General features: G+C 42.8%; 1 protein-coding gene across 1 annotated transcript; it reads right to left on the bottom strand.

The window, feature by feature from the left end:
* Positions 1-59,526: 59,526 nt before the first annotated feature.
* Positions 59,527-63,691, bottom strand: LOC100566246 (transcription factor Sox-3-B). The gene has a single exon (XM_062963778.1). It carries the CDS (start codon positions 63,458-63,460, stop codon positions 62,483-62,485), a length of 978 nt encoding a protein of 325 aa, XP_062819848.1. The 5' UTR covers positions 63,461-63,691; the 3' UTR covers positions 59,527-62,482.
* Between the last annotated feature and the right edge of the window lie 8,398 nt (positions 63,692-72,089).

The following is a 72,089-nucleotide window of genomic DNA, read 5'->3' as shown; positions in this document are numbered from 1 at the left end:
TGTTTGGCCAGCTTGAATTGCACTGAATAGTCTTGCAGTTTAAAAGCCTGGCCACTTTCTACCTTGTGGAATCCTTGGCTGGCCAGGTTGAATAGCAATGAATAGTTGAAAGAGACCTCGTGGGCCATCCAGCCCAACGCCATTCTGCCAAGAAGCAGGAAAATTGCATTCAAAGCACCCCCGAGAGAGTTCCTTAGCCTTCTTTCCCAAAAACTGCTGTGCCCCCCCCAACTACAGCTCTCATGATTCTATGGTATCGAGACATGGCAGATAAAGTGGTGCCAAACTTCATGAATTCTACAATACCGATGATTCTCTGTTTTCTATCAAGCCACCTTAGAGATCTTCTTTAGTGGGGATGATGGAATCTTTATTGTCGCTTTTGGAGGGAACCGAACTGGAATTTTGCCATAAAATTACCAAGGTAGCATTAGCTGACACCATGAATCCTATTGCTTAATCCCAACTAGAGCCACAGTGGTGCAATGGGTGAAACCATTGTGCTGGCTTAACTGCTGACCTGAAGGTTGCTGGTTCGAATCTGCAAGACGGGGTGAGCTTCCGTCTGTCAGCTCTAGCTTGTGGGGACATAAGAGAACCTCCCAGCAGGATGGTAACACATCTGGGCGTCCCCTGGGCAACGTCTCTGCAGACAGCCAATTCTCTCACACCAGAAGCAACTTGCAGTATGTTCTCAAATCACTTCTGACACGATAAAAATAATCCCAACTAGTTAAAATGGTATCAAACTGCATTAATTCTACTGTGACATAAAAGTGATTCTGCCGCCCCCCCCCCCCCCAGCACAGTTGTTCACCTAATTTGTGAACAAGGAGCAAACACATTCCCAAATATATTGGTTTTTAACTACAGTTTTTAGAAATACAATTTGTAGTTTGGTGAGACACCAGCACTTCTTTGCCAGAGGAGACTAAAGACCTTGCAAAACAACAAGCATGGAGACGTGGCAGTTAAAGTGGGGTCAAACTGCTTGGGCTGTGGCGCAGGCTGGAGAGCAGCTGCAATGAATCATTGCAATGAATCACTCTGACCAGGAGGCCCGCTCGGAGCCTATGTTTGTCTTGTCTTTGTTCTATGTTAAAAGGCATTGAATGTTTGCCTATATGTGCAATGTGATCCGCCCTGAGTCCCCTTCGGGGTGAGAAAGAAGGGCGGAATATAAATGCTGTAAATAAATATATAATAAATAAACTGCGTTAATTCCACAGTGTAGATCAGTGATTCCCAAAGTGGGCGCTATCGCCCCCTGGTGGGCGCTGCAGTGATCCAGGGGGGTGGTGATGGCCACAGGTGCATATGCCATATGCATTAATACGTATATCTTTCTGTTTAACTGCTATTAAAAGAAATTCTAGGAGGTGCTGAGTAATATTTTTTCTGGAAAGGTGGCGGAAGGCCAAATAAGTTTGGGACCCACTGTTGTAGATGCATCTGTAGGCTTAGGAAATGGCCACATTAGAAATTAAAATGAAAACAAGACACTGTTGGCGATCTCTTTCCATCTGGAGACGGTTATAGAAGCTCCCCATGTCCGTCTTGGCCCTTTTTAATTGGGTGCTTGCCTTTGTGGGCCGAGAAGGCTCTCCTCTCCTCACCTGGAGTCCCCACGCGGACACCTGGCGCTCCTAATGGAGCCTCCCATTGTCCCCCTTCCCACATCTCCCTGTCTATTCTTCCTGGAGAAGAGTTTTCCTTTTTTTAATGGAAGAAGTGCACCATCACCGGGCGACCAGGACCCGGCCTCTCCCAGCTGCTTCCCCTTCGCAAACTCCTCTCCGGATACAGGGATGGAGCCCTCCTGTTTTCTCCCTCCTTTTCAGTGTACATTTTGATCGAAGCACAACCAAACACACACACACACAGGCTCACATAGGTTGACTTCCCTCCTTTTCAGGAGATAATAGCCTTTTCATTGGGTAACAAGTGTCTAGCAGATTGGAAGCTTCCCTGCCTGCCGCTGGCTTCATTAGTGGCTCCAGATTTTGTTTATCAAGTGTTGTCAAGGAGGGCAAAAAAAGGCAGAAAGCTCCAATGGAGAAGATGTGTGTGTGTTGTTTTGTTTTACCTTGAAACGGCTGGTGGGGAAGCAGGTGGGCAAGGAACAACGCAATGAATTGGAGATCAAGAACGAGACATCTCAACGTCATTCTCTTAGCATCTCTGCTTTCAAATATCGAAGATTTAAATTGGGATTAGAACATCAGACCAGTGGGCTATCTGGCCCATTATTCTATTTTAAGGTGGCCAATTTGTTGCCTGTCTGGATCCACCATTGTGTTTGCATTACCCCGTCCCATGTTCCTGAGGGTCCAAGTTATAGTACGAGGGTTGAATGAAAACGAATGCCTCCACCTTCGTTACTTGCGTTTGGATGGGAATATTTTAATAAATCAAAGGCAGAAATACTCCTCAGAATGTGCTCTTTAGCTATTTATTTATTTATTTATTTATTTATTTATTTATTTATTTATTTACAGCATTTATATTCCTCCCTTCTTTCTCACCCCGAAGGGGACTCAGGGCGGATCACATTGCACATATCGGCAAACATTTCAATGCCTTTTAACATAGAACAAAGACAGACAAACATAGGCTCCGAGCCGGGCCTCGAACTCATGACCTCCTGGTCAGAGTGATTCATTGCAGTGATTGATTGCAGCTGCTCTCCAGCCTGCGCCACAGCTCAAGCCCTACCATTATTCATTTTCCACATCATCACCAAACAATTGGATACATTTCTGCCAAAGATGAACAAGTTTTCTGAAGCCGTCACAGAAGAAGTCGACACTCTGTTTCCGCAACCAGCGTCTCACAGGACCCATTGTGCACAGATCTTCCGATAGCCAAGCAAAGCAATAATGTGACCCACATGTTCCTGTGAAATGTCGATTATGCTTGAAATTTCTCTCTGAGCAATACGACAATCGTCTTGAATCAATCTGTCAACCTTTTGCTTGTGAAACTCGGTGGTTGCTGTCACAGGACATCCAACTCTTAGTTTGTCATGCAAGTCAGATGTACCCACCTCAACATCTTTAAACCTACTCGCCCAACGACACACAGGACTCACATCAACACAATCTCCATACTCAGCTTGCATTCTCTGATGAATCTCCTTTGGGGCGACACCTTCTGCGGTCAAGAATTCAATTCAATGACGTTGCTTAAGTCGCATTGACTGACCGTCTGCGCAGGGTTTCATACTTCACACTTTAACAACATAACCATTCAATGCTAAGGCTTCCGTGTCTGCACAGGGTTCCATACTTTGCACTTTAACAACACAACCGTTCAATGCTAAGGCTTCCCGCCAAATGGAAGTAACTATAGAGGAGAGTCTACTGAACAAGCCCGGACCTGCCGCAGACCAGAACTGCCATCTGTTGAGGAGTTATGAAGGTGGAGGCATTACTTTTCATTCACCCTGGTAGGAACCATCTTTGGACCTATTTGAGGTTAGCATTTTGCATCTTGAAAGCTGTTAATGTGGGATTTGTGTATTAGTAGTGTTTGAATGAAATTTGTGTCTGGCATGTATTGCATACAGGTTGCATCATCCAGAGTATGCTATAGTCTGTAAAGAGTTAATGACTGAGAAGCTGTGTTGACCTTGATGTGTGGCTGGAACCTTGGGAGTATCCAGACTCAAGTGTGTTTGTACATTACTGATTGCGTCAGTTGAGATCTTGCTTTGTTCTGAGTTTGTGTCTGCCTAGAGTGAAAGCCAAGCCTGTGTTCATCTGCAATTCTGTTTGTCTTGTAAAGTAAAGCTTTGTATATATTTTTTAACATCGTTTCTGACGTCTCTTCGTCCTGTGCTCCATTTGACAACATACAACTGCTGCTACACTGCGAATTACTCTGACAAAAGCCACCACAATGTATTGAATTGAGCATTGGACTATAACTCTGGAGAACACGGTCCATCCTCAGACCCAAAATAGGTCCATGAATGGCTCTTTCATGGATCATATTAGACTTGTGCATGGATTCCGTTTCCTTCGGCACCTTCAGTACTTCTAGGAGCTCATAACAGTAAGGGCCCTCCTGGTACGAAAACCCACCCGACACAAAAGCAAGCAGAAGACGATCTCGGCTCCTTCACTATTTGGCATCACAGTCGAATCTTTTTGATTTTCCTTTATTTTACTGAATCTGAGATATATATCATCATAGGTATGATGATATATATCTCACCTATCTATCTATCTATCTATCTATCTATCTATCTAGAGAGGGGGAGAGAATAATATATATGATGATACGAGCGTTGAATGGCTCTACTGTATAAATATTTGTGCTCTCTTTTGGCCACTTTGTTGAAATTGTAAATCTATCTTCGAAGTCTAGAAAAGGGTGGGAAAAAACCACAGTATGTCTGTCTCAGACTTGGTGCTATCCTGCCCAAGGCTTTGCTGCGTTTTACGGAAACAATAATACAAAACTTCCAGGACGGGTTTTTTAGAGATAATGTGCTTCCCAAACTGAAAGGCCACCTCGGGCTCCTCACCTTTGACAGGTTGGATATCAAGTGCCGGATGCCGTCCGCACCTGGGCCAAACACTCTTATCTTTTTCCCTCCGCCTTGCACTCACCTGGAACCGAGGGCTTCCTCTCGGGTTTATCTTATCAAGGAAGCAAGGAAATGCCACTCGGTCCATGTCAATATGACCTTTTGCTGTCCATTAGGTGAACCGAAGGTGCATTGGGATCCTGGACAGCGGCAGAACGGAAATACTAAGCTGAGACTGGGCTCTTCCTTCCAAACAAAAGCCATTCATCCCACTGACATTTCTTTCTAAATGCATCTACACTGTAGAATTAATGCAGTTTGGCTCTACTTTGGAGCCTCTGGTGGTGCGGCGTGTTAAAGCACTAAGCTGCCAAACTCGCGGACTGAGAGGTCGTGGGTTCGAATCCGGGGAGCGGAGTGAGCTCCCGCTGTTAGCCCCAGCTTCTGCCAACCTAGCAGTTCGAAAACATGAGTAGATCAATAGGTTCCGACTCACAAGCCAACACAGTGTTGCCCTCTTCAGTTTTCTTCTAGTATTTTCGTCTTCTTTTGTCTGTGATTCTTCTTTGATTATGTATTTTTTGCATTACAGGAGATTTATGGGACTAAAGCTCAGCGGGTTAAACCACTTGCTGGCCACAAGGTTGGCGGTTTGAATCTGGAGAGTGGGATGAGCTCCTGCTGTTAGCCCCAGCTTCTGACAATCTAGCAGTTCGAAAACATGCAAATGTGAGTAGATCAATAGGTACCGCTCTGGCCGGCCACATGATCTTGGAGGTGTCTACAGACAACGCCGGTTCTTCAGCTTAGAAATGGAGATCAGCACCAACTCCCAGAGTGTGAGTAGATCAATAGGTACTGCTCTGGCGGAAAGGTAACAGCACTCCATGCAGTCATGCCCATGGCCACGTGACCTTGGAGGTGTCTATGGACAACGCTGGCTCTTCAGCTTAGAAATGGAGATAAGCACCAACCCCCAGAGTCAGACACGACTGGACTTTAATGTCAGGGGAAACCTTTACTTTACCTTTACCTTGGCACTACTTTAACTCAGTGCAGTGTGCTATGGCTCAATGCTATGAAAACCTGGGAGTTGTAGTTCTACAAAGACACTAGCCTTCTCTACCACAGAGTTCTAGTGCTCACCAAACTACAGATCCCAATATTGCATTGCCTTGAGTCATGGCAAGTGAAAGTGGTGTCAAACTGCTTTCGTTCTACAGAATAGATGCACTCTTGGTTTCACGCTAACACTAAAGAGTTAATGCACTCCTGTTTGGGTTGCCGGGGGATGATTGGGAGTATAATTAAGTTATCAAAAAAGTAACTTTTCCAAAATTTAATGCAACAACAATGACCGATATGTGTTGTCGAAGGCTCTCATGGCCGGGATCACAGGGTTGTTGTGAGTTTTCTGGGCTGTATGGCCATGTTCCAGAAGCTGGTTAGGAGAGCTTGGGAATGTCATCCAAAAACATAACTTCTCAAAGTTTGCCCCTGCCCTCAAAACAAGATTGGCCTTCTTTGCCGCAGCAATTTTGTGCATTTTCCTTTCAGGCCACCACATCTCTCAACAATTTTCGGCAGCCAGCGAAATATTTCCGTGCTTTCCCAAACATGCCACTGAAAGCCGCATTTATGGCAAATGGCAGCGGGAGCATTACAGGGCCCTTCTCCAAGCCACGCAAGGCACAAAAGGGCGCAAGGAGGGAAATTGCCCTAATACTGCGTAATACAAAAATGGCCTTACTTAACCAGGCAAGACGCGGCCGCTCAGAGTCACATTATTCCTGCCAGAGGGTTAAGAGAGATTGCCGCTCAACTTTGGGCTTCTGTTGGGTAAACAAGAAGAATGAGATGTTGAGCAGAAACCTGGCCAGATATCCAATGCAAAGATCAAGACATTGTGAGAATGGGAGAAAGCTTTATCAGGCTGGGTGGGAAATCTCTGCAGAAAATGACCCTGGCTGCAAACATTATGACATGATCCAGATAAAAACCAAGAGCTTTTTGGGCAATGTGGTCAAGCTGAGATAAGTTGTTAATGAAGATGAATGCACGTGCTTGTAGATCCTTTGCATTCACCTGACTCTTGGCTTATCTAAAATTGACCAATGGCTGAGGGTCTTCCTCGCCTTCCACACCCACTTGGCATAATGTGCACTTTAGCTTATCTATGACTGCTACCTCGCTGGTTTTAATTCCATGTTTTATTAAGCGTGTTTTTATATCATATGTTAATGTTCAGATTTTATAATTGGTGTATGTTTTTGTTTATTGGTGTATTGTATACTGTTATTGCCTTTATTTGATATTTCTGTGAGCCCCCCCCCCCCGAGATGGAGGCGGGATATAAATAAACTAAATAAAATCTATATAAAGATAAAAGGGTTATGAAATTTCGGCCTAGGACAAAACAACAAAACTACACATCGCAGAAACACTAAACTTGGCAGCACAACCCCTCATCCATGCCTCTGTGTTCATACAACAAAGAGAAAAGAAAAATAAAGTCCTAATTAGAGGGAGAGGAATAATTAATAATAATAAAATAATAAACTTTATTTTTATATCCCGCCCCATCTTCCCGAAGGGACTCGGGGCGGCTCACAACAGGGACAAGCCCGAACAACAACAACATATTTAACATAAACTTAAAACATTCCAACAATACACAAAATAAAATAATGGACAATTACATTAACATCCAAGCAGATAATTAAAAGCAGTAATTAAAAGCAACCCAGTTTTTGTTTTTTGTTTTTATCCAATTGCTGCCAAGGCTAAGCTCCACCCACTTGGTCTGCTATCAATTAGAAGGCTAAGCTCCACCCACTTGGTCTCCTAGCAACCCACTCAGCCCAGGGCCACTTCAATCACGCCTCTTCCACACTGCCTATAAAATACAGATTATCTGATTTCAACTGGATTATATGGCAGTGTAGACTCCAGATGAGCACCAACCCCCAGAGTCAGACACGACTGGACTTAATGTCAGGGGGAAACCTTGACCCTTTACCTTAACTACCACCAATTCCTCAATACTTTATTTCCCAGACCACCAGACTTTACCACAGCAACGCGTAGCCGGGCACAGCTAGTAGTAATATATAATGCTAATATTGTGCTGTGCCAATAATACAATATATTGCATGTAGATACAACTTGTAAGCCGCTCTGAGTCCCCTTCGGGCTGAGAGAGAGTGGGGTATAAATGTAGTAAACAAATAAGAAAATAAATGGGGTTGTTGTATGTTTTCCAGGCAGTCTGTCCATGTTCCAGAAGCATTCTCTCCTGACGTTTCGTCCACGTCTATGGCAGGCATCCTCAGAGGTTGTCAGGGATGGAGAAAACTAAGCAAAGAGGTAAATATATATCTGTAGAAAGTCTAGGGTGAGAGAGGTCAGTGTGAATGTTGTAGTTAATCACCTAAATTAGCATTGAAAAGCTTATCTGCTGTCCTCTTCCTGCCTCTGGGGCATCCTTTGTTTAGAGTTGTTAATAATAATAATAATAATAATCTATATATATAAAAGAGTGATGGCATCACGGCAGCAGACAAAACAACAAAAGTAAACACCCCACAACCTCGAAAATTGACAGCACAACCCCTCATCCATGCCTCTAGGTTGATACAACAAAAATAAAAGAAAAATAAAGTCCTAATTAGAGGGAGAGGAATAATTGTTTTTATCCAATTGCAGCCAGTTAGAAGGCTAAGCTCCGCTCACTTGGTCTCCTAAGCAACCCACTCAGCCCAGGGGACCCTTTACCTTAACTACCACCAATTCCTCAACACTTTATTTCCCATACCACCATACTTCGCCACAGCAACGCGTGGCCGGGCACAGCTAGTAATAATAATAATAATAATAATAATAATAATAATAATAATAATAATAATAATACAGTAGAGTCTCACTTATCCAAGCTAAACGGGCCAGCAGAAGCTTGGATAAGCGAATATCTTGGATAATAAGGAGGGATTAAGAAAAAGCCTATTAAACATCAAATTAAGTTGTGATTTTACAAATTAAGCTAGTAAATAATAAAATAAGTGATACTTGTGACCTCACTTGTTGATGTCAAGCTAACTTTTGGTCTTGGAACTTTCTGGAGAAAGGCACCATCTCACAGAAGGGAGGAAAGGGCATATGCAGAGGCAAAGCTACATAGGCAAAAGTTTACTATTTTTCTGGTTTTATGGTCCCTTCAATTATATGAGAAGCTTCGCGAAATACGAGCTCACCCACAAGAAAAGTCTGCTGTTTGAGCCGCTTTCCCTGAAAACCCTGGGAGCAAGCCACCACGTTCCTGCTCCTGCCGGGCCCCCGAGTAGCTTTCCCACAGAAGAAGGTTGGCGAGCCTTTAAAGAAATCCGCCTCCTTCTTTTATCCTCCCTTGACAGCGCTGGACCAGTTTGATGTCCAGTGGTCACTAAGGACGTCCCGGATGAATGACAAATCCCGCATTTCGGGTGAGCGGCTCGCAAAAATTATGACTAAGCAATGAGGAGGAGGTGATGTGCCGTGGCATCAGCTGGAGGAGACCTCTCTGATTTACAGGAACTTCACGTATTATTTCCTTGAGAGGTTTTTTCTCTTCTGGGCTGACAAAGAGCTTTACAAAATGCTCCTGGCATTCAAGGCAGCCTGTGGCTCAAACAGTCTCCTTATTGTCCCAAAGGCCACGGCGAGCTGCTCTTATGGAAGACTCTAAGGGGGGAAAATAAATAAATAGCTCAGATTTGGATCCAGGGAAAGTTCCCGTGTGGACTACAGCTCCCATGACCGGTGGCCAGGCTTATTTATTTATCACAGTGGTTCCCAAACTTATTTGGCCTTCCACCCCTTTCCGGAAAAAAATATTACTCAGTGCCCCCTGGAAATTAATTTTTTTTAATTTTAATAGCAATTAAACAGAAAGATATACAGTAGAGTCTCACTTATCCAACATAAACAGGCCAGCAGAACGTTGGATAAGGGAATATCTTGGATAATAAGGAGGGATTAAGGAGACGCCTATTAAACACCAAATTAGGTTATGATTTTACAAATTAAGCACCAAAACATCATGTTATCCAACAAATTTGACAGAAAAAGTAGTTTAATATGCAGTAATGCTATGTAGTAATGATAGATGATAACACTGATAGTATTATAGACCTTGTTTTTAATGCAATTATTGGACTCAGATGTTCTACAGCTCCATAATTGACAATTGTCAATTGGCTGTGGCTATGTAGTAATTACTGTATTTACGAATTTAGCACAAAAATATCACAATGTATTGAGAACATTGACTACAAAAATGCATTGGATAATCCAGAATGTTGGATAAGCGAATGTTGGATAAGTGAGACTCTACTGTATGTATTAATGCATATGGCAAATGCACCTGTTGCCATCACCGCCCCGCTGGATCACTGCAGCGCCCACCAGGGGGCGGTAGCACCCACGTTGGAAATCACTGATCTACACTGTGGAATTAACACAGTTTAACCCCACTTTAACTGCCAAGTCTCCATGCTTGTTGTTTTGCAAGGTCTTTAGTCTCCTCTGGCAAAGAAGTGCTGGTGTCTCACCAAACTACAAATTGTATTTTTAAAAGCTGCATTTAAAAGCCAATATACAGTAGATTCTCACTTATCCAACACTCGCTTATCCAATGTTCTGGATTATCCAACGCATTTTTGTAGTCAATGTTTTCAATACATTGTGATATTGGTGCGGGAAAGTAACGGCCTCCATGCAGTCATGCCTATGGCCACATGACCTTGGAGGTGTCTACGGACAACGCTGGCTCTTGGACTTAGACATGGAGATGAGCACCAACCCCCAGAGTGTGAGTAGAGCAATAGGTACGGCTCCGGTGGGAAGGTAAAGGCGCTCCATGCAGTCATGCCAGTGACCACATGACCTTGGAGGTGTCTACGGACAACGCTGGCTCTTGGACTTAGACATGGAGATGAGCACCAACCCCCAGAGTGTGAGTAGAGCAATAGGTATGGCTCCGGTGGAAAGGTAAAGGCGCTCCATGCAGTCATGCCAGTGACCACATGACCTTGGAGGTGTCTACGGACAACGCTGGCTCTTGGACTTAGACATGGAGATGAGCACCAACCCCCAGAGTGTGAGTAGAGCAATAGGTACGGCTCCGGCGGGAAGGTAATGGCGCTCCATGCAGTCATGCCAGTGACCACATGACTTTGGAGGTGTCTACGGACAACGCTGGCTCTTGGACTTAGACATGGAGATGAGCACCAACCCCCAGAGTGTGAGTAGAGCAATAGGTATGGCTCCGGTGGGAAGGTAAAGGCGCTCCATGCAGTCATGCCAGTGACCACATGACCTTGGAGGTGTCTACGGACGACGCCGGCTCTTCAGCTTAGAAATGGAGATGAGCTGGACTTAACGTCAGGGGAAACCTTGACCTTTTAAAGTAATACTATACTCCATAATGTCCCATACCATAATTTTTTTTATTAAAAAGACTCATATTTTCATATTTTCATATTTTTCATATTTTAATGCCTTTACTCCTGCTGTAGTCTTGCCTGGCCTTCTTTTTATGGCATGTATAGACCCTACTAGGAAATCATTCGTTTTGCACAAGATGCATTTCTTTGGATGTTTCCCCTGCTTTGCATGATTTCTTTTTTAAACCGTGCGCATCTCAACCCAAATGTTCGGAGGAGGGAAAGAGGGGGAAATCAATATCTTGTTTGGCGATGGGCAAACGCCGTGGTCCCTGGGTCAGAGCCGGGCCCGTCCGGCAGCTGCTTCCTCCTCCGATTCCCAGGCTGCGGGATTGACAAGGCGGGATAAACCGGGTGCCCCTTTGCCTTTGTGAGCGGGCATTGTTCCCGCAGCTGAGACCCTCTGCTTCTGTTTGCTTTCTCCCACATGCATTATTCAACAGCACGGGGGGAAAGGCCAAGAACCCCTTTCATTCAGGAATTCCGTATTAAAATAATCAATTTCCAACTTGGCTACCGGTTTAAGGGGGCCGTTTTAATAAGACGCCAGCCTTGGCTCCATTTACATGGGGAACGTGCAACATGTGTGTGTTTATAATTGGACAACTTCTTCTTCTTATGCCTGTATTTTGATTTTAAGTACAGTCGAGTCTCACTTATCCAAGCTAAACTTTGGACAAGCAAAGCCCCATGGAAGCCGCCCCGAGTCCCTTCGGGGAGATGGGGCGGGGTATAAGAATAAAGTTATTATTATTATTATTATTGTATGACACAGCAAACAAGATAGATATGCTGGATTTCGTATCACAAAATCACAAGCCAAACACTTCCCAAGTATCTAGGACTGTGTGATGTATTATTATTATTATTATTATTATTATTATTATTTTATTATGTCACAGCAAACAAGATAGATATGCTGGATTTCATATCACAAAATCACAAGCCAAACACTTCCCAATTGTCTAGGACTGTGTGATGTATTATTATTATTATTATTATTATTATTATTATTATTATTATTATTTTATTATGTCACAGCAAACAAGATAGACATGCTGGATTTCGTATCACAAAACCACAAGTCGAACACTTCCCAAGTGTCTAGGACTGTGTGATGTATTATTATTATTATTATTATTATTATTATTATTATTATTATTATTATTATGTCACAGCAAACAAGATAGATATGCTGGATTTCATATCACAAAATCACTAGTCAAACACTTCCCAAGTGTCTAGGACTGTGTAATGTATTATTATTATTATTATTATTATTATTATTATTATTATTATTATTATTATTATTTTATTATGACACAGCAAACAAGATAGATATGCTGGATTTCATATCACAAAATCACAAGTCGAACACTTCCCAAGTGTCTAGGACTGTGTAATGTATTATTATTATTATTATTATTATTATTATTATTATTATTATTATTTTATTATGACACAGCAAACAAGATAGATATGCTGGATTTCATTTCACAAAATCACTAGTCAAACACTTCCCAAGTGTCTAGGACTGTGTAATGTATTATTATTATTATTATTATTATTATTATTATTATTATTATTTTATTATGACACAGCAAACAAGATAGACATGCTGGATTTCGTATCACAAAATCACAAGCCAAACACTTCCCAAGTGTCTAGGACTGTGTGATGTATTATTATTATTATTATTATTATTATTATTATTATTATTATTTTATTATGTCACAGCAAACAAGATAGATATGCTGGATTTCATATCACAAAATCACAAGTCGAACACTTCCCAAGTGTCTAGGACTGTGTGATGTATTATTATTATTATTATTATTATTATTATTATTATTATTATTATTATTATTTTATTATGTCACAGCAAACAAGATAGATATGCTGGATTTCATATCACAAAATCACAAGTCGAACACTTCCCAAGTGTCTAGGACTGTGTGATGTATTATTATTATTATTATTATTATTATTATTATTATTATTATTATTATTATTATTTTATTATGTCACAGCAAACAAGATAGATATGCTGGATTTCATATCACAAAATCACAAGTCGAACACTTCCCAAGTGTCTAGGACTGTGTGATGTATTATTATTATTATTATTATTATTATTATTATTATTATTTTATTATGTCACAGCAAACAAGATAGACATGCTGGATTTCATATCACAAAATCACAAGTTGAACTCTTCCCAAGTGTCTAGGACTGTGTGATGTATTATTATTATTATTATTATTATTATTATTATTATTATTATTATTTTATTATGTCACAGCAAACAAGATAGATATGCTGGATTTCATATCAGAAAATCACAAGTCGAACACTTCCCAAGTGTCTAGGACTGTGTGATGTATTATTATTATTATTATTATTATTATTATTATTATTATTATTATTTTATTATGTCACAGCAAACAAGATAGACATGCTGGATTTCATATCACAAAATCACAAGTTGAACTCTTCCCAAGTGTCTAGGACTGTGTGATGTATTATTATTATTATTATGATGATGATGATTATTATTATTATTATTATTATTATTATTATTTTATTATGTCACAGCAAACAAGATAGACATGCTGGATTTCATATCACAAAATCACAAGTTGAACTCTTCCCAAGTGTCTAGGACTGTGTGATGTATTATTATTATTATTATTATTATTATTATTATTATTATTATTATTATTTTATGACACAGCAAACAAGATAGACATGCTGGATTTCGTATCACAAAATCACAAGCCAAACACTTCCCAAGTGTCTAGGACTGTGTGATGTATTATTATTATTATTATTATTATTATTATTATTATTTTATTATGTCACAGCAAACAAGATAGACATGCTGGATTTCATATCACAAAATCACAAGTTGAACTCTTCCCAAGTGTCTAGGACTGTGTGATGTATTATTATTATTATTATTATTATTATTATTATTATTATTATTATTTTATTATGTCACAGCAAACAAGATAGACATGCTGGATTTCATATCACAAAATCACAAGTTGAACTCTTCCCAAGTGTCTAGGACTGTGTGATGTATTATTATTATTATTATTATTATTATTATTATTATTATTATTATTATTATTTTATTATTATTATTATTTTATTATGACACAGCAAACAAGATAGACATGCTGGATTTCATATCACAAAATCACAAGTTGAACTCTTCCCAAGTGTCTAGGACTGTGTGATGTATTATTATTATTATTATTATTATTATTATTATTATTATTATTATTATTATTATTATTATTATTTTATTATGACACAGCAAACAAGATAGATATGCTGGATTTCGTATCACAAAATCACAAGTCGAACACTTCCCAAGTGTCTAGGACTGTGTGATGTATTTTTGGATGATGCGTGCAGATCCCAGTAGGGTGGCCTTTTTCAGTTGGCAGATCGTAATTTTGTCAATGTCTATTGTTTCCAAATGCCGGCTGAGATCCTTTGGCACGGCACCCAGTGTGCCCATCACCACCGGGACCACCTGCACTGGTTTCTGCCAGAGTTTTTGAAGTTCAGTCTTGAGGTCCTGATAGCGGCTGAGTTTTTTCTGTTGTTTTTCTTCAATGCGACTGTCACCTGGGATGGCGACATCAATGAACCAAACCTTGTTCTTTTCCACAACTGTGATGTCTGGTGTGTTGTGTTCCAGAACTTTGTCAGTCTGGATTCGGAAGTCCCACAGTATCTTTGCGTGTTCATTTTCCACAACCTTTGCAGGTTTGTGATCCCACCAGTTCTTAACTGCAGGGAGGTGATACTTGAGGCATAGGTTCCAATGAATCATTTGGGCCACATAGTTGTGCCTCTGTTTGTAGTCTGTCTGTGCGATTTTCTTACAGCAGCTGAGGAGATGATCCATGGTTTCATCAGCTTCCTTGCACAGTCTGCATTTTGGGTCATCAGCTGATTTTTCGATTATTATTATTATTACTATTATTATAGGTAAAAGTTTCCCCTGAAGTTAAGTCCAGTCATATCCGACTCTGGGGGTTGGTGCTCATCTCCATTTCTCAGCTGAAGAGCCAGCGCTGTCTGTAGGCACCTCCATGGTCATGTGGCCATAGGCACGACTGCATGGAGTGCATGACCCACCGGAGCTGTACCTATTGATTTACTCACATTTGCATGTTTTCGAACTGCTAAGTTGGCCAAAGCTGGGGCTAACAGCGGGAGCTCACTCCGCTCCCCAGATTCGAACCTGCGACCTTTCGGTCCGCAGTTTCAGCAGCTCAACACTTTAACACATTGGAGGCCCCAAGTAGTATATATCTCTCCCTATATATCCCATATGCCGCTGCCTGAAGTTTCTGTCCTTGAGGAAATGAGACGGCTTGAACCTTTTCCAGAGGAGCAAGTCACTGGACAGCCATTGGCTTCAATGGGAACAAAGAAACGAGGGAAGGCGAAGAAAGAGTGAAAAATAGAGAGAGAAAGTCCACATCTCAACGTGTTTCTGGTGCTAATCTAATAGTTGGACTGACTCCCAGTCCTTGGGTCAACGGCAGACAAAGTTCCCATTGTGAACCCCGTGGTGTGAGTGTGTGTGTGCGTGTGCGTGTGGCTACGATGGCAGCCTCTTAGGGCCGCTTTGAAAGTATGCAAAAAAGAGAAAACTTGTGTACGCACAAGCCCCTCGTTCCATGAATGATTCCCTTTGTGTGGACATGTTCCACAATCCACGGAACAAAATAGGACTTAGTCCCCGGAGACTGAAAACTTGGAGTCCTCCAAGGGAAAGAGACACAAGAAGAAGAAGAAGAAGAAGAAGAAGAAGAAGAAGAAGAAGAAGAAATAGAAGAAGAAGAAATAGAAGAAGAAGAAGAAGAAGAAGAAATAGAAGAAGAAGAAGAAGAAGAAGAAGAAGAAGAAGAAATAGAAGAAGAAGAAGAAGAAGAAGAAGAAGAAGAAGAAGAAGAAGAAGAAGAAGAAGAAGAAGAAGAAGAGGGGGAGGATTGGGTTGCCCAAACTGAAAAGAGATCTTTAAAAAGAGGTGTCGAAAATGAGTTGAGCCACGCCAATTGTCGACTTTGCTCGTGAGACAATTTGCCACACTTTCCAGCTATTCAGAGGTGCATCTATACAGTCGAATGAATGCAGGTTGACACCACTTTAAATGACGTGGCTCAATGCTATACAATCTAGGGGTTGTAGATTGTTGAGGCAACAGCCCTTGGAAAACTATGTCTCCCATACAGACCTTGGAAACTTATGTCTCCCATACAGACCTTGGAAAACTATGTCTCCCATACTGTGTGGACAGGAAGGTGAACATGAGCCAACAATGTGATGCGGTGGTGAAAAAAGCCAATGGGATTTTGGCCTGTATCAATAAGAGTCTAATGTCTAGATCCAGGGAAGTCATTAAAAAGGTAAAGGTTTCCCCTGACGTTAAGTCCAATCATATCTATCTATCTATCTATCTATCTATCTATCTATCTATCTATCTATCTATCTATCTATCTATCTATCTATCTATCTATTCTCTATCTATTCTCTATCTATTTATATCTTGTCTATATCACTATCTAGTTTCCTTTCTGCTGCCCTGGAGACTGGGATGCAGTGGAATAATGGCTTCAAACTTCAGGAAAGGAGATTCCACCTGAACATCAGGAAGAACTTCCTCACTGTGAGAAGGGCTGTTCGACAGTGGAGTGTGTTGGAAGTTCCTTCTTTGGAGGGTTTGAAGCAAAAGCTGGATGGCCATCTGTTGGGGTGCTTTGAATGCGATTTCCTACTTCTCGGCAGAGGGTTGGATTGGATGGTCCAACTCTACGATTCTATGATTGATTTGTCTTCACAGATGTAACTGTGATGACCTTCTTTTGGCACAAAAAGACATAGAGCAGCAATCTAATAGCCTTAGAGACCAACTGACAAAAAAGAAACGTACAGTGTAAGCTTTGGATTGCCATCTATCCAAAATAGTGAATCATAGCTTTTACCCAAATTTTCCTTGTCTTATCAGGTCTCAAAATTTCTATGGAACTTCTCTCAGTTTGTCAGTCTATGTAATGATTTCAACGAGCGCAACTGGACTCTAATAGGGTCATGGAGAAAGGCATAAATTCCGTACGAAACTGGCTCTAAACCACGTCTCACTTTCTCCGACTTCTCTACGACCTCTCTTCTAATACGAGACTGTATTAATTAACAGCTGGGGCTTTTTTTTTAAGAGGCGAAATTATGAAATGCTCCCGCTCTTCTTCTTGGAACCTGAAAGCTCCGAATTATCATTTTTCTTTTAATCCTCCCATCTTGAAGTGTGAATGATTTCTGTATTTCCATATTTCTCAAGCAGCACTTAATTTAATCTCGGTCCCCTTGGCCTTCAATGCGCTATTGTTGCCTCTTTTTAAAGCTGCCCCGGCCCCCTCCGCCCGGCTCATATACCCATGAAATTGGTTTAATGAAGCATAAAAGTATGAAGCATTAACAACAGTGGAATTCGTGTGGTCGCCCTTCGTTTTTCAGGGCTGCTCACATTTCCTGCCTCATTTATAAAAATCGCCCCTCGAATGATTTTTATCACAGCCGTAACGTCGGTATAAAGGACGGCCGCCCGTTTCGGGACGCTTCGTCAAACGGTTGAAACGCTATCTATTCGTCAAGATGGAAGAAGGAAGAAAGACCTCCCCAAAAAAAAAATGCTTTAGTTTGGGACCGTTAGTTGGAACTTACTTTGTCGTTGGGAGTTCCCTTGGCAAGTAAAAATATGTGAGATCCCCCCCAAAAGTTTCATGCATGATCCATTTATGAAACTGAATAACTTTGATGAAACTTTTTGGGGGTTCCCATATTTTTGCTTTAATAGTGATGCAAACTTGTAGCTTGTGGGTCACCATCCCTGATTCTTCTTCTCTGAAAGGTTAGCGGAAGAAGTACAGTCCGCCCTGCACGTTTTTATTTATTTACTAGCTTTGCCCAGCCACGCATTGCTGTGGCTTATGGGAATCATTTGTTGGCCAGGTGGAATAGCAGTGAATAGCCTTGCAGCCTCAAAGCCTGGCTGTTTTCTGGAGTAGTTGTCCATAGACACCTCCAAGGTCACATGGCCAGCATGACTGCATGGAGCACCGTTACCTTCCTGCCAGAGCGGTACCTATTGATCTACTCACATTTGCTCACCCTGCTCCCTAGATTCGAACTGTCAATTTTCAGTCAGCAAGTTCAGCAGCTCAGTGGTTTAACCCACTGTGCCACTGGTGGCTCCTTCCATAGTATTGGGTCATGACAATAAAGTGTAAAACTGCATTCATTCTACTGTGCAGATGGACTCCTCGCTTTCAGTTCAGTGAGGCACTGCCTCTGACGCCTGATGGTGAGAACTTGGGGTGTAGTTGATCACTCACAGATTTGCTGTCCTTGTTATATGACTTCAAGTTTCTTCCAGCTTATGGCAACTTTATCCTTAGGAGTTTTTTTGGGGGGGAGGGAAAAATGTAATCAGAGGATCATAGAATCATAGCGTTGGAAGCAGGGGCGGCTCAAGTGGTAAGCAAACTACGCATTTGCGGAAGGCGCAATCCTCTAGGGGGCGCAGTTGAGGCGCATCCAGGCGCCCAGACTCCAGCTGCAAAGAGAGGAAGCGGAAGAGGGCTCCCGGCCATGAGGAGAAGGAAAAGGGCGATGCCGGGGATCGAACCCGCAGCCGCCTCTCCCCGCACCACTTCCAGGGCTTCCCGGAGCTTCAAGCAGGGCCTGTGTGGGGGCTTGGCGACGGAAGAGGCCGGGGGCTTGGCGAGGGAAACATCCCTTCCCTCGCCAAAGCCCCGAACTCCTTCTTTGCTGCAAGGGAGGAGGCTGGGGGCTTGGCAAGGAGAGAAGGGCGAGTGATTGGTTGGGGGGGGGGGCACCAGATATACTGCTTGCTTACACTTGGAAATTACCTAGGGCCGGCTCTGGTTGGAAGAGACTTTCTGGGCCATCCAGTCCAACCTCCTGCCAAGAAGACAGAAAATTGCATTCAAAGGTCTTCCTCTTGTAGAACTGATATGCAACGTGAAGCCAGATATAGCCTACAATCATATATACAAGTGTAAATATTTATTCAGGGCTAGAATAGTATATTTGCAATACAAGGCAGCCTGGCAGAGTTTGGGTGGTTATTGATGGCCTCTGGTGGCTGAAAATGGAAATTCAGATGGAGTCTCCCATCTCCAAAATGCCTGGGAACCGAACTTCTGCTAGCTCCAAGTTGTGTTAGCTCCCAGAGTCGGACACGACTGGACTTAAAACCTTTACCTAACGTAAAACTTCCAGGACAGATGTCCAAGTTTCTCACTCAATATGAAGCAGATTCCTGTGTTAATCATAAGGTAAAGGTTTCCCCTGACGTTAAGTCCAGTCGTGTCCTACTCTGGGGGTTGGTGCTCATCTCCATTTCTAAGCTGAGGAGCCAGCGTTGTCCATGGACACCTCCAAGGTCATGTGGCCAGAGGCATGACTGCATGGAGCGCCATTACCTTCCTGCCAGAGCAGTACCTATTGATCTACTCACATTTGCATGTTTTCAAACTGCTAGGTTGGCAGAAGCTGGGGCTAACCGTGGGAGCTCACCCCGCACTCTGGATTCGAATTGCCGACCTTTCAGTCAGCAAGTTCAGCAGCTCAGCAGTTTAAGCCGCCGCGCCACCAGGAGCTCCAATTCCTTTTGTTATATGTATAAAATATAATATATTGTATGTATATATACTTGTAAACCGCCCTGAGTCCCCTTCATGGTGAGAAGGGCGAGATATAAATGTCGCTAATAAATAAATAATAAAATCAAGATTTACTTTTTTGTAATTGTCTATTTGGAAATATGTTCAAGCCATGAATGGAGTAAACCATGGACACAGAATCCATGGATATGGAGAGCTGTGTAGCTTGAAATGGTTGGGATTGAAACACTGAACTTCTTGATGGGTTGGTTGGTGAATAGCCCATCTTTCTCCCAAGATGGGACCCAAGCCTGGCCTTTGATCAGGTCCCCATATAAGACTATTTTCTAGTATGCTAATGACCAACATGTCCTCCAATAGCAATCTAATAACACAGAGAGAAACCTGTTCAAACTGGTTCTCCAGCAGCAGGATAGCGACAGTTAGAAACCAATTCCCAGGTCCTTGCAAACTCACCCAATCGGCTTCATGCATTTGATTTTCCAGTTAACACACTTATAGTATCTTTGCAAGCTCTGATGAGAAGAATCCTGGACTGATGGAATAACTTTGAGATTTATCAATTTGGACGTATCTTATTCCTATGCAATAATGGGAGATTTTGCCAACTGGCCTGTCCTGCTTGGAAATACCTTCTGCCTACCCAACTTGAAGAAAAGTGCTCTGAAAGTTTTCTGTCATGAGTGCAATTGGTGACCTTCTGGGGCAAGGGAAATACTTGCAAAGTTTTCTCTTGGAAATTAGAAAGATGGAAACCCAACATCGGCAGCATTCTCTTTCTCTCTCTCAAACATTTGGGCCAACTTTCTCTCCTCTTCTGGGAATGCAAGGGCTTCCGGATGTTTCCTGATTGCTTCGGGCCACAGCAAATTGTCCCCCGGGGAGGAGGAGTCAATCAGTTATGATCTTTTGTCTCTTGGAGGGAGATTAGAGAAGCCACACTGCGGAGAAGCAGCGGTGGGCTTTCCTCCGGGTCCCTCGGTGGGACTGATTTCACCTTTAATCCCACCAATGATTGAATATCGCTAAGCAGACTGCCCGCCATTTGAAGCTCAAGCTGATGAAGGATGCACCGGGGAAGAAAGGACGTTATTTGCACAAAAAGGTGGAGAGATGAGCCGGCAGCCTTCCCAGTCCTCCTCCTTTGCAAATCCAAGCAACTCGCATTCTCAGGCTAAGCCTTGGTGCATTCATGCCTCAGAGTGGTGTGATCTAGAAAAATAGATAGATAGATAGATAGATAGATAGATAGATAGATAGATAGATAGATAGATAGATAGATGGAAAGGTAAAGGTTTTCTCCTGACACGAAGTCCAGTCGTGTCCAACTCTGGCAGTTGGTGCTCATCTCCATTTCTCAGCCGAAGAGCCGGCGTTGTCCGTAGACACCTCCAAGCTCATGTGTCCACTGGCAGGACTGCATGGAGTGCCCTTACCTTCCCACCGGAGCAGTACCTATTGATCTACTCACATTTGCATGTCCCTAGATACCTCCAAGCTCATGTGGCCACTGGCAGGACTGCATGGAGTGCCGTTACCTTGCCGCCGGAGCAGTACCTATTGATCTACTCACATTTGCATGTCCCTAGACACCTCCAAGCTCATGTGGCCACTGGCAGGACTGCATGGAGTGCCGTTACCTTGCCGCCGGAGCAGTACCTATTGATCTACTCACATTTGCATGTCCCTAGACACCTCCAAGCTCATGTGACCACTGGCAGGACTGCATGGAGTGCCGTTACCTTGCCGCCGGAGCAGTACCTATTGATCTACTCACATTTGCATGTCCCTAGACACCTCCAAGCTCATGTGACCACTGGCAGGACTGCATGGAGTGCCGTTACCTTGCCGCCGGAGCAGTACCTATTGATCTACTCACATTTGCATGTCCCTAGACACCTCCAAGCTCATGTGGCCACTGGCAGGACTGCATGGAGTGCCGTTACCTTGCCGCCGGAGCAGTACCTATTGATCTACTCACATTTGCATGTCCCTAGACACCTCCAAGCTCATGTGACCACTGGCAGGACTGCATGGAGTGCCGTTACCTTGCCGCCGGAGCAGTACCTATTGATCTACTCACATTTGCATGTCCCTAGACACCTCCAAGCTCATGTGGCCACTGGCAGGACTGCATGGAGTGCCGTTACCTTGCCGCCGGAGCAGTACCTATTGATCTACTCACATTTGCATGTCCCTAGACACCTCCAAGCTCATGTGGCCACTGGCAGGACTGCATGGAGTGCCGTTACCTTGCCGCCGGAGCAGTACCTATTGATCTACTCACATTTGCATGTCCCTAGACACCTCCAAGCTCATGTGACCACTGGCAGGACTGCATGGAGTGCCGTTACCTTGCCGCCGGAGCAGTACCTATTGATCTACTCACATTTGCATGTCCCTAGACACCTCCAAGCTCATGTGGCCACTGGCAGGACTGCATGGAGTGCCGTTACCTTGCCGCCGGAGCAGTACCTATTGATCTACTCACATTTGCATGTCCCTAGACACCTCCAAGCTCATGTGGCCACTGGCAGGACTGCATGGAGTGCCGTTACCTTGCCGCCGGAGCAGTACCTATTGATCTACTCACATTTGCATGTCCCTAGACACCTCCAAGCTCATGTGACCACTGGCAGGACTGCATGGAGTGCCGTTACCTTGCCGCCGGAGCAGTACCTATTGATCTACTCACATTTGCATGTCCCTAGACACCTCCAAGCTCATGTGGCCACTGGCAGGACTGCATGGAGTGCCGTTACCTTGCCGCCGGAGCAGTACCTATTGATCTACTCACATTTGCATGTCCCTAGACACCTCCAAGCTCATGTGACCACTGGCAGGACTGCATGGAGTGCCGTTACCTTGCCGCCGGAGCAGTACCTATTGATCTACTCACATTTGCATGTCCCTAGACACCTCCAAGCTCATGTGGCCACTGGCAGGACTGCATGGAGTGCCGTTACCTTGCCGCCGGAGCAGTACCTATTGATCTACTCACATTTGCATGTCCCTAGATACCTCCAAGCTCATGTGGCCACTGGCAGGACTGCATGGAGTGCCGTTACCTTGCCGCCGGAGCAGTACCTATTGATCTACTCACATTTGCATGTCCCTAGACACCTCCAAGCTCATGTGGCCACTGGCAGGACTGCATGGAGTGCCGTTACCTTGCCGCCGGAGCAGTACCTATTGATCTACTCACATTTGCATGTCCCTAGACACCTCCAAGCTCATGTGGCCACTGGCAGGACTGCATGGAGTGCCGTTACCTTGCCGCCGGAGCAGTACCTATTGATCTACTCACATTTGCATGTCCCTAGACACCTCCAAGCTCATGTGGCCACTGGCAGGACTGCATGGAGTGCCGTTACCTTGCCGCCGGAGCAGTACCTATTGATCTACTCACATTTGCATGTCCCTAGACACCTCCAAGCTCATGTGACCACTGGCAGGACTGCATGGAGTGCCGTTACCTTGCCGCCGGAGCAGTACCTATTGATCTACTCACATTTGCATGTCCCTAGACACCTCCAAGCTCATGTGGCCACTGGCAGGACTGCATGGAGTGCCGTTACCTTCTCGCCGGAGCAGTACCTATTGATCTACTCACATTTGCATGTCCCTAGACACCTCCAAGCTCATGTGGCCACTGGCAGGACTGCATGAAGCATTGCTACCTTCTTGCTGGAGCAGATGGGTCTAGGTCAGGGGTCCTCAAACTTTTGAAGCAGAGGTCCCGTCCACAATCCTTCAGACTGTTGTGGGGCCGAATTATCATTTGAAAAAAAATACAAATTCGTATGGATACTGCACATGTCTTATTTGTAGTGAAACAGCAACAACGAAAAAACAATACAATATTTAAAAATGAAAACAATTTTAACCAACATAAACCTATTAGGATTTCAATGGAAAGTGTGGGCCTGCTACTGGCCAATGAAATAGTAAAGGTAATTAGGATTGTTGTTGTTGTGTGCCTTCAAGTCATTTCAGACTTTGGACGAGCCTAAGTCTAAAATTAATTATTTAATTACTGCATTTATTTACTACATTTATATCCCACCCTTCTCACCCCGAAGGGGACTCAGAGCAGGTATATGTACATACAATATATTATATTATTAGCATAGCACAATATTAGCATTATATAATTCTATATTGAACTATACCACTATACTATTATATGTTATGTAATATATAACATATAATTAATATTATTATATGGTATTATTATTAGTATTATATGGTATAACTTAATATTATTATCAATATTATATGTACATACAATATATTATATTATTAGCATAGCACAATATTAGCAATTTGTAATTCTATATTGAATTATACCACTATACTATTATATGTTATGTAATATATAACATATAATTAATATTATTATATGGTATTATTATTAGTATTATATTGTATAACATAATATTATTGTCAATATTATATGTATATACAATATATTATATTATTAAAACGAATATAAAAATATTATATTATAAAACTGAGGGCGGGGGCCATGTAAATGACCTTGGAAGGGGCCTTAGTTTGGGGACCCCTGGTCTAGATAATGACAGCTCATGATCCCTATGCCAACGGAATAATTCATCTGCTCTGTTCTTTAGTCTGAACCTTAAAGGATCTATCCAGGATGCCAAGCGTATTTTGGAGACAACGTTCAGCACTCTGGACAGCTATTATATAGAAAATTCACTGCCTTATTTGCTGGGAAGTCTCAGGTCTCTGCCAAGCATGGGGACCACAGCAAAAAAAGTCCTCCTCTCTTATACTTTCTGAATTAAATACACATTTTGCAAAGGAATGCCTCTCTTTTTCTGGCCCAAAGGCTGCCTCTATCAAACATACCATTTCTCTTTCTTTCCATTTCTTTCTCTCACATTGAACTGAACCGAACCTTGAAACAAGAATCAGAAGTATCCGTTGCCACTCTGGGAGATTTCGGTGATTCTAATCCCGTATGTACAAACGAAAAGCGAGCTCTTAATTGTCTCGCTGCCTTTACTATAAACTGGTAATTGTGGGTATCTGTGTTGGCCATCCGATCTTCAGCCGTAATGCTAGAACTGTGCTCAAGGGACTTTCACGTCTTCCCAGACAACTCTGTCCTTAGGGTTGCCATAAGTCAGAAAGTGCTGGAAATAGCAACCTCCCAAGCCTTTCACTATGTATTTGTTAATGTATATATTTGCTGACCTGTATTCTAGGTGTATGTTGATTTGTTTGACTGGACCTCTTTGGTGTGGGAGGGGTTATAGACGTGTGATTGTACTGAGCATGTTCAGACGCAGGACTCCATTCTACACAATCTTGGGTTTTCTTGTTTGGAAAAGCCCTGGAGCTCACTAACAGAGGATTCTAAGTCCCTCACTAACTATAAATCCCTCAATTCCAGAAAAAAATAAGTGGGGGAGAGATACAGTTTGGTATCAAAGTATGGTATTTGAAACTGAGTGAGCATCTACACTGTAAAATGGATGCAATTTGGCACCATTTGAACTGGCTTGACTCCATGATAAGGAATCCTGGGAGTTGTAGTTTGGCAAGGCACTATGGCAGAGAAGGTTAAAGACCTAAAACCACAGTGGTTCTCAACCTGCGGGTTCCCAGGTGTTTTGGCCTACAACAGAAATCCCAGCCAGTTTATTTTATTTATTTACATCATTTTTACCCCATCCTTCTCACCCGAAGGGACTCAGGGCGGCTTACAACAGCTGGCAAACTACATTGCCCAAAATACATTCAATAAAACAACGACATATCAATAAGCAATAAAACAGTACCACATCAATTAAAACTCTAATTAGACTCTATTAAACCATGAATTATAAAATTTAAAATGCATGTAAAATTGAATTCGTCCACTAACACTTTCGTGTGCACCTTGATTCACGTCATATCGAACTCAGATGTTACTCCTCGAACGCTTGAGTACATAGACATGTCTTCACAGCTTTCTATTTATTTATTTAGTTACCAGGTGAAGGCCAAAAAATCTGGGGAGCCACAGGTTGGGAACCACTGTGTTAAACAAATATGAATTTCCAAGCACTTGTTTAAAGCTGAGAGGTCCATGCACTCCTGCAAGGTCCCAGGGGGAGAAAACTGGCCCTTGGATCCCCTATATAAGGAACTAGCTGTGCCCGGCCACGCGTTGCTGTGGCAAAGTATGGTGGTATGGGAAATTTATTTATTTATTTACAGTATTTATATTCTGCCTTTCTCACCCCGAAGGGGACTCAGGGCGGATCACATTACACATATAAGGCAAACATTCAATGCCTTGACATAGAACAAAGACAAAGACAAACGCAGGCTCCGAGCTGGCCTCGAACTCATCACCTCCTGGTCAGAGTGATTGGTCTCAGCTGGCTTCAGCTGGCTGCTCACCAGCTTGCGCCACAGCCCAGTATTGAGGAATTGGTGGTAGTTAAGGTAAAGGGTAAAGATTTTCCCTTGACTTTAAGTCCATTATAAATGGGTTATATAGCTGTGTGGAAGGGCCTTGAGTCTACACCGCCATATCATCCAGTTAAAATAAGATAATCCAGGCTGTGGCGCAGCTGGCTAGTAACCAGCTGTTATAAATCACTACTGACCGAGAGGTCATGAGTTCGAAGCCCGGGTCGGGTTAAGCCTCCGACCATTAAAAAAAAATGGCCCCGGCTTGCTGTTGACCTATGCAGCCCTGAAAGACAGTTGCATCTGTCAAGTAGGGAAAATTTAGGTACGCTTTATGCGGGAGGCTAATTTAACTAATCTACAACACCATAAAACTGCCAGCAAAACACGAGGAAAAGAATGAGAAAGAACAGCCACCAGTGGACAGTGAAGCAACAGCTCCCCCTGTGGCTGGAATCATGAAGCTGGAAAGATGTTAAAATGCCTCTGTGTCTGTCTAAAACTGAATGTTGTTTGTCTATTGGCATTGAATGTTTGCCATATATGTGTTCATTGTAATCCGCCCTGAGTCCCCTTCGGGGTGAGAAAGAAGGGCGGAATATAAATACTGTAAATAAAATAAATAATCTGTATTTTATAGGCAGTGTGGAAGAGGCCTAAGTGAGGCCTAACTCTGCCTCTCCCCTGGGCTGAGTGGGTTGCTAGGAGACCAAGTGGGCGGAGCTTAGCCTTCTAACTGGCAGCAATTGGATAAAAACAATTATTCCTCTCCCTCTAATTAGGACTTTATTTTTCTTTTCTTTTTGTTGTATGGACGTAGAGGCATGGATAAGGGGTTGTGCTGCCAAGTTTAGTGTTTCTGGGATGTGTAGTTTTGCTGTTTTGTCCTAGGCAGAAATTTCATTACCTTTTTATATATATAAAGTAACCCCAGAATGGTGCAAAGGGGACAATCTGGGTGTCCCAGGAGGTCCAGATGGGCCCGCCAACCCCCCACCTCGGAAAGAGACAATGCCTTCAAACAGGCTTCCCAAACAACCCAGTGGATGACAGATGTGGAGCCTCTTGGCTGGTGGCCTTGAGTTGCTGGAGAGCCCAGCGGGATTTCTGCAGCCTGAAAGCAAAGTTAAAAAGTAATCGGCTTCTGTCCGGAGGGAGTTAATAATCCCAGGTTAAATACGGCCGGCTTGGCCGTCCGGACACAGGCCAGGTGCGGGGCTGGAGAAGGAGAAAGGAGAAAGGAGGAGCTTGTGGGCCAATTCTGACCCCGTGAAGGTGCTGGCCAGCCTTGCAGCAGCCTCCATTGAAGGCCGCTTTATGCAAAGCTCTGGAGCAACCAAACCGAGTGTGTTTTGTGTTTGCCAAACAAAGCATGAAAGGAGAGCGACAAAAAGAGGAGGGGCGGAGGTGGCCGGGACAAAGGCGGGGAGGTGGGGACCCCCCAGCCCAGCCCCCAATGGAAATGCAGTTCAGTGGTCCTGAATTGATATGCTCATCCTCTCAGCCCCCCAGGGCTGGAGATCACAGAGGCTGAAAGTCCATCAAAGGCCCACTGCCCGGCATTGATCCGATCCTGAGAGCGGAAGGCTGGTGGGGGTCCGCTGGGCCCAGATGAGGATGCCTCCCCAAGCTAAGAGGCTTTGCTTCTTTGGAAAGCTGGGCCCCCAAGACTCCTAGGCTCAAACAGGGAAGCAGGCTGAATTAACACGCAAGAACCCACTAAGATATAGGGTCTGGCAAAGCTGCCTTGAGTCTTCTCTGGGATACAAAAAATCATCACCACCATCTCCACCATCATCATGGATAGAAAGAGAAACTGGGAGAAAGAACACTTCCAGTTTCAGAGAGGCAAATAAAACATCATCATTGGTCCTCTGTGTCCGCCAGTTCCACATCCATGGATTCAACCATCAATGGCTTGAACGTATTCCCAAAAATGACATTCCAGTCAACAGAGCTTGATTTTGCCATTATACTGTATATATAAAAGGAAGCATTATATGACATCATTGTATATAATCAACATTTTTTTTTTGCATTCGTGAAAATCCCGGAACCAAACCCCAAAGGTCCACTGTAATGCTACCATGAAACAGAGAAGACTTGGAATGATTACTGCTGATGGCGATCCCATGCATTTCTTAAGGTTTTCTGAAATGAATTTCTTAAGATTTTCTGAAATGAATTTCTTAAGGTTTTCTGAAATGAATTTCTTAAGGTTTTCTGAAATGAATTTCTTAAGGTTTTCTGAAATGAATTTATTAAGGTTTTCTTCCGAGCTGTGGTGCTGCAATGGGTTAAACCCTTATGCTGGCTGGACTGCTGACCTGAAGGCTGGGTTGCTCACCTGAAGGTTGCCAGTTTGAATCCACAAGACAGGGTGAGCTCCCATCTGTCAGCTCTAGATTGTGGGGACATGAGAAAAGCCTCCCAGCAGGACGGTAACACATCCGGGCATCCCCTGGGCAACATCTCTGTAGACGGCCAATTCTCTCACACCAGAAGCAACTTGCAGTATGTTCCTAAGTCAGGTGAGCTCCCAAAGTGACCCATTTAAAGTTGAATTATGTGTCAAACAGGGATGTGTTTTTGCCCCAATCTTATTTTCCATCTTCATCGCTATGATACTTCATCTTGTTGAAGGGAAACTTCCCATTGGAGTGGAAATCATCTATCGGACAGATGGCAAGCTATTTAACCTCAGCAGACTGAAAGCCAAAACCAAAGTCACAAAGACATCTGTTATCGAACTCCAATATGCTGATGATAACGTAGTATGTGCGCATTCAGAAGAAGGCCTACAATATCCGTTATAAAACTTCAATATGCTGATGATAACATAGTCTATGCACATTCAGAAGAAGGCCTACAATGTCTATTATAGAACTTCAATATGCTGATAATAACATAGTCTATGCACATTCAGAAGAAGACCTACAATACCTGTTATAGAACTCCAATATGCTGATGATAACGTAGTCTGTGCACATTCAGAAGAAGACCTACAATGTCTGTTATAGAACTTCAATATGCTGATGATAACGTAGTCTGTGCGCATTCAGAAGAAGACCTACAATGTCTGTTATAGAACTCCAATATGCTGATGATAACGTAGTCTGTGCACATTCAGAAGACCTACAATATCCGTTATAAAACTTCAATATGCTGATGATAACGTAGTCTGTGCACATTCAGAAGAAGACCTACAATGTCTGTTATAGAACTCCAATATGCTGATGATAACGTAGTCTGTGCGCATTCAGAAGAAGACCTACAATGTCTGTTATAGAACTCCAATATGCTGATGATAACGTAGTCTGTGCACATTCAGAAGACCTACAATATCCGTTATAAAACTTCAATATGCTGATGATAACGTAGTCTGTGCACATTCAGAAGAAGACCTACAATGTCTGTTATAGAACTTCAATATGCTGATGATAACGTAGTCTGTGCACATTCAGAAGACCTACAATATCCGTTATAAAACTTCAATATGCTGATGATAACGTAGTCTGTGCGCATTCAGAAGAAGACCTACAATGTCTGTTATAGAACTCCAATATGCTGATGATAACGTAGTCTGTGCACATTCAGAAGACCTACAATATCCGTTATAAAACTTCAATATGCTGATGATAACGTAGTCTGTGCACATTCAGAAGACCTACAATATCCGTTATAAAACTTCAATATGCTGATGATAACGTAGTCTATGCACATTCAGAAGAAGACCTACAAGCCACTCTAAACACCAAACTCCATGAATGCTCAAATCTCATAGTAAAACAGGATCCATTATACAAATTGGCAAAATCAAGGGTTGCTTTTTGAAACCCTTGATGGTCCCAGAATCCATAGATATGGAGAGCCGACTCTATTCGCCTTTGAGGATCCAAGCATGGGCAACATCTGACTTGGTTACACCTTCCCCAAAGTTCTCCTTCCTTTTCTGGAGCATAAAGATCTGATGGCGGTGTCCGGAAGGGGACTTGGTGAGCTTTCTCTCCTCCTTCCCTTTCTCCGTCCCGTTCTGAAAGCACAACATGTCTGCAAACAAGACAAAGAACACAGACCACCATCTCCTTCATTGAGAACTCATTACGGCTCCTTTGGGTTGGAACAACGAGGCATGGAATGAGATTTCTCTCTCTTTCTCTTCTCTCTCGCTCTCTCTCTCTCTCTCTCTTTTGGGTGCTTTTCTTCATTAGGACGTCCGCACAATGGAGAAGGAGGGGGGAAAATGGGACTCATCAGATCTGCTGGTTTTTATGGCATCTGATTAGACTCCTATTTTCCCAGCAGGCCCTTTTACTTTCAAACTGTTGACTATGGATGGCTGGCTGAATGGGGTGAACTTTGGGCTGGCAAATTGCAGCATTATGGTTATTTAGTATAATTTACAGGCTGGGGTGGAGGGAGTGGGGGGGGGGGGGATAGAGCCACGATCGCTGCCGTCACGTCACTAATGATATCCCCTATTTATCCGAACAGGTGGGAGTTGGGAAGATGATTTTCTCCTGCCTTGAATCGTGGAATGCGTCCAATTATCTCCCTTGAGAACCGATGTTTGCCCATGGACCAATAATGAGTTCAGAGTTAAGATTTAATAGCCTTTACATAAGCATTGTCGAAGGCTTTCGTGGCCGGGATCACAGGGTTGTTGTATGTTTTCTGGGCTGTATGGCCATGTTCCAGAAGCATTCTCTCCTGACGTTTCACCAACATCTATGGCAGGCATCCTCAGAGGTATGGGGAAACTAAGCAAGGAAGGTTTATATATATCCATGGAAAGTCCAGTGTGAGAGAAAAACCCTTGTCAGTTGGAGGTCAGTGTGAATGCTGTGGTTAATCACCTTGATTAGCATTGAATAGCTTCATCTCCTGGCTTCTTCCTGCCTGGGGGCATCCTTTGTTCAGAGTCATTAGCTGCCCCTGTTTGATTCATGTCTGGAACTCCTCTGAGTTCAGAGAGTTGCTAATTATTTACTGTTCTGATTTTTGAGTTTTTTCATACTGGTAGCCAGATTTTGTTAATAATAATAATAATAATAATAATAATAATAATAATAATAATAATAATAATAATCTTTATTTATACCCCACCACCATCTCCCCAACGGGGACTCGGGGCGGCTTACATGGGGCCATGCAATATAACAAAATATAAAAGAACAATTTTCATGGTTTCCTGCTTTCTGTTGAAGTTGTCCACATGCTTGTGGATTTCAATGGCTTCTCTGTGTAGTTTGACATGATAGCTGTTGGACTGGTCAAGCATTTCTGTGTTCTTAAATAATCTGCTGTGTCCAGGTTGGTTCATCAGGTGTTCTGCTATGGCTGACTTCTCTGGTTGGCTTATGTTCATGTTCCTTGACTCGTGTCTGGGCAATGCTGCTGCGTTTGGTGGTCCCTCTGTGGCCTTGTCCACAGCTGCATGGTCTACGGTAGACTCCTGCAGAGGAGAGAGGATCCCTCTTGTCCTTTGCTGACCGTAGCATTTGTTGGATTTTCTTGGTGGGTCTGTAGATACTTTGTAGGTTGTGTTTCTTCATCAGCTTCCCTATGCGGTCAGGCGTTCCCTTGATGTATGGGAAGGACACCTTTCCTCTGGGTGGATCTTCGTCTTGTCTCTTATGGTTTCTTCTTGGCTTCACAGCTCTTCTGATCTCCATGGTGGAGTCTCCATTGACTAGTTTAGGTGGTTTAGTTCACCTTGGAGGAGGTGAGGTTCGCAGATTCTTTGTGCACGGTCTGTCAGGGCTTTGATTGTGCTCCTTTTTTGACTTGGGTGTTGGTTGGAGTTTTTATGGAGGTATCTATCTGTGTGTATAGGTTTTCTGTAAACTGTGTGGCCCAGTTGTTGATTGGGTTTGCGGATGACCAGAACATCTAGAAATGGCAGTTTTCCTTCCTTTTCTTTTTCCATGGTGAGGTGGTTCAGGAATTTGTTGAGTTCTTCTTCTCCATGGCTTTAAATGGTGAATGAGATATTTGGGTGGATGCTGTTTAGGTGGTCCAGGAACTTGTTGCGTTATCCTTCTTAATGGCTCCAAATGGTGAATTGGATGTATGAATGGATGCTATTGAGGTGGTCCAGGAACTTGCTGAGTTCTTCTTCTCCATGGCTTTAAATGGTGATTTGAATGTTTGGGTGGATCCTGTTGAGGTGGTCCAGGAACTTGTTGAGTTCTTCTTTTCCATGGCTTTAAATGGTGAATTGGATGTTTGGGTGGGTGCTATTGAGGTGGTCCAGAAACTTGTTGAGTTCTCCTTCTTAATGGTTCAAAATGGTGAATTGGATGTTTGGGTGGGTGCTGTTGAGGTGGTCCAGGAACTTGCTGAGTTCTCCTTCTCCATGGCTCCAAATGGTGAATTGGATGTGTGAGTGGGTGCTGTTGAGGTGGTCCAGGAACTTGCTGAGTTCTTCTTCTCCATGGCTTTAAATTGTGATTTGAATGTTTGGGTGGATGCTGTTGAGGTGCTCCAGGAACTTGTTGAGTTCTTCTTCTCCATGGCTTTAAATGGTGATTTGAATGTTTTTGGGTGGATGCTGTTGAGGTGCTCCAGGAACTTGTTGCGTTATCCTTCTTAATGGCTCCAAATGGTGAATGGGATGCTTGGGTGGATGCTGTTGAGGTGGTCCAGGAACTTGCTGAGTTCCTCTTCCCCATGGCTCCAAATGGTGAAGGTGTCAACCACATATCTGAACCACATAGTTGTCTTTTTTGGTGCTGTTTCTAGGGCTTGTTTTTCAAAGTGTTCCATATAGAAATTTGCTACTACTGGACTGAGAGGGCTCCCCATGGCCACTCCATCTTTCTGTTCATAGAATCCATTGTAACTAGTGGTGAGACTGAACTTTCCACAGATATATATAAACCTTCCTGGCTTAGTTTCTCCATAGCTCACAACCTCTGAGGATGCCTGCCATAGATGTGGGCGAAACGTCAGGAGAGAATACTTCTGGAACATGGCCACACAGCCCGGAAAACCTACGACAACCCTTTACATAAGCATTTATTACCGTTGTCCATTTGCACTCTCCTCAGTCCAGATCTTCACTCTCCTTCTTCTCGGCATTTCGCTTGTCGGTCTGCTTTGTCGCAGTTTACTCAAACTGGAGGAAAAACCAGATTTCTCCCAAGTCTATGGTATGGCCATCGTCAGATGGCCGGGGGACCTATGGACAGCTGTAGTGAATGTGGGGGGTTTGGCATTTTTTAAGGGGTCCCAAGGAAACCATTGCAGCAATAAAGATCTGTTGGAAGGAGGAATATTCTCGAGGAAGGACATTGTTAACGGAGGAGACAGATGCCTCTAAATGAGAGGACTAACCGTTCTTGTAAAGATCCTGGGATTGGGGGCTGTAAAATGTGGAGTAAATGATTTGCCAACAGCTCAAGACTGACTGAAGTTTGCAAAAGTAAAAGAACCCAGAATAGATTGCATCTGGTTTTGTCTTCCATTGATTGTTGATGTTTTAGGATATTCATGCAAAATAGGTGAATTTCAAGCAAAATGACAATGAGCTACCCAATTCATACTCCTGGGTAAAGGATTGTATTGGGCCTGCCGGAGGTTCAAAACTGACCAGGACCACCAAGGAGGCATCCACACTGTAGGGATTAATGCAGTTTGGCACTACTTTGGCTGCTATGACTCAATGCTATGGAAACCTGGGAACTGTAGTTTTCTGGGGCACCAGCACTTTCTGGTAGGGAAGGCTGTTGATCTTGTCAAACTACAACTCCCAAGGATTCCTTAGCATTGAGTTGGGGCAATGGAAGTGATGGTTTTTTTAAAATAATTTTTAAAATTTTATTTATTTATTTACAGTATTTATATAATATATTATAATTATAATATATTAATTTATCAATCAAAATGTATAAGTATACATTCTTCCCTCATTTTACAATATCTTAAGGTATATCGTATGGTATACAATCCGACAGGAAAAAAAAAAACAAGAACATCTTTAAGCATATTTCTTATCAGTTTTTAACATTTCAATTTCAACTGTATTACATATCTCTCTACTACAACCTTTTATCAACTTATGCATGTTATTAATATTATTATTTAAATTGTTAATTTATCAATCAAAATGTATAGGTATACATTCTTCCCTCATTTTACAATATCTTATCGTAGACCTATCATATTGTATACAATCCGACAGTAAAGAAAAATCAAAATCAAAAACATCTTTAAGCATATTTCTGATCAGTTTTTAACTTTTCCATTACAACTTGTTAAACTGCATCAACTTTACAGTGTAGATAGATGAACCCCAAGTGAAGCAACCTAACTAAAAAGGAAAGAGTATATGGCTTCCAGCTTCTTAAGCCTTGGGCCTAAAAGTAAAAGTTTCCCCTTGACATTAAGTCTAGTTGTGTACAATTCATCTCCATTTCTAAGCTGAAGAACCGGCATTGTCCATAGACACCTCCAAGGTATTGTGGCCATATGACTGCATGGAGCGCTGTTACTTTCCGCCGGAGTGGTATCTATTGATCTACTCACATTTGCATGTTTTCGAACTGCTAGCTTGGCAGAAGCTGGGACTAACAGCAGGAGCTCACCCCACTCTCCGGATTCGAACCACCAACCATTTGGCCAGCAAGTTCAGCAGCTCAGTCCCATAAATCCCCTGTCATGCAAAAAATATATATAATCAAAGAAGAATCGTAAGCAAAATAAGACGAAAATACTAGAACAAAACAAAAGAGGACAACACTATGTTGGCTTGTGAGTCAACGGTACATAAGAAATTTGGATGTGTGTTGTCAAAAGATTTTATGGCTGGAATCACTGGGCTGCTGTGAGTTTTCTGGGCTGTATGGCCATGTTTCAGAAGCATTCTTGCCCGATGTTTTGCCCACATCAAACAAAGAGTTGGATGCCTTGTGACAGCAACCACTGAGTTTCACAAGCAAAAGGTGGACAGATTGATTCAGGACGATCGTTGTATCACTTGGAGAGAAATTTCAAGCATCGTCGGTATTTCACAAGAACGTGTGGGTCACATGATTGCTTTGCTTGGCTGTCGGAAGATCTGTGCACGATGGGAACTGTGAGACGCCGGTTGCGGAAACAGAGTGTCGACTTCTTCCGTGACGGCTTCAGAAAACTTGTTCATCGTTGGCAGAAATGTATCCAATTGTCTGGTGATGATGTGGAAAAGTGAATAGTGGTAGTTAAAGAGCAGATTCTGAGGATCGTTTCTGCATTTAATTGATTAAAATATTCCCATCCAAACCCAAGTAACGAAGGAGGAGGCATTACTTTTCATTCAACCCTCGTATAAACCTCACTTGCATAGTTTTTTACAGACCTCACAACCTCTGAGGATGCTTGCCATAGATGTGGGTGAATCATCTGGAACATGGCCTTACAGCCCGGAAAATTCACAGCAATCCAAAATATGGATTTATGAAAGTACTAGCTGTGCCCGGCCACGCGTTGCTGTGGCAAAGTGGTGGTGGTATTGGTTAAAAATTGTTGTGTAATTTTTATTTGACGTTATTTGCATTTTTTATTAATTTTATTGTAAGTTATATTTTTATTTATTATATTTTATTATTTTCTTGTATTATGTTTAGTTATTTTCTGTTATTATAGTATTTTATTGTATCAATTTTTTTAGTGTTTTTTTATTATTTTTTATTGGGTTGCTAGGAGACCAAGTTGGAGGAGCTTAGCCTTCTAACTGGCAGCAATTGGATAAAAGCAATTATTCCTCTCCCTCTAATTAGGACTTTATTTTTCTTTTCTTTTTGTTGTATCAACCTAGAGCCGTGGATGATGGATTGTGTTATCAAATTTCGAGGTTGGGGGGCCTGCAGTTTTGTTGTTTTGTGGGTCGCCGTGATGCCATCACTCATTTATATATATAGATTGCTTTCTACTGGAGGTCTTCTTGGCCAGGTTCTTTGGAGAAGAGGAAAACTTGCCAAACCATGCAGCATGGTGATGCATTACATGTTCATGTGGAAGCCTTGCCATGAGGTGTGTTTCTGAAGTTCAGAAAATCCTGATACTGGAGACACGCGAAGGCTGCCTCCTAATAATTTAGGTTGTACATGATACGGACATGCTGTTTGCCTGTTACGGGGATGTACAAGATAGCGTTACTAGTTGATGCATCTACTCTGTCAGCCCCTGTAAAGGGACACCATCCGGCTCAGAGCTCAGTGTGGTAAATAACAGTGGCCTCCTGGAAAGCTGCTGATCCCGAGGCAAGACAAAGGCCGGCTTCCCTGCGGAGCATCTTAAGCAATTGCCGTGATGCCTTCTTCCCATAAACAGAGGAGGAAAAAGGCGAAGAAGTCATTTCTGGGGCTGTCAGGTCACATCAGCCTCCATAGGTGAGCTCAAGTGTAAACAGAGAGCCATCCAAATTGCGGTTTGATTGGAGGAAATTTGTCAAAAGCTGAAGCTGTCCAGCCTGGTGGGACATCCTTACATTCAGGAACACAAGGAAACACAATAGGTGACTTTGGGCAGATCTCACGTGGATCTCATGAAGAAATCTATAAAGTCGTATAATGCAAAAGAAAGCAAAGAAGTCTTAATGCAGACACATTACTCAAGTCTCTGATAAAGTCCCAAATAAAGGGCTGTGGCACAGGCTGGTTAGCAGCCAGCTGCAATATATCACTCTGACCAAGAGGTCATGAGTTCGAGGCTAGCCCATGTTGGGGTGAGCACCCGACAATTAAAAATAAATTATAGCCCCTAGAATCATAGAATCATAGAATAGTAGAGTTGGAAGAGACCTCATGAGCCATCCAGTCCAACCCCCTGCTCGTTGCTGACCTAAGCAACCCGAAAGATAGTTGGATCTCTCAAGTAGCAAATTTAGGTACCACTTATATGTGAGGAGGTTAATTTATGACACCATAAAAATCATCCAGCAGCCGTTGGAATGAGGAAATCACCATCGCAGTGGATGATGAAGCAGCTGCTCCCCCTGTGGCCGGAATCAAGCATCCCCTCAGGAAGCTGGAAAAGGTTTAAATAGCCTCTGTGTCTGTCTATGTTCTATTGAATGTTAGTCCTATATGTATATAATGTGATCCGCCCTGAGTTCCCTTCAGGGTGAGAAGGGCGAAATATAAATACTGTAAGTAAATAAATAAATAAATAAATAAAGCAGTCTTACATCAGATGAAGAAGCAACATGATTTAATCAATAAATCCTTAGGAGCAGTTTCCCAAACACAGATTCGAAAGCAGGTACAAAGGGGAACGAAATCTTAAGCATCAGCATTATTTGTTACCAGCGAATGCTGACTACTCCTGCTTCTGATTTATAGCCTTGAGTTCCCGCACGCAGGTGCTGCTAAGGCAGTTCCCTATTACTCTAGTGTTTCTGGCAGCTATTCTAGCTGAACGGCTATCTGCTGTGTTTCTTTTCGCCTTTCCTGAAATGTGGGCACTTGCAAGACCTCCTCTGATTCCAACTCCCCCTCTAATTCCTGAATACGTTTCTGCTCCTCTTCCTCTTCTGAAGATGAGGAATCCATAACACTTGGTTTTTGGGCCTGTTCCTGGGTTGTTGTTGTTTGTTTGTTTGTTTGTTTGTTTTTTGCAGTGCTGATTCAGAAAACTGCATTGGATAGACTGCCTCATCTCTAGTTTCTTAGATACAGTTATCATGCAACTGTGTCCATTTCAATACCACTATGTGGACTTACCATGTTTGACCAAGCAAACATTTTGAAATGTTTGTCTGGTCAAGCGCAACAAACAAACATTTAGACATGGTAGTATTTGTTGGAGCCCCCAGTGGCGCAGCGTGTTAAAGTGCTGAGCTGATGAACTTGTGGACCAAAAGGTGCAGTGGGTTAAAACTCTGAGCTGTTGAAATTGCTGACCAAAAGGTCAGCAATCGAATATGGGGAACAGGGTGAGCTCCCACTATTAGCCCCAGCCTCTGCCAACCTAGCAGTTCAAAAACATGCAAATGTGAGTAGATTAATAGGTACTGCTCTGGCAGGAAGGTAACAGCGCTCCATGCAGTCATGCTGGCCACGTGACCTCGGAGGTGTCTATGGACAATGCTGGCTCTTCGGCTTAGAAATGGAGATGAGCACCAACCCCCAACTTGGACTTAACGTCATGGGAAAACTGTTACCTTTTACTCGTATTTGTTGAAACAGTTGATTAAATCCAATGTTAGTCCAACCTACATGAGATCCCATTGAAATGAATGGGACTTGTTTGTCCCTGCTGATATGAGTCTGATACATTTCAATGAGTCTTCGAAGCCTAAGGTTGGGCTCTCTCAACGGTCTATTTCAAGCGTTGCTTTTGCTGACGGAATATATCTTTGAAAGCATCCAAACGTCAGAAGAAGCGGACCGACACGACCGCTTTCCCATGGGACCACCAGCAACCGCTTTCGGGTTGGTTCCACAAAGGCATGACCCACATTTCCAAATCCGTGGGCTTCCTTCCCCCTTTGAAACACGGGGTGTGCGGTGTCTCATTGGCGTGTGCTCCAAGGCCCATGTTATGATGACTTCTGATTATATTTGAGTAGAAATCCATACAATCCCACAATTGGTCATCATCTGCTTGGGGAAGTCATGAAAGTGGAAGTAAGAGCCACGGCCGAACCCATGTTGCCGCTCTCATATTTTATGTGGATGCAAAGGGTTGCATTATCAGCTTCATGGGTTCCATACACTGTCATGTATTGATTAGTTGCCATTGCTAATTCATCATTTTTTTTAAAGAAAAGATCATAATTTCGGCCCCCGGCATCCCTCGTGGCCAAATTTGGAGACAGGGCTCATGTGACCAGACATGCTGTCACTACATACATTGAGAATCAGATCTGATGCTTGGGAGGAAGGTGTTAACGCTGTATTATCTTCCATGGAGGAGGGAAAACCCACCCGATCTTCCTTTTTATTATTACTATTAAATCCAACATAGCTTTTTTCCCCCATAGGCTTCCAAATGCATCGTTTTTGCAATAGCAACTCAGGCATCTAATGCTTCTTTGCACCATGGCTTAGGCAACAGACTCCACCAAGACGGTTTTTTAAAATCCAACTTCAGAAGGATATATAATGAAGGCAGATACTGGAACTCTTCATTTCCGAGTTCTTGTTGAATAGTCTATATATATAAAAGGGTAATGAAATTTCGGCCTAGGACAAAACAACAAAACTACACATCCCAGAAACACTAAACTTGCCAGCACAACCCCTCATCCATGCCTCCACGTTCATACAACAAAAAGAAAAGAAAAATAAAGTCCTAATTAGAGGTAGAAGAATAATTGTTTTTATCCAATTGCTGCCAGTTAGAAGGCTAAGCTCCGCCCACTTGGTCTCCTAGCAACCCACTCAGCCCGGGGGACAGGCAGAGTTAGGCCTCACTTAGGCCTCTTGCACACTGCCTATAAAATACAGATTATCAGATTTTAAGTTGATTATATGGCACTAGCTGTGCCCGGCCACGCATTGCTGTGGCAAAGTGGTGGTGGTATTGGTTAAAAATTGTTGTGTAATTTTTATTTGACGTTATTTGCATTTTTAAAATTAATTTTATTGTAAGTTATATTTTTATTTATTATATTTTATTATTTTATTGTATTATTTTTAGTTATTTTCTGTTATTATAGTATTTTATTGTATCCATTTTTTAGTGTTTTTTATTATTTTTTATTGGGTTGCTAGGAGACCAAGTTGGAGGAGCTTAGCCTTCTAACTGGCAGCAATTGGATAAAAGCAATTATTCCTCTCTCTCTCTAATTAGGACTTTGTTTTTCTTTTCTTTTTGTTGTATCAACCTAGAGGCGTGAATGATGGGTTGTGTTGTCAAATTTCGAGGTTGGGGGGGGGGGGGGGCTTTAGTTTTGTTGTTTTGTCCGCTGCCCTGATGCCATTACTCTTTTATATATATAGATTGTAGACTCAAGGCCCTTTCACACAGCTATATAACCCATTTATAATCTTATATTATCTGCTTTGAACTTGATTATTTTGACTGCCATATAATCCACTTCAGCGTGCATTTTATACAACTGTGTAGAAGGGGCCTCATATAATCCAGTTCTAAGCAGATAAAATAAGATAATAAATATACAGTACAGTCTCACTTATCCAACATAAATAGGCCGGCAGAATGTTGGATAAGTGAATATGTTGGATAACAAGAAGGGATTCAGGAAAAGCCGATTAAACATCAAATTAGGTAATCATTATACAAATTAAGCATTAAAACATCATGTTATACAACAAATTTGACAGAAAAAGTAGTTCCATGCACCGTAATACTATGTAGTAATTACTGTATTACAAATTTACCACCAAAATATCACAATGAATTTAAAACACTGACTACAAAACATTTACTACTAAAAGGCAGACTGTGTTGGAAAATCCAGAACATTGGATAAGCGAATGTTGGATAAGTGAGATTCTACTGTAATATATACCACCATACTTTGCCACAGCAACGCGTGGCCGGGCACAGCTAGTAGTTTCTAAAACTTCTTGCACGCTTTCTATGAGCAACCGACGTACAGAAAAGGAATCCAGTATCCTACAAATAGGGGCAAAGCAAAGGAGTTGCCTTTTAAAGTTCCACCCAGAGATGCATTAATGTAGATAAAATAATTCAAAGCCTGGCTGCTTTCTGCCCGGGGGAATCCTTTGTTGGGAGGTGTTAAAGGTAAAGGTTTTTCCCCTGACATTAAATCGAGTCGCGTCCGACTCTGGGGGTTGGGGCTCATCCCCATTTCTAAACCGAAGAGCTGGCTTTGTCCGTAGACACCTCCATGGTCATGTGGCCGGCCAGAGCGGTACCTATTGATCTACTCACATTTCCATGTTTTCGAACTGCTAGATTGGTAGAAGCTGTGGCTAACAGCAGGAGCTCACCCTGTTCCCCGTATTCGAATTGCTGACCTTTTTGTCAGCAATTTCAACAGCTTAGAGGTTTAACCCGCTGCGCCACCGGGAGCTCTGGGAAGTGTTAGCTGGTCCCGATTGTTTTTTGTCTGGAATTCCCATGTTTTCTGGGTGTTCTTTATTATTTACTGTCCTGATTTTGGAGTTGTTTTAAGTACTGGTAACCCGATTTTCATGGTTTCCTCCTTTCTGTTGAAGTTATCCACATGCTTGTGGATTTCAAAAAGAATCTGTGAACCCATATTATGTGTATAGACAGATCATAATTTTTTAAAATACATATGAACAAAAATCTACAGTGTGGTTGCACCCATAGCTATTACCTGATGCTCTTCTTAAAGTTTCTAATTTTGGGGTAGTTTTGTGTTTTCCAGGCTGTATGGCCATGTTCCAGAAGCATTCTCTCCTGACATTTCGCCTACATCTATGGCAGGCATCCTCAGAGGTTGTGAGTTTTTTTTCTTCTTCTAATTTTTACAGTTTTGTGTTCTCCAAACCCGTCAGCAGCATAGCCAGTGGCCCATACTTGTTGGGGGATTATGGGGAAAGTAGTCCAAGGACACACTAAGTCTTCTCCTCCAAATCGTCCCCAAAGCAGTTTTGTGCCTGAGGTTCCCTGTAGTTTTCAGGACGCGTCCCCTCCTCTGCTCCAAAGCAAATCGCTTCTTTTCCTGCCTGTTGAAAGGAAGAGGCTTCCGCAATCAGCCCCATTGAATGTCATTACTTTGGCATTGTGGCTGTCACGCACAACGGAATACGTAATGCAGGGAACAAACTTTTAGATTTCTTCATGAATATGTCTTCCTGCTCTATCTGCATCTAAAGTTGTCCCTTTTTGCAGATTTGGGACAGATTGACTGGAATGGCTTTTCAGTTTGCTACACATAAAACATACAACATTATTTATTTAATTTACTGTATATACTCGAGTATAAGCCTAGTTTTTCAGCTCTTTTTTTAAGACTGAAAAAGCCCCTCTCGGCTTATAGTCAGGTGAGGGCCCTGGTTGGCTTATATTTGGGTCAGCTTATACTCGAGAATATAGGGTACATTTATTATTTTTCTCTATTATTATTAGTATTATTACATTTATTAATTTTCTCTATTATTGTTGTTACTACAGTAGAGTCTCACTTATCCAACGTAAACGGGCCAGCAGAACGTTGGATAAGCGAATATGTTGGATAATAAGGAGAGATTAAGGAGAAGCCTATTAAACACCAAATGAGGTTATGATTTTACAAATTAAGCACCAAAACATCATGTTAGACAATAAATTTGACAGAAAAAGTAGTTCAGTACGCAGTAATGCTATGTAGTAATTACTGTATTTACGAATTTAGCAACAAAATATCACGATTTATTGAAAACATTGACTACAAAAATGCGTTGGATAATCCAGAACGTTGGATAAGTGAGTGTTGGATAAGTGAGACTCTACTGTATTACATTTATTTTACTCTATTATTATTATTATTATTATTACATTTATTATTTCACTCTGATCTTATTATTATTATTGCATTTATATTTCACTCTGATCTTATTTTTATTATTATTATTACATTTATTATTTCACTCTGATCTTATTATTATTATTATTATTATTATTATTGCATTTATTATTTTACTCTATTTATTATTACTTGTATTATTTTCCTGTATTTATTATTATTATTATTACATGTATTGTTTTACTCTATTATTATTAAAAGGATACATGAGCACCTTTACATTGAAAAAGATGAGAATAATGATTTGATCAGAGTTGGACAGCGCTGAGCTGCTGAACTTGCAGACCGAAACGTCACAGGTTCGAATCCGGGGAGTGGAGTGAGCACCCGCTGTTAGCTCCAGCTTCTGACAACCTAGCAGTTTGAAAACATGCAAATGTGAGTAGATCAATAGGTACTGCTTTATGTCACATTGTACCTTGTTTTTAATTCATGGATTGTGTTTTTAACTTATGTTGATGTTGAGCTGCCCAGAGTCCTGTTGGGGAGATGGAGGCGGGATACGAAAATAAAGTTATTATTATTATTATTATTATCAACACAACGACGTTGTATGGCACAGCAAACAAGATAGATATGCTGGATTTCGTTTCGCAAAACCACAAGTCGAACACTTCCCAAGTGTCTAGGACTGTGTGATGTATTTTCTGATGATGTGTGCAGATCCCAGTAGGGTGGCCTTTTGCAGTTGGCAGATGGTGATTTTGTCAATGTCTATTGTTTCCAAATGCCAACTGAGATCTTTTGGCACGGCACCCAATGTGCCCATCACCACTGGGACCACCTGCACTGGTTTCTGCCAGAGTCTTTGAAGTTCAATCTTGAGGTCCTGAGAGCGGCTGAGTTTTTCCTGTTGTTTTTCATCTATGTGACTGTCACCTGGGATGGCAACATCAATGATCCAAACCTTGTTCTTTTCCACAACTGTGATGTCTGGTGTGTTGTGTTCCAGAACTTTGTCAGTCTGGATTCGGAAGTCCCACAGTATCTTTGCATGCTCATTTTCCAAGACTTTTGCAGGTTTGTGATCCCACCAGTTCTTTGCTGCTGGGAGGTGGTACTTGAGGCATAAGTTCCAATGAATCATTTGGGCCACATAGTTGTGCCTCTGTTTGTAGTCTGTCTGTGCAATTTTCTTACAGCAGCTGAGGATATGATCAATGGTTTCGTCAGTTTCCTTGCACAGTCTGCATTTGGGGTCATCACCTGATTTTTCGATCTTGGCCTGAATGGCCTTTGTTCTGATGTCTTGCTCCTGGGCTGCAAGGATCAGGCCTTCTGTCTCCTTCTTCAGGGTCCCATTCGTGAGCCAGAGCCAGGTCTTCTCCTTATCAGCTTTTCCTTCAATTTTGTCAAGGAACTTTCCATGCAATGTTTTGTTGTGCCAGCTGTCAGCTCTAGTTTGTAGTGCGGTTTTCTTGTACTGGTTTTTTGTCTGCTGTGTTTTGAGGAGTTTCTGATTTTTGACTTCAATCAAAGCAGGTTCTTCACTTTGCTTTACATATTCTGCCAGGGCATGTTCTTCTTCTTTGACTGCTTGCTTTCCTTGTAAGAGTCCTCTGCCCCCTGATCTTCTAGGCAGATATAGCCGGTCAACATCACTGCGAGGGTGCAGTGAATGATGAATGGTCATGAGTTTTCTTGTTTTTCTGTCCAAATTGTCCAGTTCCACCTGTGTCCAATTATTATTATTATTATTATTATTATTATTATTATTATTATTATTATTATTACTATTATTTGAAACACAACAAGATGAGTCCACAGCAGACAGTCTGCTGGCTATTGTATTGGATCACATGTTGTTGTTGTTGTTGTTGTTGTTGTTGTTGTTGTTATTAAACCAATTAAATCCCAGCTGTGTTTGAAAAACGCACTTCGGGTCATTATCTCCACATTTAAAACATAATACTGTGAAGGACATGATTCTACTCTTTCCTATCTTCTTTGTTGAGTTCATGGAGAGCAAACTGCTTTTGCATCCTGAGCTCAAGCTGGATCTACACTGCCATATAATGCATTAAATGGGAGCACACTATCCATATAATGAAGTTCAAATTACATTATATAGCAGTGTAAATCCAGCCTCAGGTTGCAGCAATTGGGGTAAATTGAGGACAAAGGGGGGAAATAAGGGAGATTTTTTTTTTTTTTTTACATTTTAGAAGCAGTTGGAAAAATAGGATGTTTGGGCCATATAAATTCCCGGCAGTGTAATTTGCCCCTGAAATTCAAGAGTTTCCCCTTTTTCCCCCTTCTTCTGTGATTCATATGTTATTTGAGTGATTATACTGCTTCTGTTTATGTGATTGTCTTAGTCAATTGTTATGGGGGTTTTTTTTGTATTTTTATAGCATTTTATAGTATTTTCGGTGTTTTTTGTACAATGTTTTATGCTGATTTTATATTGGAAACCGCCCTGAGTCCCTTTTGGGAGAGAGGGTGGTAGGTATACAAATAAACTTTTACTTACTTTTTTACTTAGAGTTTTCAAATCACTAAAATGTAAATGTTGACTTTTTTAAAAAAAAAATCTCAGGCCACATTTGCAATTGCAGCCCAAAAGATCAGAGCTAAAGTAGCAAAATCCATACTTAAGGTCAGAAATGGAAATGGTGATGGTTTGGGGTGATACAAATCAGACACTGTCATTGTTACGTTGCTGCTATCATAATTTTAAAGAGCTAGTTTTAATTTTTGAATAAGTTTTAATGTTTATATTGGAAAGCGTTTATAAAGGTTGTATATTACTGATGTCATGGCCTATGGCTAGTACAATAAACATCACTGTCACAGAACAATTAATTATGCTGATTTTATATTGGAAACCGCCCTGAGTCCCTTTTGGGAGAGAGGGCGGTAGGTATACAAATAAACTTTTACGTACTTTTTTACTTAGAGTTTTCAAATCACTAAAATGTAAATGTTGACTCTTTTCTTTTTAATCTCAGGGGAACTGGTTTTAGGATTATGCAAACCTGCTTTGGCAAAAGGCCACTGGCCTCTCCCTTTATTTGGAGACAGCGGAGGAAGGGGGGGGGGGGAATACTTAAGATTCAGCCCATGATGCCAAACTCCCGAAATGTATAGAATGGTGTGTTGGGATGGGAATGCTCTCCGCACAAAGAAAGAAAGGGTTGAATGAAGTGCACAGCCAATTACATGGTCATTGAATGGTGAAAAGGCCTGGCCGCAGGAATTTTGCTGCCGTTTGCTGATTCAAGGGACGCAACGCAGCAGAGGCCAATCCTGGGACCAGTTTCCCAGCTCTGGGATCCCAGCAAGGATCACGTTTGGCCCAGGACGGCGGAATAAGACTCGGAGGGTTTTGTTTGTGGGACCATCCACACAACCCTATATCTCAGAATACTAAGGCAGAAAAATTTATTTATTTATTTATTTACAGTATTTATATTCCGCCCTTCTTTCTCACCCCGAAGGGGACTCGGGGAGGATTACAATGAACACATATATGGCAAACATTCAATGCCAACAGACAAACATATATAGACAGACACAGAGGCATTTAACATTTTTTTCCAGCTTCACGATTCTGGCCACAGGGGGAGCTGTTGCTTCACTGTCCACTACTGGCTGTACTTCCTCATTCCTTTCCTCATGTTTTGCTGGCAGCAGTTTTTTTTAATAATGTTGTAAATTATTATTATTATTATTATTATTATTATTATTATTATTATTAAACTTTATTTGTACCCCGCTAGCATCTCCCGAAGGACTCGATGCGGCTTACAAAGGCCAAGGCCTCAACACACAATATAACAATACAAAACAAAAAGCAAATTAAAAACAATTAAAACAATTAAAATTAGTTAAATTAGCCTCCTGCATAAAGCGTACCTAAATTTCCCTACTTGACAGATGCAACTGTCTTTCGGGGCTGCATAGGTCAACAGCAAGCCAGGCTATTTAATGGTCGGGGGCTTAACCCGACCCGGGCTTTGAACTCATGACCTCCCGGTCAGTAGTGATTTATTGCAGCTGGTTAATAGCCAGCTGCGCCACAGCCCGGCCCAATGTCTGCTTTGAACTACGTTATCCGACTCCACACTGCCCTATATTCCAGTTCAAAGCGCATAATGTAGGATTTTATTCAGCTGTATAGAAGGCGCCGTTGATAATATCTGTAACTCATACAATGGGCCTTGTGTGATTTATCAATCTGAATACTGGACTGGGATTTGGGAGATCTAATATAAAGGAAACAAAAGAAATCAGTTACCAGAGGTATGTTCTCCAAGGCTTTACTTCTACATGAACTAATGCCTTAAGTATTTAAGTCTAGGGAAAAGGAAAGATTTGTAGCAAAATATGGGGGTTGAATGAAAAGTAATGCCTCCACCTTCGTAACACCTCAACAGATGCCAGTCCTGGTCTGCGGCAGATACTGGCTTGTTTGGTAGACTCTCCTCTACAGTTAGTTCCATTTGGCAGGAAGCCTTAGCATTGAACGGTTGTGTTGTTAAAGTGCAAAGTATGGAATCCTGCACAGACGGGGAAGCCTTAGCATTGAACGGTTGTGTTGTTAAAGTGCGAAGTATGGAACCCTGCGCAGACGGTTGGTCAATGCGATTTAAGCAACGTGCAGTCATTGAATTCTTGACAGCAGAAGGTGTCGCCCCAAAGGAGATTCATAGAGAATGCAAGCTGTTTATGGGGATTGTGTGGATGTGAGTCCTGTGCGTCGTTGGGTGAGTAAATTTAAAGATGTTGAGGTGGGAACATCTGACTTGTGTGACAAAGAGTTGGACGTCCTGTGACAACAACCGGCGAGTTTCACAAGCAAAAGATTGACAAATTGATTCAGGACGATCGTCGTATCACTCAAAGAGAAATGTCAAGCGTAATCGACATTTCACAAGAACGTGTGGGTCACATGATTGCTTTGCTTGGCGATCGGAAGCTCTGTGCGCGATGGGTCCTGTGAAACGCCTGTTGCGGAAACAGAGTGTCGACTTATTCCGCAACAACTTCAGAAAACATGTTCATTGTTGGCAAAAATGTATCCAACGGTCTGGTGGTGATGTGGAAAAGTGAATAGTGGTAGTTGAAGAGCATATTGTAAGGATTATTTCTGCGTTTGATTTATTAAAATCCTCCCATCCAAACCCAAGTAACGAAGGCGGAGGCATTACTTTTCATTCAACCCGCGTACATTTCCAGATTCGTCCCCCAATGGGACGAACCAGGACTCAATAAGACTCTCAAATGTGATTCAAATGATAAAAAGAGGTGAGAGAGCACATCTGTCGGCCCCATCGTTCACATTTGCAAGTGATGTTCTTCCTGCTCCATATATGTAAGAGACTCTGCGAAGCGCAGACCCCAAACTGTGAGCCGTGATTTATGAAAGGGATGATCCCATACAGGTACAAATGGGGCCGAGCCGAGGTGCTGCGGTGCAATCATGAAGAATGAGACCGGTTCTCCTGGGGGGCTTTGAAAGGACATATGCTAAGCAGCTCGGGAAACAAAACCGAGGCGGAAGCCTCCAAATTCCCCATGACGGCGCATTCAGAACTATCTCCAGTCTTGCTCCTTCCCAGATTTCAGATCATTGGTATTAGTTGAGTGAAGGAATCCAGTGTCTAGCCCAAGAAAATGGGCTGCCTGAGGCCGATTGGCAATTATTCCTCTTCCATCTGTCTACCTAGTCATGGGACACAGTTCCTGGAGCAATTCAGATTCTTGTGCCTTCAAGTTGCCTGTTGACCTATGGTGAGCGCATACGTTTCATAGGGTTTTCTTTGGCAAGAAGAGACTCCTTGTGCCATTTAGTCCAACCCCCTTCTGCCTTTGTGCACCAAAAGCACAAGCAAAGCACCCCTGACAAATGGCCACCCAACCTCAATAATAATAATAATAATAATAATAATAATAATAATAATAATACTGACAAAGTTCTGGAACACAACACACCAGACATCACAGTTGTGGAAAAGAACAAGGTTTGGATCATTGATGTTGCCATCCCAGGTGACAGTCGCATAGATGAAAAACAACAGGAAAAACTCAGCCGCTATCAGGACCTCAAGATGGAACTTCAAAGACTCTGGCAGAAACCAGTACAGGTGGTCCCGGTGGTGATGGGCACATTGAGTGCTGTGCCAAAAGATCTCAGCCGGCATTTGGAAACAATAGACATTGACAAAATCACCATCTGCCAACTGCAAAAGGCCACCCTACTGGGATCTGCACACATCATCAGAAAATACATCACACAGTCCTAGACACTTGGGAAGTGTTCGACTTGTGGTTTTGTGATACAAAATCCAGCATATCTATCTTGTTTGCTGTGCCATACAACGTCGTTGTGTTGATAATAATAATAATAATAATAATAATAATCAGGACCTCAAGATTGAACTTCAGAGACTCTGGCAGAAACCGGTGCACGTGGTCCCGGTGGTGATGGGCACACTGGGTGCCGGGCCAAAAGATCTCATCCGGCATTTGGAAACCATAGACATTGACAAAATTATGATCTGCCAACTGCAAAAGGCCACCCTACAGGGATCTGCACGCATCATCCGAAAATACATCACACAGTCCTAGACACTTGGGAAGTGTTCGACTTGTGATTTTGTGATACGAAATCCAGCATATCTATCTTGTTTGCTGTGTCATAATAAAATAATAATAATAATAAATAATAATAATAATAATAATATCAAGAAAACTCATGACCATTCATCATTCACTGCACCCCCGCAGTGATGTTGACCAGCTATATCTGCCTAGAAGATCAGGGGGCAGAGGACTCTTACAAATAAAACAAGCAGTCAAAGAAGAAGAATATGCCCTGGCAGAATATGTAAAGCAAAGTGAAGAACCTGCTTTGATTGAAGTCAAAAATCAGAAACTCCTCAAAGCACAGCAGACAAAAAACCAGTACAAGAAAACCGCACTACAAACTAGAGTTGACAGCTGGCACAACAAAGCATTGCATGGAAAGTTCCTTGACAAAATTGAAGGAAAAGCTGATAAGGAGAAGACCTGGCTCTGGCTCACGAATGGGACCCTGAAGAAAGAAGGAGACAGAAGGCCTGATCCTTGCAGCCCAGGAGCAAGACATCAGAACAAAGGCCATTCAGGCCAAGATCGAAAAATCAGCTGATGACCCAAAATGCAGATTGTGCAAGGAAACTGACGAAACCATGGATCATATCCTCAGCTGCTGTAAGAAAATTGCACAGACAGACTACAAACAGAGGCACAACTATGTGGCCCAAATGATTCATTGGAACTTATGCCTCAAGTCCCACCTCCCAGCAGCAAAGAACTGGTGGGATCACAAACCTGCAAAAGTATTGGAAAATGAGCACGCAAAGATACTGTGGGACTTCCGAATCCAGACTGCCAAAGTTCTGGAACACAACACACCAGACATCACAGTTGTGGAAAAGAAAAAGGTTTGGATCATTGATGTCGCCATCCCAGGTGACAGTCGCATTGATGAAAAATGACAGGAAAAACTCAGCTGCTATCAGGACCTCAAGATTGAACTGCAAAGACTCTGGCAGAAACCAGTGCAGGTGGTCCCGGTGGTGATGGGCACAAAGATCTCAGCCGGCATTTGGAAACAATAGACATTGACAAAATCACGATCTGCCAACTGCAAAAGGCCACCTGACTGGGATCTGCACGCATCATCCAAAAATACATCACACAGTCCTAAACACTTGGGAAGTGTTCGACTTGTGATTTTGTGATACGAAATCCAGCATATCTATCTTGTTTGCTGTGTCATAATAAAATAATATCAACAACAATTTGTAAAATCATAACGTAATTTGATGTTTAATAGGCTTTTCCTTAACCTCGCCTTATTATCCAACATCTTTGCTTATCCAACCTTCTGCCGGCCTGTTTATGTTGGATAAGCGAGACTCTACTGTACCATGGACCACCAAAAAGACATAAATGGATCTGAGAATAATCAATCTTCTCAGATGAAGAGCCAAAACAACTCGTCTGAGGCTACTGAACTCTGGACACATTTTGTATTATAGGACATACTTTTATTTTATTTCTGTCCTGCCTTTCACCCAATACAGATCCAGGATGGTATGGCAAGGGCTTAATATTGCTACAAAAACAATGTGATACAGTTTCCAGAGATTGGAAATAACTTGATAGCACATCATAACAACTAGGTTGAGGACAGTAGCAAAAGGAGATCTTATTTACATATGGATTGACTCAGTCTCCATCTACCCTGCCACGTTATCTGCTTTGAACTGGATTAAATCAGTCTACACTGCCATATAATCTAGTTCAGATAATTTGGATTTTATCTGGCAGTGTAGAAGGGACTTCAGTCAAAGAAGCTAAAACCCATATTTTCCATAACCAGAACCAGGAGATCTTGGAGGTCTCCAATTCATTGGGTCACTTTAAGGCCCCTTCTAACTATAATTCAGATAATCAAGACAGATAATCCACATGTTTGAACTGGATTATATGAGTCTACACTGCCATATACTTTAATTCAGATAATTTGGATTTTACCTGGCAGTGTATAAGGGACTTCAGTCAAAGAAGCTAAAGTCCAGAATTTCCAAAAGCCAGGAGATCTAGGAGGTCTCCAATTCATTGGGTCACTTTATGGCCCCATCTACATATAATTCAGATAATCAAGACAGATAATCCACATGTTTGAACTGGATTAAATCAGTCTACACTGCCATATAATCTAGTTCAGATAATTTGGATTTTATCTGGCTGTGTAGAAGGGACTTCAGTCAAAGAAGCTAAAGCCCAGAGATTCCATAAACAGAGCCAGGAGATCTTGGAGGTCTCCAATTCATTGGGTCATTTTACATATAATTCAGATAATCCACATGCTTTGAACTGTGGGTTATATGAGTCTACACTGCCATATAATCTAGCTCAGATAATTTGGATTTCATCTGGCAGTGTAGAAGGGGCCTAAGTCAAAGCCAATGTGGTGGTGATAAGCATCAGAAAGACAATGCCTGCAGTCTGAAAAGAACAGTCTGAATGTTTGAAGCTGATGATTATTAGAGTAATTTGCACACAATATTTCATTGTTCTATAACAGCAGTGGGAATCAGGTTGCAAATTGCATCAGTCCTATCCAATAGAGCCAATGGAGTTGAGTGCTGGGAGTTGCAGTCCAACAACCTCTGGAGACCCCACCTTCCCCAACCTGTTTGAGAGATATTCCCAGACTGGAATGCAACCCACCGCTCCTTATCCTGAAGAACTCCACCCATTACTATCTGGGGGCCACATTATATGACTTCCTGATTAGTTTCAATCAGGCAAGGAAATGCCTTAGGGAGCGAATGTGTAAATGCAAAAACATTAAAGCTAGAAGTATCTAAGATGAGAGTGTCGCCTCCAAGTCTGAAATATTTGTCTACATTGTTCTTGGCTGCAGCTTTGTGGAAGGACTCTGATGCCGCTTTCTGCCCCGGCTCCATCCTCTGGTATTTTGGGATTCACAGTTTGGGTACTTTAAATTCTTGAGAGCACTCCCTTGACGGAAACATTGCAGATGCCCAATATGTCACCAAACTATACTTACTTGGGCGCTTAAATTTGGACTCACAATTAGTGACTTTTTCAGTCCTCCATGTGGAACATGAACTCTGGTGGGCATTGGACTCACAAACTCTGAATATAGAGTTTTACTTTCTATGAATGTATGTGTGTTGGTAACACATGGATTATATTTTGGTTTAATGACTGTTTTATAGTTCATACTAGCTGTGCCCGGCCACACATTGCTGTGGCGAAGTATGGTGGTATGGGAAATAAAGTATTGAGGAATTGGTGGTAGTTAAGGTCAAGGGTAAAGGGTTCTATAGCTGTGTGGAAGGGCCTTGAGACTATACTGCCATAAAATCCAGTTAAAATCAGATAATCTGTATTTTAAAGGCAGTGTGGAAGAGGCCTAAGTGAGGCCTAACTCTGCCTGTCCCCTGGCTTGAGTGGGTTGCTAGGAGATCAAGTGGGCGGAGCTTGGCCTTCTAACTGGCAGCAATTGGATAAAAACAATTCTTCCTCTCCCTCTAATTAGGACTTTATTTTTCTTTTCTTTTTGTTGTATGAACGTAGAGGCGTGGATGAGGGGTTGTGCTGTCAATTTTCGAGGTTGAGGGGTGTTTAGTTTTGTTGTTTTGTCCTAGGCCGAAATTTCATTACCCTTTTATATATATAGATTATTGGATTACATTTCTAGCTCTAGTGGCCTCTTGCCTGTACCAAACTATACTTCCCAGGGATGACATGAGCAGAAGTCATGGTAGTCAAGGCGAGCTCAGATTACTATGATAATCTGATCCAGTATTATCTATACATATATAAATGTAATGTGTGTTTTTTCCCATAGAGTATACAACAAAACCACTGAACTAAATCACACCAAATTTGGCCACAAAAGAGTGAGCACGTTTTCAGATGTTGCTGACAGATTTACACAATTTAGAGTTTAGTCCCTTGGTTACCACAACCAAATACAGTAGAGTCTCACTTATCCAACGTAAACGGGCCGGCAGAACGTTGGATAAACAAATATGTTGAATAATAAGGAGAGATTAAGAAAAAGCCTATTTAACATCAAAATAGGTTATGATTTTACAAATTAAGCACCCAAACATCATGTTATACAACAAATTTGACAGAAAAAGTAGTTCAATACGCGGTAATGCTATGTAGTAATTACTGTATTTATGAATTTAGCATCAAAATATCACGATGTATTGAAAACATTGACTACAAAAATGTGTTGGATAATCCAGAACGTTGGATAAGTGAGACTCTACTGTAGCTTGACTTCTGTCATGTGTTCTAATTGCAGCCAGAGTACGTTACAATGGCAAAACACTCTCTAATACTTTCTATGTAAAACTGCAATTAAAGTCTGTAATCTGAATGCAAATACAAGCATTATATTTTGATTAAAGCTTGATTAATTGTTAAAAAAAGAGTGAGCACCCACTGTTAGCCCCAGCTTCTGTCACCCTAGCAGTTTCAAAACATGTAAATGTGAGTAGATCAATAGGTACCGCTTCGGCGGGAAGGTAGCGGTATTTCATGCAGTCATGCCAGTGTCCACATGACCTTGGAGGTGTCTATGGACAACACTGGCTCTTTGGCTTGGAAATGGAGATAAGCACATCAGGGGAAAAACTTTACTTACCTTTACTATCTCTGATAAGGGGCTGGTTTAACCCTTTGCTAGTAAATCTGAATTAAAGTGTCGTGACCTGATTGCTTGTCTAAAAAGTATGTGTCACCAGCATGATTTGATTGGAAAGCCCTGATCTAATCTAATCTCCGTTTTCTCATGGATTCGGGATTGAAAATGCCTGGGGCCGAAGGAGACCACCTGTTGCTTTCTAGATGTTTTGGAATGTTACAAACTGATGAGAAATCAGTTCCAAAACACCTACAGAATCATAGAATCCTTGAGTTGGAAGAAACTTGGTGGCCCATCCAGCCCAACCCCGTTCTGCCAAGAAGCAGGAAATCACATTCAAAGCACCCCCGACAGATGGCCATCCAGCCTCCATGTAAACGCCTCCAAAGAAGGAGCCTCAATCACACTCTGGGGCAGAGAGTTCCACTGCTGAACAGCTTCTTACACAGTTAGGAAGTTCTTCCTCATGTTCAGGTGGAATCTCCTTTCTTTCCTGTAGTTTGAAGCCACATTAATCTGATAAAACCAACTCAAATTGCCCTCTCACGAAGTTATAGCACTTTATCTTCTGCCTCGGGTTTACAAAATTCATATGGCGCACCTTACCCAGTGTTTAAATTATGTTTTATTAAGTTTGCTATTTTATTTCTATAGGTTAATGCTTAAATTTAATAATTGTGCATGTCCTTTTACTGATGTTTTATATTGTTATTGTTTTTATTTGGGCTTGACCCCATGTAAGCCGCCCCGAGTCCCTCCGGGGAGATGGAGGCGGGGTATAAAAATAAACTTATTATTATTATTATTATTATTATTATTATTATTATTATTATTATTATTATATTGTTCTGCGTCCTAGTCTTCAAGGCAGCAGAAAACAAGCTTGCTCCCTCCTCCCTATGACTTCCCCTCACATATTTATACATGACTATCATGTCTCCTCTCAGTCTTCTCTTCTGCAACATAAACATGCTCCACTCTTTAAGCCGCTCCTCATAGGGCTTGTTCTAAAGTTACCTATAACTGTAGAAATGGATAACATATTCCTCCACTTGGTGCCAAAATGTCAATGTGTGTCTGTGTCTTCAAGCCATATATTGATTTATGGTGAATTTCATAGGGTTTTTCATTGGCAAGGCCTCCTCAGCCATGGTTTTGGCAGTTCCTTAATCTCAAATGTAACCTGCAGCACCAGGTATTCATTGATGGCCTCCCATCCAAGTACTAACAAAGGCTGACCCTTCTTAGCGCAGCGTCTTTTTTTTTTTATCATGTCAGAAGCGATTTGAGAACATACTGCAAGTTGCTTCTGGTGTGAGAGAATTGGCTGTCTACAGAGACGTTGCCCAAGGGATTCCCAGATGTGCTACCGTCCTGCTGGGAGGCTTCTTTCATGTCCCCGCAAGCTAGAGCTGACAGGAGGGAGCTCATCTGACTTGAGAACATACTGCAAGTCGCTTCTGGTGTGAGAGAATTGGCTGTCTACAGAGACGTTGCCCAAGGGATGCCCGGATGTGTTACCGTCCTGCTGGGAGGCTTCTCTCATGTCCCCGCAAGCTAGAGCTGACAGGCGGGAGCTCACCTGACTTGAGAACATACTTGGTTGTCTACAGAGACGTTGCCCAAGGGATTACCGAATGTGTTGCCGTCCTGCTGGGAGGCTTCTCTTATGTCCCCGCAAGCTAGAGCTGACAGGTGGGAGCTCACCCTGTCTCATGGATTCGAACCAGCAACCTTCAGGTCAGCAATCCAACCTTCAGGTCAGCAGTCCAGCCGGCACAAGGGTTTAACCCATTGGGCCACCGCGGCTCTATAACTCTCTGGATAACATTGTAGAGACACCATCGTTAATGGGATGTAAAGAAGAAATGGCAACCACATGAAACTAAATTGCACTATGAAGTTATCACAAATAGGGTCGAAATAGAGGAAGGCGAAAAAAATAATACCTGGAAGAAAAACCCAAACGAATTCGGAATGGGTTCAACCAGTAAAGGCTTTTAATTATTTAGAGCTTGCTGGAGTTCTGTACCCAATTCATTTTTAATTGGGTGTAATTAAGGTTTTTCCAACCGGATCCACAGATTTGTAAATATTTCAGAGGCAGACACTGCTCCTGAGCAAGACTTACTCTCAAATTACTCCTCCGGAGAAAGGGCAGGGTTTCAGAGGAAAGGTTGGGGGAACACACTGCAGAATAGATGCAGTTTGACACCACTTATCCTTATACTCCCATGGCTGGATGCTGTGGAGACATGGAAGCTGTAGTTTGACAAGGTCTTGAGCCTCCTCTATCAAAGCACTCCCAGGAAGCCATAGCATTGAGCCATGGAAATGAAAGTGGTGCCAAACTGCATTAATTCTACATGGACTTCTGCCTTCATCAATAAAGCACATTTATACACTTTAGAATGAATGTGGTTTGACTCCATGTTAATTGCCATGGCTCAGTACTATGAGAGCTGTAGTTTGGTGAGGGACTAGCCCTCTTTTAGTGTTAAAGCGCATTTGCGGACTGAAAGGTTGCAGGTTTGAATCCGGGGAGTGGAATGAGCACCTGGTGTTAGCCCCAGCTTCTGCCAACATAGTAGTTTGAAAACATGCACATGTGAGTAGATCAATAGGTACTGCTCCGGCGGGAAGGTAATGGCACTCCATGCAGTCCTGCCGGTGGCCACATGACCTTGGAGGTGTCTATGGACATGCAAATGTGTGTAGATCAATAGGTACTGCTCCGATGGGAAGGTAACAGAGCTCCACGCAGTCATGCCAGTGGCCACATGACCTAGGGACATGCACATGTGAGTAGATCAATAGGTACTGCTCCAGCAGGAAGGTAATGACACTCCATGCGGTCCTGCCAGTGGCCACATGACCTTGGAGGTATCTAGAGACATGCAAGTGTGAGTAGATCAATAGGTACTGCTCTGACGGGAAGGTAACGGCACTCCATGCAGTCCTGCCAGTGGCCACATGAGCTTGGAGGTATCTATGGACATGCAAATGTGAGTAGATCAATAGGTACTGCTCCGACGGGAAGGTAACAGAGCTCCATGCAGTCATGCCAGTGGCCACATGACCTTGGAGATATCTAGGGACATGCACATGTGAGTAGATCAATAGGTACTGCTCTGGTGGGAAGGTAACAGTACTCCATGCAGTCATGCCGGCCACATGATCTAGGAGGTGTGTATGGACAACGCCGGCTCTTTGGCTTAGCAATGGAGATGAGCACCAACGCCCAGACTCGGACATGACTGGACTTGTCAGGGGAAAACCTTTACCTTTACCTAGAGAGCTAAATCCTTGTAAAACTACACTTCTCATGATGCCATAACACTAAGCCATGGCAGTCAACTTGTTTTCAACTGTTATTCATTCTTTTCCTCCCCGATAATAGAAGAAAAAGTTCCAAGGACTTTGAGGAAATATTCTTACCGTTAAGGGACCATCCACACAACCTTATATCTCAGAATACTAAGGCAGAAAACACCACAATATCTGCTTTGAACTGCATTATCTGAGTCCACATTGCTATATATTCCAGTTTGAAGCAGATAATGTGGGATTTTATTCAGCTGTGTGGAAAGGACACAAGCAAGGACAGCGTTCCAGCGACACAATCGGATTTGAACCACTTCTTTTACAGACGGCACAGGTAAGATACTATCCATACACCTGCTTACCTGAAGGCCTAATCCTTGGAGCACTTACTCCGGAGACAAGTCAAGAAAAACTCTTCCAGGTGGTTGGGAAGTTCAGTACAGGCCCCTTCCACACAGCTGTATAAAATCCACATTGAACTGGATTATATTGCAATAGTGTATTGTGGTTTCACACAACCATATGACCCAGAATATCAAGGCAGATAACCCACAATATCTGCTTTGAACTGGGTTATCTGCCTTGATAAACACTTCCTCTAAGGAATTGTAATGAGGCTAATATCCTGTATTATTTTTGATTTGTTTGTACTCGTTTGGAGGAATTGAATGTTTGCCTTTTTGTGTCTGCAAACTGCTCTGAGATCCTTGGGAAGAGAGGGCAGTCTAGAAATAAATTATTATTGTTATTGTTATTATTATTATTATTATTATAAATTATTATTTTATTATGACACAGCAAACAAGATAGATATGCTGGATTTCGTATCACAAAATCACAAGTCGAACACTTCCCAAGTGTCTAGGACTGTGTGATGTATTTTCAGATGATGCGTGCAGATCCCAGTAGGGTGGCCTTTTGCAGTTGACAATATTATTATTATTATTATTATTCTTATTATTATTTGAAACACAATGAGTTCACAGCAGATACTCTGCTGGCTGTTGTATTGGATCACATGTCGGACACTTCCCAAATGTTATTATTAATTATTATTTATTATTATTATTGACACAACAACATAGTCTGACACAGCAAACAAGATAGATATACTGGATTTTGTATCACAAAATCACAAGTTGAACATTATTATTTTTATTATTATTATGGGGTCGTTCTATTTTCCAGGCTGTATGGCCATGTTCCAGAAAAACACACAACAACCTTGTGATTCCGGCCATGAAAGCCTTCGATAACACATTATTATTATTATTATTATTATTATTATTATTATTATTATTATTATTATTATTAATTTTACCTGAGTCCACATTGCCATATAATCCAGTTCAAAATGGGATTTTGTACAGCTGTGTGGAAGGGACCAGACTGTTGAACCTCAAATAGAGTTTATTCTCCCCAAAAAGGAGATATTTTATATTAGATGTTACTCCCTAAAGCAGCTGAAACATTTTTACAAACCTATGCACATTGGATTAAATAGGACTGAAATCCCAACAAACAGGCCCAGGATTTGGTCAAATGTTGGGGAGTCTTAGGTCCCTCCCACACAGCCATATAACCTAGAATATCTAGGCAGATAATCCACAATATCTGCTTTGAAGTGGATTATCCAAATCCACACTGCCATATAGTCCAGTTCAATGTGAGATTTTATTCGGCTGTGTAGAAGGGGCCCCAGTAGTAAACTGTTGGGAATTTAAACAGTCAGTTGCACCTAAAATAGTCCTTCCAGACAGCCCTATATTCCAGAATTTCAAGGCAGAAAATTCCACATTGTTTTGAACTGGAATACATGGCAGTGTAGACTCAAATAACCCAGTTCAAAGCAGATACGGTGAGATTTTCTGCTTGATATTCTGGGTTATATGGCTGTGTGGAAGGGCCCTGGGTTTACTGTCCCCAAAAAGCGATATTTTATATTAGATCCTATTCCCCTTGCCCATTTCCCCACAAAATACCAGGATAAAGCGGCTGAAATATATTAAAAAAACCCCTATGCGCATTGGATTAAATGGGACTGGAATCCCAAGAAACAGGCCCAGGATAAGGTTAAATATTGGGGAGACCCAGGTCCCTTCCACGCAGCCATATAACCCAGAATATCAAGGCAGATAATCCATAAAATCTGCTATATAATCCAGTTCAAAGCAGATATTGTGGGATTTTTCTGCTTTGATATTCTGGGTTATATGGCTGTCTGGACTCCCCAATATTTATCTGCTCTGAACTGGATTATCGGAGTCCACACTGCTATGTAATCCAGTTCAGTGTAGCTTTTACACAGCTGTGTGGAAGGGGCCTCTAGTACTGTATATATATCTCTTACTTACTAATGATTCCCTCTCCCAAGAAAATGCCAGAGACACCAGTTCAAGCGCCTGTTATAAAATTTATTGTTCTCTTTTTAAAGTTCTTTGTTGGAGGGAGGGAGGGAGGGAGGGAGGGATGAATGAACGAGGGGAACCAAAGGGAGGAAGAAGGAAGAAGGGAAGGAGGAAAAGTCCCCTCCAAAGAAAATCCGAGACACAAGTCACAAACAACGAACGACAACGATTTTTTTAAAAAAAATTAACTAAAACGAAACGACCCGTTTTGTGGAACAGAGATGAGTTTCAAAGTTGTCCCTGGATCACATCCACAAAACGAAAGCAAAGGGGAGAAAATAACTTTTTACAGATTTACAACAGTCCCGGGCTAAATAAACCAGCCCATTTCCCCTCCTGAGCACCCCTCTCCTTCCCAGTGAAAACGCAATTCCAAATTTCAGTTATTCCCAGGCACAACCCGAAGCAAGTTCCGACAAATGTTAAGATCCCGATTCCTTTTTTTCTCTGCTCACTTATTAACAACTTTTGGGCGCATTTTGAGACCCCCTGAAGCCCCCAAAAGAAGGCTTCTTCATGCCGGCTTTTCCTTGGACCCAATGTCGCAAACTCCACAAGATCTGCTTTGAACTGGGTTAGGAGTCCACACTGCCATACATTCCAGTTCAAAGCAGAAAACGTGGGATTTTATTATGTGGAAGAGGCCCGAGATAAAACTGTGGCTTTAAAGAAGCGGGGAAGAGGCAAATGGAAAGCCTTGCAAATTGAATTTGCTAAAGAGGAAACGACCAATTTCTTGTGTTACTATATATGGAGGTGAAAGACATGGGCGAAATTATGCTAGCCATAAAAACAAAAGTGTAAACTTTTCAAACTGAGGCCAGCACTTCACTGTTCCCATGCCATATTTTGGGACTTTTTTGTCAAAATAACCCCCTCTCTCTGCCTTTCCTCCCAAATTATTCTAGGGAACTCCAAAGGTTTGTTGTGGAAGGCTTTCATGGCCGGAATCACAGGGTTGTTGTGTGTTTTCTGGCCATTTTCCAGAAGTTTTCTCTCCTGATGTTTCGCCCACATCTATGGCAAACATCCTCAGAGGTTGTGGATGAGGATGCCTGCCATAGATGTGGGCGAAACGTCAGGAGAGAATACTTCTGGAACAGTCCGGAAAACACACAAAAACCCTGTAACTCCAAAGGTTAGCAGGACTTGGTGCTTCTCAAGTCAGAGAGCCCTTCCACACACACAGCCATATAACCCAAAATATCAAGGCAAAATAATAATATTGGCTTTGAACTGGGTTATCTGAGTCCACACTGCATATATCCCAGCTCAAAGCAGAAAACGTGGGATTTTATTCAGCTGTGTGGAAGGAAGGAAGGAAGGGCTGAAAGACAAATCACCTTTTCCGCTTGGCGGGAAGGAAAGGAGAAAAGTTTTGGCGCATTCACTTTCCCGCAAAATAGGAGTTTCTTGGAGAAGGAGGAGGGAAGGAAATTATTCCTATGCTTGGAGAAGAAGGACGAGAGTTACTTATTCCTATGCTTCCCAAAAATATACCCAAAACAAGCGGCGGGACCTACGAGTTGCGCCTTGGAGACGTGCGTAAAAGCGGGACTTTTTTTTTTTTTTTGGAGAATGGTTGTGCCTTTCCAAGCCGATCCTCAAAAGAGATCTGGTGGAGAAAAAAAGAGAATTTCCCTCTAATCTGTTTCCACCTCCCCAAATAATATTATCTCTCCCCTCCCCAAAAAAACCAAACGAAACTCCGAACCAGTTGCGATGGAGAAGCAAAGCCAGTGCGTTTTGGAGAGGAGACCTCTTCGTGCGTAAAAAGAAGAGTTTTGACAGTTTGGGCGTCTTTCGGTCCAGAAGGCAACCCCCCCCCCCCGATGGGAAGAAAGAAGGGGCTTCCCTTCCCTTCCTCTCCTTCCCTCTTTCCTACAAATAATAATAATCAAAAATCTCCAAACAAACAAGTTTCCCTGGAGACAACACCGGCGCACTTTGGAGAGGTCTCTGTGCGTTAAAAGGGAGTTTTGGAAAGTCGGTTTTCGGTGGGGAAGGAGCCCCGGGAGGAGACTCGAGGGAGAAAGAGGGTCCCGTTTCCTAAAAAACACAATACCCCTCTTTCCCAAACAAATAAACAAACAAGTTGCGTTGGAGAAGCCGGTGACGCGCCTTGGAGGTTCCAGTGCGTCAAAAGAGGGGTGTTTTGGAGAGCCTGTCTGCCTTTCGATGGGGAGAAAGAGGGTCCCACTCCCTTCACCTCCCGCTCCCTATATTAAAAAAACCCTCTTCCCTCCCCCAACAAATAAATTGCCTTGGAGAAGCCGGTGGCGCGCCTTGGAGAAGTTCCCGTGCGTCAAATTGAGTTTTTTTTGGAGAGCCTGGCTCAGTCTGGGAGGGGGTTTGGGTGCCTTTCGATGGGGAAGGAGTTCTAGGCGGCGATTCCAGGGAGAAAGAGGGTCCTGCTCCCTTCTCTCCCTTCTCCTTTCCCTCCCTAAAAAAACAATACTCCCTTTTCCCAAACAAATAAACAAGATGCGTTGGAGAAGCCGGTGGTGCGCTTTGGAGAGGTCTTGGTGTTTTGGAGAGCCTGGCTCAGCTTGGGAGAGTTTGGGTGCCTTCCGAGGGGGGAAGAATTCCAGGGAGAAAGAGGGTCCTGCTCCTTCCTCCTCTCCCTCCCTAAAAACACAAACCCCTTTCCCCAAAGAAACAAACAACCTGCGTTGGAGAAGCAGATGATGAGCCTTGGAGAAGTTCCCGTGCGTCAAAAGGAAGAGTTTTTTGGAGAGCCTGGCTCAGCCTGGGAGAGAGTTTGGGTGCCTTGCGAGGGGGGGAGAGTTCCAGGAGGCGATTCCAGGGAGAAAGAGGGTCCCGCGCCCTTCCTCTCCCTCCTTAAAAACCAATATTCCCTCTTTCCCAAACAAACAAACAAGCTGCGTTGGAGAATCCGGCGGTGCGCTTTGGAGAGGAGCCTGGGCGGGCGCGTGGGGGCCTAGATATGAGTCAGGGGCACGGTCCCGTTGACGGAGGCGCCGGCGCCGGGGTAGTGCTGGTGGACGCCGTGGAGCCTGGCCGTGGGGTCCGCCGCCTCGCCGCCCCCTCCTCCCCCTCCGCCGCCCCCTCCTCCTCCTCCGGGCGGGAGGTACATGCTGATCATATCCCGGAGGTCGCCCAGGCAGGCCCGCTGGGAGTGCGTGGCCACGGCCGGGGGCGGCGAGCTGGGCTCGGACTTGACCAGCGCGCCCAGACCCGTGGGCTGGGGTCCGTAGGCGGCGGCCATGGTGTAAGTGGAGGCGGCGGCGGCGCTCATGTAGGGCTGGGCGCTGGACATGATGGGGCTGTACTGGAGTCCGGCCACGTCGTAGCGGTGCATGGGCTGGAGCTGGGCGTTGCTCATGGCCGGGTGCTGGCTGTAGCCGCCGAGCTGCTCGGGCATCAGCGAGGCGTAGGCGCCGTTGGGCCAGCCGTTCAGGTGCGCGTAGGAGTCCAGGCGCTGCCCGACGGGGCTGCTCACCCCGTTGCTGCCGCCCACGCCCACGCCCCCGCCTCCCCCGAGCGCCCCGACGGCCTGGAGGCTCCCGGGCAGCGAGTACTTGTCCTTCTTCAGCAGCGTCTTCGTCTTCCGACGGGGCCGGTACTTGTAATCCGGGTACTCCTTCATGTGGACGGCGCGGAGCCGCTTGGCCTCGTCGATGAAGGGCCGCTTCTCGGCGTCGCTGAGCAGCTTCCAGTCCGCGCCCAGGCGCTTGGAGATCTCCGAGTTGTGCATCTTGGGGTTCTCCTGGGCCATCTTGCGCCGCTGCCCCCGGGACCAGACCATGAAGGCGTTCATGGGGCGCTTGACGCGGTCCTGGTCCACGGCCGCGTTGCCTCCTCCTCCGCCTCCTCCTCCTCCGCCGCCTTTGCCGCTGTTGCTCCCGGCGGGGTTGCCCTGCGGGCCCTTGAGCTCGCCGTCCAGCATGCCGTACATCGCCGGCGAGGAGAGGAGATGCGCCAGCGTGGCCAGAGACGTCCCCACAGACGCCACGAACTCCGCACGACTTGCCTCCGTCCAACAAGGAACCCACCAAGAAGCAAGCAAGCAAGCAAGCAGGCGCCTTCTGAGCAAGCCTTTCCCTTCGCTCTCGGGCACTTTTCGGCTTCTCTGACCAGCAACTCTCTGGCCCCTCCGCGGGGCTGCCTTTCTCTCCGGGGCCTTTGATTGACGGCCTATAAATGAGCACCCGCCGGCCAATCAGAGCCCAGGGCCCGGCTGTTCTCTTCCTCTTTAACCCCCTCCCACGACCAGTTTCTTTCTCCCTCCTCCTTTCCTTTCCTTTCCTTTCCTTTCCATGAGTTTCCGCCCCGTCCCAAGTCGCTCTTTTGGAGACTTTTTTTTTACTTTCCCAATTTCCCTGCCCTAGGAACATATGATAATAATAATGATAATAATAATAATAATAATAACCATTGATCATATCCAGGCCTGTAGCGAGGGGGGGGGGGGGTTTAGGGGTTCAAACCCCCCCCGAAATTTTTCAAGTTATAAAAAAAATCTTGTTTACTCATGAATTTCAAGTCGCCCTTTTGGAGACTTTTTTTTTACTTTCCCAATTCCCCTGCCCTAGGAACATATGATAATAATAATAATAATAATAATAATAATAATAACCATTGATCATATCCAGGCCTGTAGCGAGGGTTTTTTTTAGGGGTTCAAACCCCTCCCCCGAGATTTTTTCAAGTTATAAAAAAAATCTCGTTTACTCATGAATTTTAACTGTTTAACCAAATCCCCGTGCTAAGTCTATGAGATGCAAAACATTAAGTCCCTCCAGGCACTATCTCAAGCAGATATTGACAGGTTTGTAGCGGGGAGGGGTATGTGCTAGGGGTTCAACCCCCCCCCCCCCGAAATTTTCAAAACCCCTCCCGAATTTTTTTCTGGCTACGGCCCTGATCATATCCTCAGCTGCTGTAAGAAAATCGCACAGACAGACTACAAACAGAGGCACAACTATGTGGCCCAAAATGATTCATTGGAACTTATGCCTCAAGGACCACCTCCCAGCAGTAAAGAACTGGTGGGATCACAAACCTGCAAAAGTATTGGGAAATGAGCACGCAAAGATACTGTGGGATTTCCGAATCCAGACTGACAAAGTTCTGGAACACAACACACCAGACATCACAGTTGTGGAAAGAAAAAGGTTTGGATCATTGATGTTCGACTTGTGATTTTGTGAAACGAAATCCAGCATATCTACCTTGTTTGCTGTTTCATAAAATAATAATAATAATAATAATAATAATAATAATAATAATAATAATAACAATAATAATAATAATAGAAAGTTATTGCATTATTTGCATGGAAAGTTCCTTGACAAAATTGAAGGAAAAGCTGATAAGGAGAAGACCTTATACATTGGGATATTTTGGTGCTAAATTTGTAAATACAGTAATTATTACATTATGTTACCGTGTATTAAACTGCTTTTTCTGTCGATTTGTTGTAAAACATGATGTTTTGGTGCTTAATTTGTAAAATCATAATGTAATTTAATGTTTAATAGGCTTTTCCTTTATCCCTCCTTATTATCCAACATTTTCACTTATCCAACCATCTGCCAGCCCATTTATGTTGGATAAGTGAGACTCTACTGTATTATTATTATTATTATTATTATTATTATTATTATTATTATTATTATTATTATTACTGTTATGGTTTTTGTTACACTTTCCTCACTGAGGGCCCTTCCACACAGTCATATAACCCAGAATACCAAGGCAGATAATCCACAATATCAGCTTCAAACTTGTGTTGTCGAAAGTTTTCATGGCTGCTGTGAGTTTTCCAGGCTGTCTGGCCATGTTCCACAAGCATTCTCTCCTGATGATGATGATAATATTATTATTATTAATAATAATAATAATTTCTAGATCACCCTCTCTCCCCAAAGGGACTCAGGGCAGTTTACAGACACCAAACATTCAATGCCTCAAATGAGTACAAACACATCAAAATAATAGTTGTTGTTGTTTAGTCGTTCAGTCGCTTCCAACTTTTCATGACATTATTATTATTATTATTATTATTATTATTATTATTATTATTATTATTATTTCTAGATCACCCTCTCTCCTCAAAGGGACTCAGGGCAGTTTACAGACACCAAACAAAAAGGCAAACATTCAATGCTTCAAATGAGTACAAACACATCAAAATAAAAGTTGTTGTTGTTTATTCGTTCAGTCTCTTCCAACTCTTCGTGACCTCCTGGATCAGCCCAGGCCAGAGCTTCCTGTCGGTCGTGGCCACGCCCAGCTCCTTCAAGGTCAAGCCAGTCCCTTCAAGAATACCATAATAATAATAATAATAATAATAATAATAATAATAATACTTTATTTTTCTATCCCGCCATCCATCATGCCCATGGTTGGCATAATAGAGTCTCATTCTCCAACATAAACAGCCAGCAGAATGCTCGATAAGTGAAAATGTTGGACAATAAGGAGGGATTAAGGAAATGACTATTAAACATCTAATTATGTTATGATTTTACCAATTAAGCACCAAAACATCATGTTGCTGCCTAGAGAAACAGCTGTGGATCTGGGCGGGAGGCCGACTGCGTTGGATAATACAGAATATTGGATGAGCAAAGGTTGGATAAGCAAGACGCTACGGTACACGACAATACATAATAACAACAGTAATCTAACAACAAAAAATTAAGCATCAAGATGAAAATAATTAAAAACAATCCAATAAGACATAGTAAACTAAAACATGAGTTTAAGTAAACTAAACTAAAAGTAAAAGTAAACTAAGACATGAGTTTAGTAAACTAAAAGGTAACAACATAAACTCTAAAAGCAATTAAGATACAATTACATACAAATTGCTTTAAATGGCTAACACTGGTGCATAGAATACAAGTGGGTTAGTCAGCCTTCCAATGGGTTAAAATGTCCTAGTCCTCCTCCTCCTCTCCATATGCTAAAGTGCAGAAGTTTCTTAAAGGAGAGGAAGGTGGGTTCTGTTTTTATTTCTTGAGGGTGGGTGGGAGTTCCAGATATGTTTCACCAATCTATCTATGGCAGACATTCTCAGAGATTGTGAGGTGTGTTGCAAACTAGGCAAGTGGGGTTTATATACCTGTTGAATGATGTCCAGGGTAGGAGAAAGAAAGAACTCTTGTCTGATGGAGGCAACTGTGAATGGTGCAATTGGCCAGCTTGATTAGCACTGAATAGCCTTGCAGCTTCAAGGCCTGGCTGCTTCCTGCCTGGAGGAATCTTTTGTTGGAAGGTGTTAGCTGGCCCTGATTATTTTCTGTCTGGAATTCCCCTGTTTTCTGAACACCGCATACTAATTCAACCCGAAAAGTCATCCATAGCAGAGCACTTGTTGAACCAACCTGGACTCAGCATATTATTTGAGAACATAGAAATGCTGGACCACTCTAATGACCACCATGTCAGGCTACACAGGGAAGCCACTGAAATCAACAAGCTTGTGGACAATTTCAACAGAAAGAAGGAAACCATAAACATGAACAAAATCTGGCTGCCAGTATTTAAAAAAAAACCCTCTAAAATCAGGACAGTAGATAAAGAACAACACCCAGAGAACAGGGGAATTCCAGACAGGAAACAATCAGGGCCAGCTAACAACTCCCAACAAAGGATTCCCCCAGGCAGGAAGCAGCCAGGCTTTGAATCTGCAAGGCCATTCAGTCAGGGCCAGCTAACACCTCCCAACAAAGGATTCCCCCAGGCAGGAAGCAGCCAGATCTTGAAGCTGATAGGCTATTCAATGCTAATCAAGCTGGCCAATTGCAACATTCATACAAGAGTTCTTTCTCCCACCCTGGACATTATTCCACAGATATATATATAAACCCCACGTGCCTAGTTTCCAACAGACCAAAACATCATGTTATACAACAAATTTGACAGAAAAAGCAGTTTAATACGCAGTAATGTTATGTTGTAATGACTATATTTACGAATTTAGCACCAAAATATCATGATATATTGAAAACATTGACTACAAAAATGGCTTGGATAATCCAGAGGCTTGGATAAAGTGAGACTCTACTGTAATTTGTAAAATCATCACCTAATTTGATGTTTAATAGGCTTTTCCTTAATCCCTCCTTATTATCCAAGATATTCGCTTATCCAAGGTTCTGCCGGCCGTTTATGTTGGATAAGTGAGATTCTACTGTATTTGTTGGGTTTTTTTTTTTTCAAAAAGGCCCAGCTTGGTTTTCAAGCCTCTGAGGAAATTCTATGTCCATTGGCTCGGATGTGAAAAGGCTCAGGAGCAGAGAGAGGGTCAACAAGAGCCAGGCTGAGCTCCAAGAAAACGTGCAGAATCCAACCAAGTTTGTTCCCAAACAAATTTGCACCCTGGGAAGGAATTGTTTCCACTTCCACTCATGAAGAAAGAAAGAAAGAAAGAAAGAAAGAAAGAAAGAAAGAAAGAAAGAAAGAAAGAAAGAAAGAAAGGGGTCTTTAAAGGCCTTGTTTCCGCTGGACGGCTCTTGCACCGGAGCCCTGCCTGGGAGGAAGCCTTGGCAACCTCGGCGCGTAAAGCGTCGGCATTTGGCAACCTCGGTGCGTAAAGTTGACGCGCGGTTTGGAAACGCGCAAGGGGCACCGTGGAAAAAGTGTCGTGGAAGGGGCATGGCCTCGAAGGGAAGGCACTCCACGCGGGGAGTGTGTTGGGGGAACCCACCCCCGTCCCTACACGTGTCACGGGGCCCCAGAAGCCCGTCTGGATGCCTCCCTTTCTCTCTCTTCTCCCCAAAGCTCTCACGCCAATCCTCCCACTCCGCTCGTTGTCTTGGGGATAAAGGAGCCTGAAGGGTCTCGTTTCTACTCGGCTGCCCCTCGAATGAGGACAGAGGGGTGGGCTGGGGGCTCACAGGGCCGGTGGGTGGGTTTGGGGACCACTTTGGGGGGAAGAGAAGAGAAGGGGATCCGTTTGCATGGCAACCACCGACGGGAGAGAAAAGGAAACTTCGGAGGGGCGGGTTGGAGCAGAACTCGGCGGAGGGGGCTGTCAATCAAAGGGCGCTCCCCCTCCCCACTTTGCGCCCCTTCTCACCCCCCACTCCTTGGGTCACGCATTCACACAAACACCTGCGAGTCAGTCCCCAGAAAGGGAAAAACACAAGCCCAAAGAGAGAGAGAGAAAAACAAAGCCGGTGCGCTTTTACGCGACTTCTTTTTGCGCATTGATTCCGCCACAATCCATTGGACTCCTGAGTCTCCCAGGACACATTTAGTAAGTACAGTAGAGTCTCACTTATCCAACATAAACGGGCCGGCAGAACGTTGGATAAGCGAATATGTTGGATAATGAGGAGAGATTAAAGTAAAGCCTATTAAACTTCAAAATAGGTTATGATTTTACAAATTAAGCACCAAAACATCATGTTATACAACAAATTTGACAGAAAAAGTAGTTCATTACACATTAATGCTATGTAGTAATTACTGTACAGTAGAATCTCACTTATCCAACATAAACGGGACGGCAGAACGTCGGATAAGCGAATATGTTGGATAATAAGGAGAGATTAAGGAGAAGCCTGTTAAACATCAAATTAGGTTATGATTTTACAAATTAAACACCAAAATGTCATGTTAAACAACAAATTTGACAGAAAAAGTAGTTCAATATGCAGTAATGCTACATAGTAATTACTGTATTTATGAATTTAGCACTAAAATATCACGATGTATTGAAAACATTGACTACAAAAATGGCTTGGATAATCCAGAGCGAATGTTGGATAAGTGAGACTCTACTGTATTTACAAATTTAGCACCAAAATATCACAATGCATTGAAAAGATTGATTACAAAAAAATGTGTTGGATAATCCAGAACGTTGGATAAGTCAGACTCTACTGTAACTTTATTCTTCTACCCCGCCGCCATCTCCCGACAGGGACTCGGGGCGGCTCACAAAACAAATACAACAGTTAAAACACATTACAGTAAATAAAACCACAATAAAATAGACACTATAAAACAATACATTACAATGATCATAAAACTCATTTTAAAAGCATAAAATGAGTACAGACATATTAAAATGGAATGAATGCCAGTCTCTTTCTTTCAAGATTTATGTTGGATAAGCGAGACTCTACTGTATTACTATATTGTACAATAACTATGGAGCCTCCGGTGGCGCAGCGTGTTAAAGTGCTGAGCTGCTGAACTTGCAGAACAAAAGGTCACAGGTTCTAATGCGGGCAGTGGAGTGAGCGCCCTCTGTTAGCTCCATCTTCTGCCAACCTAGCAGTTTGAAAACATGCCAATGTGAGTAGATCAATAGGTACAGCTCTGGCGGGAAGGTAACGGTGCTCCATGCAGTCATGCCTATGGCCACGTGACCTTGGAGGTGTCTACGGACAACGCCGGCTCTTCGGCTTAGAAATGGAGATGAGCGCCAACCCCCAGAGTGTGAGTAGATCAATAGGTACTGCTCTGGCGGGAAGGTAACAGCGCTCCATGCAATCATGCCCATGGCCACGTGACCTTGGAGGTGTCTACGGACAATGCCGGCTCTTTGGCTTAGAAATGGAGATGAGCACCAACCCCCAGAGTGTGTGTAGATCAATAGGTACTGCTCTGGCGGGAAGGTAACGGCGTTTCATGCAGTCATGCCTATGGCCACATGACCTTGGAGGTGTCTACGGACAACACCGGCTCTTCACCTTAGAAATGGAGATGAGCACCAACTCCCAGAGTGTGAGTAGATCAATAGGTACTGCTCTGGCAGGAAGGTAACACAACTCCATGCAGTCATGCCGATGGCCACATGACCTTAGAGGTGTCTACGGACAACGCCGGCTCTTTGGCTTAGAAATGGAGATGAGCACCAACCCCCAGAGTCGGACACGACTGGACTTAACGTCAGGGGAAAACCTTTACCTTTACCTACCAGAGAAAACCAGTTCTATTTCCATGTTAGTTTTATTAAGAAGATCACACACAAACCCACCCTTGTATCTCCATAAAATTGGCTTCCTTTTGATTCTCGCAATATTGATAAATCACTGTTTCCCAACCTAATTATGATCAGCGAGACAAACACAGCAATCTCCCCTTTACATCCATTTCCAACCCCTTCAAAAATAATTATTTACCCCTGATTCTCTCCTCCCTATTTTGTCTTCCTCTCTCCAAACCACAAGATCTATCTTGATGAGAGATTTGGTTTCTTGGTGAAATCTGATGCTAATTGTACACATCTTCCTTGTCTATGAGTTGAGAATAACCACCTCTGGCCCTTTGGTCCATATCGTGCTCCAACACCAGCCCCAAATGGAGAGCTTCTCACAAGCTTCTTCCTTGGGTGGAAGAATTATAATAAAGTCTCCTTTAATTGATATTAGAGAGGCCTTCAATGAGCTTTCGTGCTCTTCCTGGAAGCAAAAGGGAGAGAAAGAAAGCAAGCAAAAGGAGTTTGCTAAATAAAGCACGCGCCGGCCACACAGAATGGAGATTTCCAGCAAATGAATAGTCATTACTACCTTTTCAGGCCAATGTGGGCCTTTTGATCAGAGGAGAAATTAGCTCTAAAAGACACACAAAAGACGCCTGCCCTGCAATAGGCAGAGAATGAGATGGCCACCCCTCTTCACAACACCTCTTTTCTGTAAACCGGAGAAACTGTCTGGCTTTTCAATTACAGCTGTTCCGTTTCATAGAAGGAGAGCGTGGCACGCAAACGATGGGGGCTATTAAGCATGCGTCCATGTATCCAGGCAGCAACATCATGGCTGCGGAAAAAAAAGAATCCTTAAAAAAATAAATTAAAATAATATCTGTGTTGACGAAGGCTTTCGTGGCCGGAATCACAGGAAACAATCAGGGCCAGCTAACACTTCCCAACAAAGGATTCCCCTAGCCAGTAAGCAGCCAGACCTTGAAGCTGCAAGGCTATACAATGCTAATCTACACTACACTACACTTGATCTTAGCCAAAAGGCCGAGAAGTGATCAAGGTGGCCTGTTGCATAATTAACACTTGCCTCAAACAGACAAGAGTTCTTTTCACAAATATATAAATCCCACTTGCTGTGAGTTTTCTGGACTATATTCCAGAAGCATTCTCTCCTGACGTTTCACCCACATCTATGGCAGGCATCCTCAGAGGTTGTGAGGACTGTTGGAAACCAGGCAAGTGGGGTTTGTATACCTGTGGAATAATGTCCAGAGTGGGAGAAAGATTCGTAACAGTACGATTACTGTTCATAACAACAGCAAACTTACTACATTTTTAACTGAACTGTTTGTCTTGTTATGGTGTTGCTTATTATGTTTGTCTGTGTTCAAGTTGTTGTATGTTGTTTTTGACAATTGACTATTTTGCATGTTGGAAACCGCCCTGAGTCCTCTCGAGGAGATAGAGCGGTATATAAATAAAGTTATTATTATTATTATTATTATTATTATTATTATTATTATTATTATTACTACAACAAACATAATTTTATGGTTGGGGGTCACCATAATATGAAGAACTGTATTAGAAAGATTGAGAACCATTGAACTAGATAGATAGTTGGGTGGATGTGAGTTTT

This window comes from Anolis carolinensis, unplaced genomic scaffold, assembly GCF_035594765.1.
Source record: "Anolis carolinensis isolate JA03-04 unplaced genomic scaffold, rAnoCar3.1.pri scaffold_12, whole genome shotgun sequence".
NCBI classification, from domain to species: Eukaryota; Metazoa; Chordata; class Lepidosauria; order Squamata; family Dactyloidae; genus Anolis; species Anolis carolinensis.
This window is presented reverse-complemented; position numbering and strand designations above follow the sequence as displayed.

What these genes read in the sequence shown, in the direction of transcription:
- LOC100566246 (XM_062963778.1), bottom strand. Translation starts at nt 63,460, where the DNA reads ATGTACGGCATGCTGGACGGCGAGCTCAAGGGCCCGCAGGGCAACCCC.